Source organism: Bidens hawaiensis, unplaced genomic scaffold (genome assembly GCF_021521415.1).
Source record: "Bidens hawaiensis isolate Kalapana, Puna unplaced genomic scaffold, B.hawaiensis_p1.1 tig00419738_1, whole genome shotgun sequence".
NCBI classification, from domain to species: Eukaryota; Viridiplantae; Streptophyta; class Magnoliopsida; order Asterales; family Asteraceae; genus Bidens; species Bidens hawaiensis.
The window spans coordinates 1-58,087 of record NW_027504938.1 but is presented as its reverse complement, the minus strand read 5'-3'; the positions used below and the strand labels follow the sequence as shown (position 1 = coordinate 58,087).

Here is a 58,087-nt window from a genome sequence, read left to right as displayed (position 1 = left end):
CCTACGTAACATATTAATTTATTTAAAATGAAAAAAAATTACAACAATATCATATCCAAATTAAGAGAATAAAATGCTCGTTTTTATGGTGCAATTTTTTTTATAAAAATATTAACGTATGAAAAGGCTATAGTCGTTTAAAAATCATGGGTGAGAAGTTAGTTTACAAGTTAAATTAAAATATAATATGGTTAAAGATGAGGGACCAAACTTGTAAGTTGAATGGATTGTGTTTAAAAGACATGTTTACCCTTACTAACACAGTACCTCATGCTTTAAGTGTTGTAAATTACTTAAAAATGGGTGTCTTAATTTGCCCGTGTTTGGTGTATTTATATATATATTATATATATATATATAATATATTATCTAGATGTTATTATCCGTTGATCATCATAAACTTATAAACCTTTTTATTTTAAATAAGATGATATATAAAAAATGGTTTTAATTAAAGATTTCCTATAATAGAACTGTATGCTTGACTTCTTTAAATAATTAATTATTGTTTATTTATTTCAACATAAACTAATATATATAATTTCTTAAATGATTTATGCAAAACATTAAGTTAATTAATTAGTAAATTAATTAATTAATTAATTATGTTAATAGAATAAAAATAAAACGTTTAATCATAAATTGTTATTAATAATGTTATTTAATCTTATATTAATAAAGTTATAAATGTTCATCTACAAATAATTCTTCAACTAATAAACATCAAATGATTTAAACAAACTTTAATTCATATTTGTTAAACTCATTTTAAATAAATAATCCTCAAGTTCCCGTTTGCCATAAGTTAATGAAATAGATATTAATATAATGCATAATTCCTAAAACTAATATTATTTAACTTCTATAATTCTGATAGTTAGTCTTTAAATTTTGTATTTCCTTTTTAATTATAGTTTGTGAGGTTCGATCGTTTAGATTTCCTTAAACGCGCTTTCGGTTATTATGTTCAAGTTGTCTTCAATCTCAAATGTGAGTTTCTCACACCCCTTTTTTACTATTTTATTACTTTTGGGGGTAATAAATGTATCCTACAAAACCCATTTACTTATGATTTTGCTTACAAAACTACAATTCGCTACATGGACTTATGTGTTCACATGTTACTTGCTCATGGATTACTTCAATATAGTATGATCATTCACCCCCCCCCCCCTTGCACTCGAGACCTTGTTATTATTAATGGAAAAGGGCTCATTATCCGAGTACGTTGGTGCGCAATCACAATTGGAAAAGAACCTTATTTGCTTTTTACAAGTTTTCATGGAATTGTATGGCTTTTATGTATTATATCAAACAGTGTGAACTCACCAACTATTAAGTTAGTTGCGACATGTGACTCCGACCCTTAATGTTTACCATGTGTTTTAACTGAAAGTCTGCCAAGTCGTGGTAATACACGAATACCCAGCTTTTGGTTCGATTTAATTACACACTTTGATTGTATTATAATAAGAGAATAATCGAGTTTCAATATGATTATTTTAGTTATATATTCATCTATTATTATGGTTTAAAATTGAAAATTCGAAATGTCATGGTGATAAATAGTCAAGTTTCAAATCGATCATTTTATTTATATATTCATTTACTATTATGGTTTAAAATTGGAATTTGAAAAGTCATGGTTATGCATGAATAGTCAATTTTCAATTAGTTTTCTATATTTTGTATCTATTCATTTATTTTAAGGTTTGAATTGGGAATACAAAGAGTCATGGTGGTACATGAACGTACGATTTTCAATTCAATTTCATTACTTATATTAAGTTTGATATATTTTTCATTTGGTTATTCAAATATTTTTGAGATTTTTATGGAAATGAGCATTCCAATTCAATTTCAAATTTTAATTCATGTGATTTTATTTCTTTACTTATTTTTCTTTAGATTTATATGGATTAATTATGATGTTTCTTTTGGTTGTTAATACGAATTTCATATTTACGTCTCATGTCACGCGAATCATCCACGTATCACAACATATCGTCTTGTTACCCTTGATGCGCCCTCAAAAACTCAACTCGTGAAGTGTCAACTCATATTATCGCACTATTGGCCACCAAAACCCGTCTTAATCATGACCGTAGATCCAATAACTATGCTTGAACCGATCCAACACCTAACACAACTCTTGGACACTCAAATGTACCCTAACAAAAAGCTTTGCACTGGGACACGCCCTTTGTATTTAATGTGTAAATCCCACCACTCCATTACCATACAAATGTGATAATTTCAGCCACCACCTCTTACCAAAAACCTATGCCTATTCAACATCACCTATTCCCACAAAATGTTGCCAAACCATTTATCCCAACTATATGCCTTATTCTCGTACTTCAAGCATGCTATCATTGTAGTGACCCGAGTCCCCCCACAATACTTAAAAAGGCCTAACTTGTTTCCACCATGCAATATCTAAAACCGCATCCTCTGACCACTTGGAACTAACTCATAGCCTTACACCCCTACATAGCCCCTTCATACTCGTCAAACATACTTATTTCTATTATATTATTATTATTATTATTATTATTATTATTATTATTATTATTATATTTTTAAAAATTATGAATGTTTCACCACATTCAATACATATTTTTTTAAGAACACTCTACACTTATAATTTCAAATCATCAAATTATTTTAAAATAGTTAATTAACAAGTACTTAATCAAGTTGATGATCTTCAAAAAGACTTTAAGTCAAACGTATGGTTATTATTATCACTATTATTTTTATTATTATTATTATCATTATTATTTCATTACTACTATTATGGTCATTATTATTATTATTATTATTACCACTATAATACTTATTATATATAATATTTTTAAATAAAGTAAAATCATTGTTTCAAACAAGTTCTAAGCCCTTAAGGATATTATATTATCATCATAACAGTTCTATCAAAACGAGTCATTTGTAGTTAACGATCCTCGTTAAAAGTTTTCATAAGACGTCGCCATAAAGGAAACCTTTATTTTACATTAATATTTTCATAAAGAGTGGCAAACTTTAGCACTAGCTAAGAAATTTTTATTATTATTATTATTAAGTTTTTTCAAAAGTTATTATTTAAAAAAAAGCGTCGCATTCTTTTTCGATTTTCATAAACTTACGCGAATTTTGAAGAGAGCATTTTCCTCTTCCCCTTCGTCAACGCCAACAAATTCAGTTGAGAAATCATAGCACCATCCTCACCATAACCTTCATACCTCAAACCTACCGTCGAGAAGACATGTATCGCAAGTTTCGTCTTGTTTTATTTTCATTATTATTATTATTATCATTATTATTTTCATATATATATATATATATAATCCTATTTGAATATAACCAAAGAAATTTTATGCATCAAATCCTTTCGATGATTATTTATGAAGTTTATAACTGAGTTTGGCGATTTGTGATTGTCAAGCCATTTTTGTTGTCATTCATGGTTGCATTGCTGAATTTGTTTACTATTATCTCAATTTCGCGTTTTATGACCGATTTCCCATACACCTAACCGTTTAGTGGAAATTAGGATTTCAAACATGTTAATTTACATGTTGGATTTATATTACTTTTACACGAATTGTTTTGATTATTTGTTTGGTTCTCTTTTCGTCCAATATTTCACCGAATTATTTTCTTGATGTTTTATCAATCTGAGACCAATGTTTTACTTTGATTTCGAAGTTTCAAGTATATACTTGGTTAATCTTCTTGTTATTCAAAATTGATGTTTTATAGGGAGTTTTCATTCGTTAAACGAAATTTCAAATTGATGTTTTACGTTGTTTTGACTCCAAGAACTCAAACTATTTTGATATTTCGATATTAAAATTCCATTTGTTGATATTTTGTTAGCTTAATGCTACCTTTAATTGCCATGTTATTCTCGACCCCATTATTTACAACTAATTCATGTGATGGTCATAACTTTGATATTTTATCCATGTTGTTATTGATAACCTAAGAGTTCCTGATTTTCATGTTATTATTTTAAGAATTAAAAGTCTTATTCATCGATCTTATTATTCTTGAACCTCAATGTTTACATTTATAGCGATATTACTGACTTCGAAAGTTTCATTTATTTACTTTTGTTATTTCGAACCCTAATAGCTCATTTATCAAATATGTGATTTTGAATTATAAAGTTTTTGTACATATAGAGTTCTCTTTTATTGATGTCTTGAAAAATCACACAATATGGCAAACTATGTGGACCATGCGACGAGCTAAGTAATTACGGGTGCACACGTAATTATCAAAGTTCTCGCATGGAACTCATAGTAAGGACAGTTGTGTGCAATAACTCGAAACTTGGAATGATTATGGAAAAACGGGATAAATGCAAAATGATATAGGCATGGTAGATACGCCGCTGATACATCCTATATATAAGTGTTCTTGTCATATTTCCCATTTGTGGCGTCTTTCGGTTTATTAAAGATCGGCATTATTTTTTTAAAATTTAAATATGTATATATAAAAATGTTTAAACTTTTAACAACTACATGTATTAACTGTTTTCTTTTAAATGTTATTTTTAGTTTAATTTCGGGATGAAATGTCTAAAAGTTGTGAATCCTGTAACATTCGTTAATTTTCAAACCCGAAAACCCGACCCCATTTTAAATTTTTGGTTTTGTTCTATTTAAATTTATATATCTTTATAATATTAGTAATTAATCTCAATTTTCGTTTCATGTATTTTATGTGATCATTTCTATGCAAATATACTTTTTACCACCCTTGTAGTATTGTATATTTATTTAAAACATTCATAATAAAGATAATTTATTCATTAACTTTTCCCATGCAAATCACTAGAATAAATCTTGGATTATTATTGCCATCTTTTCCATATGTTGTTTTTTTTTTTACTAATAAAAATAAACGAATGAATGCTTTAATTAAATAAAATTTATTGAAAGAGTTAAACACTTTGAAAACCTTTTAAACCATTTTAATTTTTGTTTTTAATTATATTAAATATGATTAATTTTTATAAATTCCATAAGACATTACAACTCTATATTTTCACTATAAAAGGAGGACAAATTCTCCGTTATTTTCACACCTCAATCCACTATTTTTTTAAGATTGAAAGCACTAACAAGTTTTATGATTTCATGCACTTTATAGTTTTTATTTTAATTTAATGTTGAATGTTCATAATTTGTTCTTCATGGTCATGATACTTTTATAATAAAAATATTATATTTTGGTTATAAGAAATCACTATGATCATGGATATCCAAAATAAACACTTTGATTTTCTAAATACTATCTCAAAACTAGTTATTTTGCAAGAATATATATATATATATATATATATATATATATATATATATATATATATATATATATATATTATCTAGATGTTATTATCCGTTGATCATCATAAACTTATAAACCTTTTTATTTTAAATAAGATGATATATACAAAATGGTTTTAATTAAAGATTTCTTATAATAGAACTAGTATGCTTAATAATTTCTCTAAATAATTAATTATTGATTATTTTATTTCAACATAAACTAATATCTATAATTTCTTTAAATAATTCATGAAAAACATTTAAGTTAATTAATTCATAAATTAATTAATTAATTATGTTAATAGAATAAAATAAAACGTTTAATCATAAATTGTTATTAATAATGTTATTTAATATTATATTAATAAAGTTATAATTGTTCATCTACAAATAATTCTTCAAATAATAAACATCAAATGATTTATATAAACTTTAATTCATATTTGTTAAAATCATTTTAAATATAAAAATCCCCAAGTCCCCATTTGCCATAAGTTAATTAAATAGATATTAATAAAATGCATAATTCCTAAAACTAATATTATTTAACTTCTATAATTCCGATAGTTAGTCTTTAAATTTTGTATTTCCTTTTTAATTATAGTTTGTGAGGTTCGATCGTTTCAATTTCCTTAAACACGCTTTCAGTTATTATTTTAAGTTGTCTTCAATCTCAAATGTGAGTTTCTCACACCACATTTTTACTCTTTTATTACTTTTGGGGGTAATATATGTATCCTACAAAACCCATTTACTTATGATTTCGCTTACAAACTACAATTCGCTATATGGACTTGTGTGTTTAGTTGTTACTTGCTCAAAATTACTTGCTCATGGATTATTTCAAGATAGTATGATCATACATCCCCTTTGCACTCAAGACCTTGTTGTTATGAGTGGAAAAGGGCCTCATTATCCGAGTACGTTGGTGCGCAACCCAATTAGAAACGACCTTATTTGCTTTTTACAAGTTTTCATGGAATTGTATGGTTTTTATGTATTATATCAAACTGTGTGAACTCACCGACTATTAAGTTAGTTGACATTATTTTATACATATGTTACAGGTATGCTAATTAGAAGATGAAAAAGAGAAGACACTAGACTTAGGATTATTAATAAAGTATTTGATATGTTTCATTTCCTTGTAACTTTCCTATTTGCAAAACAACATGTTATTTGAATCATCAATGAAATAATGATAATATTGTCACTTAATATTGTCGCATGTGTTTTGGACAATCTGTACGTCACACTCGGGCGTATTCCGATGTATCCAGGGTTTTACAGTTGCAAGGCCCCGGTCCCAGTGCCCTACACTTTACGTCGGATTTACTCATAAACACAGTTCTATCAATCAAAGTTTATTGAAAACTTTCCCGGAATATAAAACTTCAACCAATCATTACAAAACATAAAAATCTTGTCTTTAAAACATACCATAAGACACCGTATTAAAACATCATATCTTCAATCTTTAAATGCCATCCGTTCAATCCATGCCATATGTCATCCTCATGCTAACTCTTTAAACCTATTTACATGTGTGCATATTAAAAGTCAGCTACGCTGAGTGAGTTCTAGTTAATCAAGCAACATACAATATTTTCACATATCATACATATATACGCATCCGAAGATACATATTCATACTTAACCTGTTACCCTTCTTACATACATACATATTTACTTACATGGATCCGGAGACACATAATAATACCTTGTCCTTAAAATATCCATAAGAGGAACATTACACAACATTCATTACAGGAATATCTACTATAGTCCATAGAACAAACAACGTGTATTATCCATAGAAGGATCACTACGTATTATCCACAGAAGGAACAACGTGTGTTATCCATAAAAGGAACGCTATATATATTATCCATAGAAGGAACAATATTCACTATTCATACAAGGAACTCTATATATTATCCATAGAAGGAACAATGTTTATTATCCATAAACAGAACATACACTAATCATATAATATCCATCTAAGGAACACTAATGGGGTCCACAGTCCTTATCTACGCTGCTACATTCCACGTCTATGTCCAAATATCCTAACTTACTATGTCTGACGTAGAATGTAGCCACGTAAACAAGCATACCGCATCATAACATACAGATGCACTGGGCATCCTTCACATTGTTCACGTACCGACAAGCATTCATCTATATCTTTAGTAACTTTCACATAAATCATATATGTCATACACTTACCACTTAAGGTAAGTGTATTAACTAATCACATTGAGTATGCACACAGCACTGAAAACATAACAAGGAAATGGGGCTAGAAACTCACTTGTATCCGGTCCTGTCGACTGTTACGCCCTTCCTTTGCAATTTGCAACTGACTGTGTAATAAGGCACATTAATCAATTACTACTTCTAGAGTTCGTTTACTTCATTGGCATTCCTTTCTAAGTCCTACTCCTTTTAAGCATTGCCTTTTATTATTAATCAATTACTTATTCTTATCTTAACCATCATATAAGTCTATATCTATCGCTTACGTACGTATACGCCGTTTATCTTTCGTTGATTTGGAAAAATCACCTTCAGTCCGTATAAGTTTATGGGCGCATAAGTCACTCCAGCGTATAAGTGGTTCTCAGCGTATAAGTCACTTCCAGCGTATAAGTCATACATACACGTCACATACATACATATACGTTTATATACATATACGTTACATGCATACATATACGTTTATATACATATACGATGAATACATACTTACACGTTATATACTTATACGGTGCAGTCATACTTACACGTTATATACTTATACGTTTTGCATATACATATATGGCTTACACATAAACATATACGCCCACATACATATACGGTCGCTTCATCTTATACGCTAACCATACTTATACGATGTATATACTTATACGCCCATATAAGTCTGGTTCAGCTCCTTTATTCGCGTTTTTTGTGGTTTTCTTCAATTCCAGCGCCGTCAGCCGCCGTTAACCACCATGGTTGATCGGGGTTTGATCGTTTATGGCCTAGGTAGCTTCGGGGTGTCCAGATCTGAGATAAAATGGTCCTTAAGCTCGTTTTTGGTTGATTAAACACCCGAATGAAGCTAGATCTAGATCCAAACGGCTCATACGGCATCACGGGGTTGCGGTGTCGGGTTCTAATAGGTTGGGTCAGCTGAGGTAAATGATTTCTTACCTTTTATTGGTCTCGGATCGTTGAAAGGATTAGTGTAGAGAGTGTTTGGCTTAAGTGTGTGTTTTTGAAGATGTAGACTACGGCGTAGAGATGGATAGAAATGAAAAGGATTAGGGTTTAAGGGGTATTTATACGCCTTAAGGTCATTGACCTTAGGATCAATCTTTCCTTTTGAGTCCATAACGAATTTCATCTATTAAGCCTACTACCCTTTTATCTTTATTATAATATAATAATTCTTCAAACGCAAATTAATTCTTCCAACTTAAATACTATTTTAAATATTATTTGTAAATTTCAGGATGTTACAATAGTTGATGTCAGCAATTGGTGGTGGTGGAGATGGATTGAGGGAGAGCAACGGGGGCAGATGAGTGTATTATGTGATTTATGGTTTCTGAAATCTCGCATACGTAATGTAAGATAAGGAATTAATGTATCAGATCATTTATCTCAGTTCCACACATGTAGTCACAATCTGATTCACAAATAAACATGCCGGTGGTGTTGTGTCAGCTTATGAAATCCCAAAGGTGTTTCAAGATCTCTTTCATGACATTTGTTGTTTTATGATCATAATGGTTGCTAATAGCTATAGACTATAGAGCCTTTAGCACACCTAGAAGTAGAGTTCATCATGAAGTTTTTAGAAGGCTCTTGAAAAGTAGAGTTTATCAAACTCCATCTTTACGCGAATGTGGAGAAAAATAACATGTTTACAATGAAGAGTCTGTTACATCTAAGATTAGCTCCTGCTCTCATAGACATGACATAAAGCAAATTAACAGAAAATATGATGTTCATTTCTTCGAAGAATAGCTCCTGCTCTAATATACATGATGTAAAGAAAATCAACGGAAAAACTATGGCCTAAAGATACTTTAATCACGTTCGTCCATCGTGCTTCTTTTGTAAACAATGGTTACCAACATATAAACGAGTACGATGGAGGAAGACACAGTGATCACGTTAAATAGAATTTTTAACTTCTCAAAATCGTCAATTGGAATTAATGATGGAGGAAGCACGGTGATCATGATAAAGAGAATTTTTAACATCTACAACTCTTTAATTGGAGTTGAACGATTGAGAAAGACACAATGACTAGATTAAAGAGAATTTTTAAGATCCCAACTCTTCAATTGGAGTTTAATGATTGAGGAAGACACGGTGATCTCGATAGAAATTTTTTAGCATCTCCAACTCTTCAATTAAACATATTCTCCTTTCTTAATGATTGGGTCGTCTAATATCCTAACAGTTTTCGTTGGCTATAACGGCCATTTTGTTTAAATTACTTACATTAAAAAGGAGATGAGTATGCTAACCACTCAAAGTGTTACGTGGTGAACATAAACATCTTAACCACGTTTTTATGTTAACTAGGTTAGAAGAACTCTACGCTCGGATCCAATTCTGTCATTCTGATCATCATCGTCATTAGTTTCCATTAACCATAACAACCATTTATGTTAACTTACTTAGAGCATTCTCATCCGGATCTCTATCCCCATCTTTATAATTACACTACAAAACACTACATTTCTCTTTTCTGTTCAATTAAATAATATTACTTTATACCTTTATCATTACAGTTTTCTCTCTCTTCTACTAACAACCAATTCAACAAATATTAAAAAATAAATATGGACAAACAAAGTTTCCCCAAATTTACAAAAAAAATCACTACATTTTCTCTCTCCACCCTATAATTTACACTCACAATCACTCAAAACCTCACCTGTGATTTACAAACTCTCCTCACAAGAATATAGCAAATGGGTTGGGAATGCTCTTACATATAAAGTTGCCAAATTATAAGAGCATTCTCATACCATTCTTCATCCCTATCTATATGATTACACTAAAAAAAACACTATATTTCTCTCTCATGTTCAATTAAATAATGTTTTTTATACATTTATTATTACATTTTTCTCTCTCCTCTACTCACAACCAATCCAGAAAATATTAAAAAATAAATAGGGGCAAACAATATTCCCCAAATGTTTCCCCAAATTTACAAAAAATCATTACGTTTCTCTCTTCACCCTATAATTTACATTCACAATCACTCACAACCTCACCCTATAATTTGCAAACTCCCCACACATAATTATAGGGGATTGAATGAGAATACTCTAAAGGTTCATGATCAACTGTCTTCATCCATCATACTCATTTGGTTACAAAATAGAGTCTGTGTAATGGTTCCTTTGGCGAATACTTGTCCTCTCATCACACTTTAGTAAGCATTTGAGAGATGACGTTGCTGCCATTGTAGAACAGAGTAACAAGTGGTTTACAACATCATAAGGAGACACAACTTCTATATAGCGAGCTTGATTAAGGTGCCGGGGTCAACATTTCACAAGCATTAAATAACGTGAACTCCTACACTCATAATCCCAACCCAGTATTATTTAGTTTTTACTATGTTCTTCAATGACAATAACACACGTGAAAGCTCAACGCCCTTCTTGTGACTATGACAACTTACTAAATCCAAACCAAAAAACATTCAATTTGGTACCAAAAAGATAATAGAGGACGCGAACTTATAGAAAGTGAATGATCTAATTAGTGTTAAGAGAAATTCTAACCTCTACTCTATTGGTAACCAAACAAGTACAATGAAGTGAGACAAAGTGATCATGCTAAAGAGAATTTTTACCGCTTGAACTCTTCAATTAGACTTTATTTTTTCAAGACGTTTTTGTTTTTTTTCAACACTTCCAGAAAAACTATATAGCTTATTTTTCAAAACACGCATAATATACACACACTTTTGGAAAAATATACGGCAGTTATACACTGCGTTGTGTATGCTCTCAAACCGAAAACAGCCTATAGACCTAAACGCTACGTATCAAACCTCCAAACAATGAGCGAAACACCCAAATTATATGCTCATGGTCTATACGCCGTGTATAGGTCTATATGCGGCGTACTCCTTTCACAAGCTCCCATGTCACCAGGAATGTTGGAACACCAGGACATTTGAATTTCATACGCCGCGAATAGGGTGTGAATATGGGGTGGGTGTAATGGTAATATATGTGTTATTTGGGAATAAGAAACAAACACTCAAAATGGTCCATATGCATTAAGGTTCTCTTTTAACATGCCCTTCAGTTTTAGGGTTGTTACACTAAACCTTGTCAAGTACTAAACTTCTGCACCTAACCCAAAGGCTGTTCCATGTTTTTCAAAAAGACCGGACCCAGCACTATTCCAACGAACCTATACAAAATCCCAACTTGAAAACCGAAACGAAAAAAAACAAAACCCGACCCACATGACATCACCGTCATTAGATTCTTGTCTCAAACATGCAAACCGTTGCTTTTTTGTTGGTATGGATGCCATTAACCCCGTTACCATACCTGAGTGGCGATCCAGCTGACATCACCACATTAGCAATCCCATTCGCCTTTGTGCCACCACTTTTCTTTAACATCACGTCTAACTTCCCGCTTGCTGCTGCTATCAGCCCTGACATCATTGTAACATACAACCAGCCGTTACCTATTTAGGGTCGGATAAGCGGTGGCAAATTTAGTACTACAACAGTACAATAAAATACAAGTATAGTAATTATTATTACTCAAGTTCATTAATTAAGTATTACTCCCTTCGTCCCATTAAAAGTGTCCATATTTTCTTTTTAGTTTGTCCCATTACAAATGTCCACTTTCAAAATTTATTAGCCAATTTCCATGTGTACCCTTAAACATACACAACTAGCATTAATATACAAATATTTATGGACCCAAATTCCAAGGAAATTATTGTCATTTGGTAAGCAAAAAAAAATTAATCATTCAATCTACCTTGAACTTTAGGGGTGTTTGGTTATTTTTACCTCCTTATAACTTATAAGGAGAAGTCATAAGTTACAAATGTGTAACTTATCAACATTTCCTCTCACATAATAAGGAAACCAAAACACTTTTTTTTAACTTCTCACAAGTTATAAGTTATAAGGAAGTAAAAATAAGGAATCCCAAAGACCCACTTTGTGTCTTCAAACCATGACACTTAAAGAGGGACGGAGGGAGTATTGCTCTACAACAAAATGAGCTAGAGTACTAACAATTACGCTTACGCTACAGTTTACAAGTAGCGTAATTATTGTTACTAGATAGTAATACTTTTATTTTGTTGTAGCATAATTACTCTGTTCAGAGTAATTACAAGATTTGTCACTGCGTGGACCTTTTCTTCACTTCGTACCATTTACATGAAAAAAGTGTTGTGTATTTGATCATAACACTATATATTCATAAACAGTTTTAAACCCGCACGGTTGTTGGGGTGGGTGTGGGGGGTTAGTACCTAAGAAAAGTGCAGAAGGTTTTCCTGGTCTAGACTTGAACTCGGGATGAAACCGAACGCCAACTAAATACGGATGTTGACTGAGTTCAATAATCTGCAAGTTTAAAGAGACAAAATCAAACTTAAAAAGTTAAAACCACCAGAAATATAATAAAAATAATATTAGTCTTTCATAAGAAAACCGTATAACCAACCTGCATACGCTGACCGCTTTCATCTTTGCCTGTAAAACTCAGACCGGCTTTTTCAAGCTGTAACACCATGTTGGGATTCACCTCGTATCGATGCCGATGTCTCTCATCAATAAACCTTTGATTACCATACCTTACAAAATCCAAGAAAACCCATATCACAACAAGAACCAATATCCTGAAAAAAAGTAGCAATGTTCTTTGTATAATATAATATGCTTACAGTTGCAAAGCTTTAGAATCTGTGACTTGAAAATACGTTCTTCTTGATCCAAGCCTCATAGTACCACCCATATGAGTTTTTGAACCCTGTTGTGAATTGAAACAGTACAACGAGTGAGATAACGGAAAAAGATTTTTAAAGTTTGAAACTTTGAATAACACAAACCTCGGGCATGAATATGACACATGGATTTTTAGTGTTTGGGTCGAATTCGGTGCTGTTTGCATCTTTAAGACCAAGAATGGATCTTGCATACTCGATTACAGCCGTTTGCATTCCTAAACAAATCCCGAGATAGGGGATGTTATTTTCACGTGCATATTTTGCTGCAATGATTTTGCCTTCGACACCCCGATCCCCAAAACCACCTGGAACCAGAACAGCATCTGCTGACTGTACGACTTTTGGTTAGAAAAATCACTCAAACGGTGTTGACTTCGACTAAAGGTGGCAATTTTGACCCAGATGCTTATAAATCAAGTGGCATGTGCGCTATGTTCTCTTTGAACGGGTCAAAAGTCAACAAAAGTATATTTATGATGCAAAAATCATTTTATTCAAAAAATGATTACTACTGAGATAATATACAACTTTTTAATCATATTTGACTCTCTGATCACGGTCAACCAAACCAAACCCGAATGTTGACTCTTTGACCCACAAAATTTGCCACCTCTATAACTAACATTAATCAGAGGATGAAACAAACCTTTAAAGAATCCCACGCAGCTTTGTTAACATCAGGATTCTGTACCAAAAAGTTCACCATCGTTTGATTAATAAAAAATATTTTGTGTAATGAACAACAGATGGAGTTAGATACTAACTTCTATGGCGGTTGCATCTTCAAGATCACTAGCAGAGACCCAATCGATGACTAATTTTCTTCTGCAAGCAACAGAAGCATGCAACAAAGCCTGAAAAATGAAACAAATAAATACTTTAAATATTGAGATTTAAGAGAACGTACTTTGATTTGTATACAAAAGATTAAATGAATAAAGTATCACCTTTAGTACAGAAAGGTAAGAATCTGAAAGACCCGTGTACTTCCCAACCATGGCCACTCTAACCTGCATGAATATGAATATTGAATATAAAAATTTATATTAAATAAAAAGCATGAACTATATTGTAATACAATGTAATTACCGGCTCATTCAGCATGTCACAAAGTTTAGCCCGCGCTGTCCATTCTCCCAACATAGGGTTAGATGTGACACTAATGATATTTAAAAATCAGAATTAATGTTTTGAGGAATTATAATTAATTTAATAACGGACAGATTAAACTGATCATTAAGATAGCAGGTTAAGAGGACACACCATGGAAGGTCCAGCACCTTCAATACTGCCTCGTGAGCTTTTTGGTCCTAAAGAAAAAAAAGTAACACATAGTAAAACCTTTATATTCAATGACAAATAAACAAGTTTAAATCTCAAAAGCATGCTGGTTTTACATACACGTAAGAGCAGAGGTACATGCCATATATTTGAAACATCGTATAGAGTAACTATGTTCTCCTTCTATATATAAAAAAAGAGTCATTTATCAGTAAATATAAAAAAAACACGTAAATTAAAAAATTTATACGATATTTTATATTTATTATGTTACCGGAACATGACAAAATCTTGAAAGTTTCTCCTTCACGTTCACTTCTAATTCCTGCATTTTTAGTGCTAACGAGTAAGCAATAGTGTCATATTTTTATTGGTAAATGTGGCAACATGGGTGGTTGGGTTGGGTTGATATTTTTTATTATTGAAAATGATTAGAAATATTTTATCATCCAAAAATAGTTTTTAACTTTCAACCCGTTTGCTTGTTTCCTTCTTATTTGTGTTTATTTACCAGTTAAAAAACATAACCCGAATCAACCTGTTTACAAGTAGACGGGTCAAAACTGCCACCCTGACTTATCAGAAAAGCAAAAGAGAATTGATACCGTTGTGCTGCGACACGCTAATATGTTGGGTGTCAATCCCAAGCTTCTTAATCCCCGAACACTATGTTGGGTTGGTTTTGTTTTCTGAACAAAAAATCATTAATATTATAAAAAATATTCATTTTCTCTTAAACACGGACATCTAATGTAAACTCACTTGTTCACCAACAACATGCAAAACCGGCACAAGACTAACATGTATTAAACAAAAGTTTCCAGCCCCTAAAATATGCATCATTCATTTCTTCAATTCAACAACACAACAATAAAAATAATCAAAACAACTGATAATAAACCGAAAACTTACCGACACGGTACGAGAATTGACCAAGAGCCTCAATAAAAGGCATAGATTCAATATCCCCTGCATGAGAAAGCGATTTGTAAGCCCAAAAATCCCAAATAAATCATACAATAAGAACACTTTATGGGCTGTTATGTACCTATAGTACCGCCTAATTCAATTACACAAACATCAGGTGGCCCGTCTTTTCCATCTACTGGTATAGCAGCTACCCGTTCAATCCAATCTTGAATTGCATCAGTGATGTGAGGAACAACCTGAACCAAAGCGATTTGTCAAATGGATCTTGTTTGGGCCAGGCCAGGTCGGGCTGGCCCATTAATGCTTTCTATCTTTTTTACATATTAAGTGGTTTTACCTGAACAGTTTTTCCAAGATAATCCCCTCTCCTCTCCTTGTTAATGACAGACTGCATCCAAAATTTAAAAAAAATAAATAAATAAAAGTTATAAAAAAAAGTGTGTGTGAAGCGTTAAGGTTCAAGTAAAGTTACCTCGTAAATCTTTCCAGTGGTGATATTATTATCGCATGTTAACTTAACATCTAGAAACCGTTCATAGTTTCCAAGATCCAAATCCACCTTTAAACAAAGTATCAAGATAATTATTCTGTAACTAGCTTATAACCAACCATTTTGAAGTAAAACTAACTATTATCCAAATCTTGAGATGTTACTTACTTCTCCCCCATCATCCAACACAAAAACTTCTCCGTGCTCAAAAGGAGACATTGTTCCTGCATCTTTATTTAGATACGGATCTGCATGGAGGAAAAAAGTCAAACAAACTTTGACCTAAAAACCGAAAAGGATGATCAAGAAAACTGAAATCAAACCCTCCTAGTTCACATGTAGCCTTGAGAAATAAGCCAATAAAAATCAAAATTCATGATCTGGTCAATATTGATTCAAAACAAGAAAGAAACAAAAACACTTTTTTGAACAAATCAAGAATCTATATATTATAATACAAACCTATAAAGATCATTTCTTTGACATTAATCAAACTACTAAATAAATAATGATGACTAGGTTAGAACCCGCGTGATACACGGGTTAGTAAAAAATATATAATAAAAAAAACATATGTAGTACACAGGGTAATAATAAAACAAAACCGATAAATAAATGATAATATAAACAATTACAAACATTTTTGTTAATATCATAAAATTACCAATAATATACACGTAATAGACATTAGTGTTTTATAGTAGTTAACAAACGTTACAAAACCTTAAAGTTTTCTATTGGTAAGCTTTCATGGAGACTATATATATATAGGTTATGTTGTACAAAGTTATATAAAAATCTGAATAGAACTCTTTAATTTCAAACCAAAGTAACAAAATTTGAGAAGTCCCATTTCATAAATTGAAATTAATTAAAGAACCAAAATGATATAATTAATTTATCGATACCCATGTTTTTACTAACGAAACTCCTATGAATGTTTTAATTTTGTGTTGCATTCAATAAATCGATACCCATGATGATGAATATCGATTGAAACACATATAAAAAGAAGAAATCAAAAAAACCTTATAATTACAATGACCTTATAATTACAATGCAGAAGAAAATGCAAAAGCAGACGGCAATCATTAATTGAATATGTATAGTCTAATCGCATTTATACTTTGAATTAGGGTATAATCATTATAGAATTAGGGTTGAGGATTACATATAATTGTTAGGTTTAAGCCTGAAAGATGAAATGAAATTGCTTTTGACGTAGTCTGGTTGTTTACAGAACCGTTATATGTGAATTGAATTTTAATTTGAATGAAAAGTAAAAAAATGAAAAAAAATGCCAAAATGCCATGTGACAATTTAAATAGATTTGATAAAAAAAATATTTTAATGAAAAAGAAAAATAATGCCAAAATGTAATGTGACAATTTAAAGAAATTTGATGTAAAATATTTTAATGAAAAGTAAAAAATAAAAAAATGTCAAAATGTCATGTGACAATTTAAAGAAATTTGATGTAAAATATTTTAATGAAAAGGAAAAAATAAAAAAATGTCAAAATGCCATGTGGTAATTTCAAAAGATTTGATAAAATGTATTTTAATGAAAATGAAAAAATAAAAAAAATGTCAAAATGCCATGTGTCAATTTAAAGAGATTTGATGAAAAATAGAAAAAAATGGTTATTGAAAATCTACTCTATTTTATTATACAGGTAGACTAGTTTTTTTTACCGGAAGAGGATGACTAGATACCAAGACAAAATCATGGCATTAATCTAAGTTATCCATTGTGAAAAAAACAATGAAAACTTTTAATCCTATCCGTCCCATGAAGATTGATTCGATTTTTATATTCCTATCTTCTCGAATCTTTAACCTTTGATTTGTAATGTTTGTTCAAACTAATTTGCTGAAAATTTTATAAGAAACACAAACCGATTTTGATTGAGGTGACACGAAGACAGCAAGCCTGAAGAAGAAGACCAATACTGCTAGCAGTCACTCCTTTTCCAAGTCCACTAACGACACCTCCAGTCACAAGAACATACTTCATCGCTTCTTCTTTTCTTTTATTGCAATTTCCCCTGATAAATTAATAAACTTTACACATTAGAATACTTTTTTCGTAGTAATATATATGTTTCTATATAAAAATAAATGGGGTGGCGGCGTAGCTTGTTGCCCGCCAACTTGCTATATGTTATATGTTGATTATGTTGATGTAACATCTGTGTTTCTATATAAAAATAAATTGTTTGATTAAACAATTATTTGATTACTTTTTTCGTTCTTATTATTGTTGAAAATTAGAATACCAAGAACATATAAAGAAAACCAGTAATCTTTTAACCAAAAAACACCCTGTAATTTTAAGCAAAAAAACAGCAGGCTCCCATGTCTTCCCCTATTCTAAGTAGACCAATTTTTCGACAAGCATTCAACAAGGACCACATGCAGCATCATAAGAAACAAGAATTTGTGCTCATTACATCATTTTAACCACCAGAAAAAGATTTGAAAAGCAAGAAACAATAAACCCAAAGAAGGATTAGAACAATACCCTTTTGGTTTATCAATCAAATATGAGTCCAAGAGAGGATTAAAGGAGATTCGTGTAAGAAAGAAAGAAAGAGGTGTGGCGGCTATATATGCCTCTGCTTAAATGAGTGAAAACCCCTATTTATTTTATTTTGGAGTCCGCCGCCAGACCCCCCCGTGACTCTACGTCACGTTTCAAAATCAATATGTAAAGAGTTCCCTGAAAACAGAACCCACGTTGTGTTTTTGTTTGGTTCTTGATTTTAGAGTCTTGAGAAACATGTTTGCTAAAAGTTAAACTTTAACTTGTATGAGGTAATGAAATTGACAAAAGAATGCAATTGGTTATTTTCATTCAAATGAGATGCTTTGTTATCATAAGGGAATGAAATGAATCATTTTGTTGCATTGTGTTGGTACGTAGGTAAAAAAGAAAAAAATAAATTAAAATGGTGGTGGGAGGTAGGTGGCGGTCGTGACATTCATACATACATATATACATACATTTCGTCCAATAACCTTCGTATATATTATTATGGTATGCTCCCTACATTCGCAGATATTATTAGGGTATGTTCCCTACATTCGCAGATATTATTAGGGTCTGTTTCCTTCATTCTCATATATTATTAGGGTTTGTTCCCTACATTCGCATATATTATTAGGGTTTGTTCCCTACCTTCGCTCTACCATACTTTCATACTAACATTCATACAATTTCGTACATACCCTGCTTTATCATTCATTCATACACAAATACACATTCTAACACTTACCTCCCTTGGCGATACGTGCAATATATGAAGATCGTTCACGTATCGACAAGCTTACATTCGTATTTACATTATAATATATATCACATATATTATCCATGCATACACTTACCACTCAAGGTAAGTGTATTAACTAATCACATTGAGTATGCACACAGCCCCGAAAACATAACAAGGAAATGGGGCTGGAAACGCGCATGAACTCGGTTACGTTCACCGTTAATGGTTATTCCTTTCTTTAGCTGTGCGCGACTAACTGCATAACAATTACACGTATCAATTAACTATTACTACCCATATCGTGTTTCTAATTTAATTATAACCCCCAATGAACGGGGGTCCGGGGTTAGCGCCCCTAGCAGCGGGGTTTTAGGGGCGGCAGTCCCTAGCGGGGTCCAAGGGGCAAAGCCCTTGGCTGGGGTCGAGTTGCCAGGTCATCTTGGAAAAATTTTATTTTTATTAACTGTCATAACACATTTTTCATATTCTAATTTATTATTTTATTTGCTAATTCGTAAAGTTTGAGGGCTTCTTTGTAATTAATTCATTTTATTATAAGTCCAGGGACCTTTCTGTTATTCTTTCAAAGTTTAATTTGTTATTCTGCTCTTTAACGAATGGGGCTCATAACGAATGGACTCTCATAACGAATTGGTCTTTATAACGAACTGACCTTTATAACGAACTGGCCTTTATAACGAATGATCATAACGAACTGCTGCTAATTCGTTATTTCTTCTTAAATATTGGGCATAACAAGTTGCTGTTAATTCGTTATTCTTCCTTAACGAATTGCTGTTAATTCGTTATTCTTCCATAACGAATGGGCATAACGAATTGCATAACGAATTGTTGTTAATTCGTTATTCTTCCGTTAACGAATTAGGGTTAGGTCAGATAGTCAGGGAACATTCTCTGACATTCCCTACTGTTCTGGCGCCACCTTTCCGGCGCCGCTATCGCCGGAAAAAAGGGATCTCGTCGGAAAAGCGATATCTCGCTTGTCTCACCACCGCTGTCACCGTTTTTCGTCCCGTTCGATCCAGATATGAGCTAGGGTGATCCCTAGGCTCATATTTTGATCGGTTTATACCCGATTCCATCCGGATCTCGTGACTTTAACAGTTTATGGTGTTGGCCCATCGTTTCGCGACTAGATCTAGCGGGTTTGGATCCATACAATATCATACTATCATTACCTCGGATCGATGCTCGGTTTTCCTTCTTGGTTTCGGTTAGAGAAAGAGAAAGATGAGAGAGAGCTTTAGTGTGTGTTTTGGGTGGTGTATGGAATGGGTGAGAAAGAATTAATTAATGGTTAATTATGGTATTTATATCATGGGGGGCTTAAGCCCATGGTCTTTTCTTCCTTCCTTTTTAATCCTAGTCCATTAACCAAATCTATTTAACCCAACACTAGCCCGACTCATAATAACTCATATTTTATTTTATTAACCGAAACGAGAAAATGAGATGCTACAATAATGTTGGTTGGAAGTGGGTAGTGGTGGTAGTAGTGAGGTGGGGGTGGATGTTGGCGGTAATGGTGGAGGTGGTGGTGGATGGCGGGCGGTGGTGGTTAGGGGCGGGGGGTGGGGGCGATGGTTGATGGGAATGGTGGGCATTCGGCACTAACGGCGATGGTATGTGGTGGTGGGTAACAACGACGAAAGCGGTGGATGACGATGGTGGTGGTTGGTGGCAGTGGTGGTTGATGGTGGTGGTGGTGGGGTGGTGGTGGTGGTTGTGGTGGGAGGGTGGTGGTGGTGATGTAGTGTGAAGGAGGGATGAGAATGAAAAAAAAAACATGGTGTTTGGATGGAATGAAATTGGAGTGTTTTAGAAGGAATGTAGTGAACTAGGTAATGGGTCATTACATTCCTTTGATCAACCAAACACATTTTTTCTATCCCTCAAAATGGGTCATTCCATTCCGTCATCCATTCTTACATACCAAACGATACCTTAGTTTAGTTTTATTTAAATTAACCATAAAGATATTGAGAAGATGGAAGAGGGTATTTTGGTAATTTTAGTGGACCGGGGTTGATGGTGGGAGTGGGTGATTGAGCTACAGAAACAAAGAGAAACAACATAGCCTATCTTAACAACGACTCAAACACATGAGCTAAGAGCATTCCCAATCCTACATAAACAAATAGTAAACATGTTGTCCTAAGATTGCTATCAAAGTAGACAAGCATACTATAGTAGGTCAGAAAAATCATTATATTATGAATGAAAGACTAGAAGAGTGGTGAGTGGCTTTGGAGGGCAATGGCCTAAGGATTAGCCGTTTCAAGATGGAGTTTCTTCACTGTGACTTCAATAGTTTTGTCGAAGAGGAGGATATCCAGATCACCATTGAGATGCATGTGGTCCCCTAAGCAAAAAAAAGTTCAAGTATGTGTAACATTTGTTTTTTTTTTCAAACCCGACCAGTTTAAAATTTTTGATTTTTATGAAAGATTATTTTTTTATTATGATATCTATTATTTATTTGTATTTGTTATCTTACAACCTCGATTTCAATGCTATATTATTATTATTGTTGTTGTTGTTGTTGTTGTTGTTGTTGTTGTTGTTGTTGTTGTTGTTTTTGTCGTTGTTGTTATAATTATTATTATTAATATTACTATTGTTTTAATTATTATTGTTAATATTATTATTATTGAATCATAAATAACTTACTTTAAGTTATTAACATTATTTTGATATGTGTAAATACTTGAATCTATGTTCATTCATTGTTTACATGTGTAATCGTTTATTTGACACGTTGAACTGGATATGTCTAGATTAATATTTTAACATGTAACATAAATAATTATGGTCATCTTAAATTAATTTTTATCCTAAGTATTTTATTTGGTATCTTTTATTAAAAGAAAAACATCTTTCTAGCATATTCCAAACAAAACTTTCTCTCCAAGACTTTTGTAAATCTCAAGATCACTAGGTAGGCATATTATTTTGTTCTTGTTCATGTTTTCTTGTCTTTTTTCTTCATTTCTTCTTATTTTCTACTGTTATAATGGTTCTAACACCATCACATAATTATATTTATGATCCCACATAATCTATACACTATAGTGTATAGGATGGAGGAAACAATAATCATAAGGTTGCAAGCTGATCATTAATGGTCACACCTTAAAAAGTTGTTACATTCTTGAAATTTTTGTTTGTTTTATTTATATTGATTCAAGGGCCATAAGGATTTTGATGGTACATGACCAACCATATTTTATTTATCATACTACAAGTGGTTCATAATTTTCTTTATCAAAATCCATTCCAAAGCACCAAAAAACATTATTGTTTACAATGTTCCTAACTTGACAGCAGAACTACTCGACAAAGGTTGAGCAATATGTTGGTCACAACAAACTGGAACAACGTAATGCCAAACCCCTATCATTAACCTTACTGAGTTACGGTTCTAATGACTATTTATTTGTATTTTTATTTTTTCGTATGGCTTCACAATCATTATTTTAAAATTAGTGCATATATACCCTCTGTGAAGATCAACAATTTTAGCCTATTTCAGGTCCGAATCAAGGCAAACTCTCAAAATAAAAGTTTGTCTAAATAAAAGATCATTATTTTCGTATAGTGGGATTTACACATGTTATACAAAGGGTGTATCCCAGTGCAAAGCTTTTTGGTTGGGGTATGTTTGAGTGTCCAGGAGTTGTGTTGGGTTTGGATCGGTTCAAGCATAGTTATTGAATCTACTTTCATGGTTAATACGGGTTTTAATGGGTTTTGGGTCATGGTTGGGATCACGGTGGCCAATAGTGCGATAATATGAGTTGTCACTTCGCGAGTTGAGTTTTGAGGGCGACGTCGTAGGGTAACAAGGCGATATGTTGCGATACGTGGATGATTCGCGTGACATGGGATGTAAATATGAAATTCGTATTAACAACCAAAGAAACATCAGAATTAATCCATATAAAAAGAAAAGTAAGTAAAGAAATAAAATCACATAAATTAAAATTTGAAATTGGAATTGGAATGCACATTTTCATAAAAATCTCACAAATTTTTGAATAATCAAATAAAAATATATCAAACTTAATATAAGTAATGAAATGGAATTGAAATCATGCGTTCATGTACCACCATGACTCTTTGTATTTCCAATTCAAATCATAAAAATAAATGAATAGATACAAATATAGAAAACGAATTGAAAATCGACTATTCATGCAGCACCATGACTTTTCGAATTTTTAATTTTAAACCATAATAGTAAATGATATATATATATATATATATATATATATATATTAATCGAATTGAAACGCGACTATTCATGTATCACCATGAGTTTTCGAATTTTCAATTTTAAACCATAATAATAAATGAATATATAACGTAAAACATCAATTTGAAACTTCGTTTGACGAATGAAAATTCCCCATAACACATTAATTTTGAATAACAACAAGATTTACCAAGTATATACTTGAAACTTCGAAATCAAAGTAAAACAGGTCTCAGATTGATGAGACATCAAAAAAATAATTCGGTGAAATATTGGACGAAAAGAGCACCAAACAAATAATCAAAATAATTCATGTAAAAGTAATATAAATTCAGCATGTACCTAAACATATTTGAAATCTCGACTTCCACTAAACGGTTATGTTGGGAATTCGGTCATAAAATGCAAGATTGAGATAATAGTAAACAAATTCAGCAATGCTACCATGAATGACAACGAAAATGGCTCGGCAATCACAAATAGCCAAACTTAATTATAAACATCGTAATTAATCCTCGAAAGGATTTGATACAAAAAATTGCTTTGGTTATATCCAAATAGAATAATATATATAGAAATATATATATGAAAAAGAAAAAATAATAATAATAATAAATAAAATAAAACAAGACGAAACTTGCGATACTTGTCTTCTCGACGGTAGATTTGAGGTATAAAGGTTATGGTGAGGGTGGTGCTATGATTTCTCAATTGAATTTGTTGGCGTTGACGAAGGGAAAGAGAAAAATGCTCTCTTTAAAATTTGCTTAAATTTATAAAAATCGAAAAAGAATAATAACTTTTGAAAAAGCTTAGTAATAAAAAAAATCTTAGCTAATGCTAAAGTTTGCGACACTTTATGAATTTGTTTTATGTAAAATAAAGGCTTCCCTTATGACGATGTCCTATGAAAACTTTAAAGAGAATCTCTAACTAAAAATGACTCGCTTTGATAGAATTGTTATGATGATAATATAATAGCCTCAAGGGCTTAGGACTTGTTTGAAACAACGATTTTACTTTATTTAATAATAATAACCATATGTTTGACTTAAAACCTTTTTGAGATCATCAATCTGATTAAGTACTTATTAATTAACTATTTTAAAATTATTTGAGGATTTGAAATCAAAAGTATAAGGTGTTCGTAATATATATATATATATATATATATATATATATTGAATACGCGGAAACATTCACGATTTTTAAAAATAATAATAATAATAGAAATAAGTATGTTTGACGAGTATGAAGGGACTAAGTAGGGGTGTAAGGCTACGAGTGAGCTCCATGTGGTCAGAGGATGCGATTTATGATATTGCATGGCGGAAACAAGTTAGGCCTTTCTGAGTATTGCGGGGGTACTTGGGTCACTGTACTGATAGCATGCTTGAAGTACGAGCATAAGGCATACAATTGAGATAAATGGTTGGGTAACAGGTTGTGGGAATAGGTGATGTTGAATATGTATAGGTTTTTGGTTAGAGGTGGTGGCTGAATTTATCACAGTTGTATGGTGGGATTTACATATGTTATACAAAGGGCGTGTCCCGGTGCAAAGCTTTTTGGTTGGGGTACATTTGAGTGTCCAAGAGTTGTGTCCAAGAGTCAAGGTTAATATGGGTTTTGATGGGTTTTGGGTCAAGGTTGGGATCACGGTGGCCAATAATGCGATAATATGAGTTGTCACTTCGCGAGTTGAGTTTTGAGGGCGATGTCGAAGGTAACAAGACGATATGTTGTGATACGTGGATGATTCGCATAACATGGGACGTAAATATGAAATTCGTATTAACAACCAAAAGAAACATCAGAATTAATCCACATAAATCTAAAAGAAAAGTAAGTAAAGAAAGAAAATCACATGAATTAAAATTTAAAATTGAAATTGGAATGCACATTTCCATAAAAATTTCACAAATTTTTGAATAATCAAATGAAAAATATATCAAACTTAATATAAGTAATGAAATGGAATTGAAATCATGCGTTCATGTACCACCATGACTCTTTATATTCCCAATTCAAATCATAAAAATAAATGAATATATACAAATATAGAAAACGAATTGAAAATCGACTATTCATGCATCACCATGACTTTTTAAATTTTTAATTTTAAACCATAATAATAAATGAATATATAACTAAAATAATCACATTGAAACTCGACAATTCTCGTATTACAACACAAAATCAAAATGCGTAATTAAATTGAACCAAAAGCTGGGTATTTGTGTATCACCACGACTTGGCAGACTTCCAATTAAAACACATTGTAAAACATTGAAGGTCGGAGTCACACGTCGCATGAACCACCATGACTTTATGACATCTTTAGGAGTGTAACCATATTCTTTTATCAAAGAGAACATGATCACGATTGAAAGCTTTAAAGTTGTGATTCATATGGCGTTGAAAGTGGTATGTTTTGACTTAATAGGTGTCACACCCCGACTAGGTAGTTGCGGAAGCGTAATACGGGAATGTAACAGATAACACTGGTATCAACCACATTGTTTATAAAGAAATTCAACAACTAATTTACATCATATTACATTGGTAGGTACTATGTTTACAAACTAGATTAAAAACACATAACCAGTTCTCGGTTCCTTATTCATTAGTACGTATTTGCATCTATTCACAACTATTTAACTTTCCTTCTAACACCAAGCACGTAAGCAAATCATTCCAACTTCGGCTTACCTGAAAAGCATGTTAAAACGGGTCAACTACGTCTAGTTGGTGAGTTTCAAGTTTCACGAGTACGAACAAAATCAGTATACGAGTTCGTAAAGTTCACAATACGTATGTATATAAGTATGTGTATGATGTATTATACTAAGCCACAAGTGAACCCAAGACAGCTCGCACTGCATGGCCACCCTTGCCCATGTACTCCCGTTGGCATTTAACAGCCACTTTGCCCCAAGTATGTACTATGTCTAACACCACATAGCAGAATGTAATAAGTATAAATGACAATGTGCAACTGCGTAAACAAGTATATCCGGCATACCCCACCGGCGCCTTCAGTTGGGTTTGTCAAACCGATAGTACTATCCACACGTCACTGGCACGAAGTTAATCACTTGTGTTTGTGGGGACTTTCAAGTGTTAGTACTTAGATAATTCACATCACCACACGTTTTAAAGTATATAAGTATATGTAAACATGCTTTCCACCCCAAAAGTTCGTAAAACAGTTTAGAAAGTGGGGTCGTGAAACTCACCTTATCGTAGTTTGAGCAGGTAATATACGTCAATAAGTGTTATGCCTCGATTATAACTCGTATCCCATAATCGGTATCGTACTGTTAATACTAGTACAGTGTTTAAACCAAATTGGGCTGTATAACTAGTCTGGTTATACCTGTTAGGCCCAGAACATGACCATAGTCTTAGATTGTGACGTTGTACACTATGAAATGTTCAAAACCAGATTTGGCTCAGTTTCACCGTTTCCCAGGCCTAGCCAAGTTTATCGTTTATGCGTTTCGGGATTAGGTATGATCACATAAACTTAAGTAAACATATTGATTTATAAAATGATTTAATTTATGAAAGAATTTTGAAGTTTCGATATCTGGTTTGATCGCAGGGTTCGTTTCCGTTTTCACACGGATTTGATTATACAAAACGCGTACAATCCATCCGAATTGTTCGGAATTCTCGTAAAAAGTTTGTTTTTTATCAAATTCATCTAAAACTATGATATTTGACCACTTTTGACATTTTGACATACCAGTCAGTTTGTTAAACACGAAACTGCCGGTTTCGTTAAAACAAATATAGTTTAAATCTTTGAATAATCATAACTAATTATGTACTCATACATAAATTATGGAAATTTTTTTAAAAATAAATTAAAATATGGAGAATTTTATAAAAATATTTTCAGAAATTTTATGATTAATTATCTATTTATAAAAATTCATTTAATGTGCTATAATTGAGTAATAAATAGCCCGTTTGTACCAAACGATATCCAAAAAATCCGATAATTTTTCTAAATGATCTCAATATCACTACATAGCCCAAAAAAAAATCTTCAGAATCTAACTCTTTGGCCAAAATGCCTTTTTACGCGTTTTTCGGCTATTAAAACTCGGTTAAAACACAATTGCACAAATAATACTTAGACATCTCCAAATGTTCTCAAACTTTACCAGTGATCTTACTATAGCATTTATGTGTTCCAAACCAAATTTCATAATTTTTCATGAAGTTTACCTATTTTTCCCGAATAAACGCCAATAAACGGTAATAAATTCGCCAAATATTCTTCGTTTGTCGAAAAATTACCAAATTTGAACAGGGACTCATTTAAATAATCCCTAATGTCCCTGAAAATTTTCACAAGCTAAAAACAAGCACGTCACAACCTAATACTAAACAGCCCCTAAACGAGTGTTACGGGTTTACCTTGTCGGTTTTCGATGAGTTTTGCTAGCTTAAACGACTTTCCGGGTCTCGGGTTGCAAACTCAGTGTATCTACATATCATATAACATCAAACCAAGCATAAATCATCCATTGAACAGCCTTGTTAACAAAGGTTTCGGTTTTGGTTTCAAACCGTAAAAACGTCGTATTCATGTTCTAATCCGCTTTTTTGACCAAAAATCAATATGTTTCTGATTTGTAGACATGTTTAACATCAAAACATGATTTTACTTGATTTTTATGATTTTTGGATGGCTAAACATGTTTAAAACTAATCAAGACATGTTTATAAGATTGTAACATGATTAAAACTCAATCAAAAGTTCATAAGAAATAAGGTTTTACCTTGTTTTTTTGCAGGGTTTTGGAGGCTGGAATATTTGGCCAGAAAGTTGTTTTTAGGATTAGTATAAAATGGGTCTTGAAGGTTCTATATATATAATATATATTAAAGGGGGAAAACCCCTTAACTTGCGGCCGGGATTATAAAGGGCCCATTGGGCCTCTTTTTGGCCCAATGGTGCCTTGGTTATCATGCCACACGTAAACGTCGGTCCAAAATTTAATTCGTGTCCGGTTTTTCATAAGAAAATTAATTCGAGTGCGGAAAACAGCGCGAAAACGAGTGTTTTTCAGCTTCTTTTTGTAAAATAAGAAAAACGTACTGACTCGTTGTAAAAATCCAAAATATTTTCACGGATTGCTTAGAACATGTCATATAAGTGTTTTATAAATCTTTTTCGGCTTAACGGATGCTACAATGCTCGTTTTGATGTTAACGATTGTGTTTAAACTTATAGCGTATCAATAAACGAAACCTTTTTCGTTTAAAGAGTTTTAAACGTACTGGGGCCTAAATATCAATATGTTAGCCTCTACAATATATATATATAACTCGTATATTACCCCTCAGTATATATACGGGTCATAATTAGTTTCAGTCGGTTACTCGTTTAAGCACTACGAATTAACCGATTTATCGTTTACTTGTTACGTAGTGAATATAGTATACCTCGTTTTGTCACGAATGTCACAATAGGGTCCACGCCCTTTCCGAACTCTCTAGGTAAGCAACCGGGTCCCGCATTTGATTGGGATTTATGAGCATTGCTTATTCTTAGGTTTCAATGACCTTGGTGTCAAGAGTTCGGAAAACAAGCACGTCCCCCTTACAGTTTACTAAATGCCCACCATATAGAACCATCTTTAAGAAGAAGAAATAACGGATCACCAAAAAAATCGATTGTTGAAAAATGTTTAAAAAATTTTTGTTTTAGGCATAAGCCTTGGACTTGTGTGTGCTTGTGTAATTGAATCATCAGTAAAATAGTAACAAATAAGTGCTTTGAACAATCACATAAGGCCCACATAATTTCTAATCATGCAACCTAAACGATTAAGCAAATAAACTATAATCAACTAGAACACTACGTCTAATGTCATATCTTATAGTCACGACTCTGATACCAATCTGTAACACCCCGGGCTAAAGTGGAACACACTCGAGTGTGACCTACAGATTGCTCAAAACACATATGACACTATTAAGTGACAATATTACCATCAATTGATTCAAGCAACAAGTACACAAGTTTAGAAGTAAAAGAAATACACATTTAGGCAATTTGTCCATTTATGTTGAATATCCTTAGTACTAATGTCTTCATCACGGAAACATCCTCTAAATAAGGTACCCGTAGCATATATATATATATATAATAAAGTCAAGTAAATGAATAGTTGGTGAGTTCACACAAGTTTTTGATATATGTACATAAAAATCATACAATTCCATGAACAAGTGTAAATGAGCAACTAAGGTCCTTTCCAGCTGGGATTGTGCACCAGCGTACTCTGATAAGCGCAAGTAAGGTACTTTCTAGTTGGGATTGTGCACCAACGTACTCGGATAATGAGGCCTTTTTCCACTCATAACAACAAATGTCTTGAGCGCAAAGGGGGGCGTATGATCATACTATCTTGAAGTAATCAATGCACGTAATCTTTGAGCAAGTAAGTAAATAAACACACAAGTCCATATAGCGAATTGTAGTTTGTAAATAATGAATAAACGAAATTGTAATTTGGATAGAATATATATGCTACCCCTAAAAGTAATAAAAGAGTAAAAAAGGGGGTGTGAGAAACTCACCTTTAAGATTAAAGCTAAACTTGAAATGTCAACCGAAAGTGCATTAAAGAAAATGAACAATCGAACCTCACAAACTATAAATAAACAAAATATAATAATTAAAGACTAACTAACGGTATTATAAAAGTTGGAACAATTTAGTTTTAGGGATTAAGCATTTGTTTTATTGTATCTTGTATAACAATTGGTATTTATAATACTTTTAAAGTTGTAACAGTAATTTAACGATTTTATTATTTTAATATTGTTTAGTTAACATGAGAGTTATAATATTTGATGATCATGAATTAATCGGTCAAAACTCTTATTTTAGTGTATTATAAAGTTGAGGAAAAGTTAAATAATAATCTAATGTTAATCAAGTTTTCAAGAAGCTTTAACGAAACATAAGTTGTTTTAGTTTGGAAAAAAGATAAATATGCTTTATAACTAATATTATATAACTTAAATTAGTTTTATTAAATTTATAAAGATATTTAATATATTTATTGATTTATAAAACAATAAAAGAAAAGGTTGTTTTTTAAAAATAAATACTAAAAAAGAGGCCTGACCCGGGTTCGAACCCGGGTCACTCTGCCCACACAAACATGACTTAATCACTGGACCAACTTGTTTTATATTAAAATTATGGAGAGTGGAAATTTAAATATAAACAATCAAGTTCATCTTCTTCATAAAAACCCTAGGATTTCAATTAGGTTAATTTGTTCTATGTTCGTTCAATTTAAGTTAGGGGTTTTAATTAGCGGCTAAAAAATAAACGAAATCATATATTAATTACCTAGAAGTGTTATTGATTGAGGATGAACCATGGTTGGCTGGAGATAAACTTTGACGATTACTAGATATTGAGAGTGTTTTAGTGTCAAATGATGTTGGGGACCAGTTTAGATGAAGGTTAGTGTCCTATTATAGTTTGATTAGAGCGTATGATGATTAATGAACGTAATTGCGTTTTGATTAAAATCTGGTGGTTACCCGGCTAATTCGCGGCTTGATTAGGTGTTATTACGAGTTATTAATCGAATATTATAACTTTTCGTTACAGTCTAGGGTCGTTACAGCTTTTAATGGGGTTAAATCGCGTATTAGAGTGGGGTTTGGAGTTAGCCGGAGCTGAACTCCGGTGGCTGGAATCCGGTGACTGTAATAACGTGGGGGATAGGGGTGGGCTGGGTTGGTTTTTAATTAAATAATATATTTTAAAAACATTTTTCACTTTTGGCCCCTCATGTTTCAAATAACTTTAAAACAAGATTTAAACTATAATTACACTTTAGCCCTTAAGCTTTGAAATACTTTGTAAATGTAATAAAAGTTATAAACTTGGATCATTTTTAAATTATACCCGGATGGTTTGCAAATCGATTAACATAATAAAAACTTTAAATCTTGGAGATTCGTTAATTAAACAAATTGAAAACAAACAAACAATAACCATAAATCCTCAGAATTCAACACGAATAAAAGGAACGATCGATATACTTACACCATCGATAATATTATATTAATGATAAACGATGAACGGAAAAAGACAAAAAAATTGGTTTAATGGATCTAAATACAAAAAAATTTGACGAACGTCACACAAAATACAAGAAACGAGACTTGAGATCATAATATATATTTATAAACAAATCTGAAAATTTAAAATGGGTCGGGTTTTCGGGTTTTTAAATTAACGAAAGTTACATATGTTAATTTAGTTGACTGGAGATTTTTATAATTTTTGAGAAGTTATTGATATATTAAACAATTATGAAATCGGTGACATAAAGCTGTCTAAAACTGATTACATTTTTCTTGATTCTTTTTCAACTTCTAGTTGTGTTACATGTTTCTTTGACCCTTATTTATCCAACACATTCTAAAGATGCCTTAATTACTAAGATTTAGAGGTTACTCGTTAGGACTCACCCAAGCTTGACCAAAGACCCGATCTTTTCATTCAACAATCAATAATCATACTCCCCTTTTTACTATTTTATATTTTGGGGGCTTTATGCGCACACAACTTTATTATTTATATATTTATTTATTATAAACGTATATACTCAAACTGATAGGGTTTGATATATGTGATGATTGTGATAGATAGAGTGAAGATCGGATAATAGAGATAAGATGGACGAACGATTGTATTAACGAAAACATAAAGGTTACAAGTTCCGGACCTAGCCCTATCTCACTGCATAAACAGGAGCCATGGCAATGCCATATTCAGCATAAACATACCCTCCTCTCCCTATTGACTATTGATACCTATTTATAGAAATCTAATTACACTTAACTCCCTCCCAAAATAGACAAATGACAATTAGTACTAAACCTAGAACATGATTCCTATCATTACTCCTCCCTTCAAAAAAGTCTTGCCCTTATGACTGGTAACGGCAATTGACTCGACAACCAAGCGGAGGCTTCCCCGAGAGCGTTTTCAGGTGGTCGACCCTGCCCATGCACCATCCACTAATGATATGATCCAATACTTAACACAATAACAAGACTGGCATTCTTGTACCACCACTGAATACCCGGTAGTTCTCTAGTAAAGAAAATTCCAATAGAGGTAAATGTGCCAAAAGACAGAACCCGGTCAGCACGAGTGAACCAAAGTGTGCCTCCTTTCCAACCAAGGCGTCTATCGCCAATTCTGAATGCAAGCCCAAGGAAATGAGTGACAAACTGAACGTCCCCATAAAATGGGCCCAGATCTGGGGAGTATCGGCCCACAACAATTTTCAGCTCCACATCATGGCCCACCCCTGTACCAAAGCCCAAAGCCCACCAAAGATTATCCAATATGGCCCTTTATCACCTAACAGCCCCAATTTAGCTTGAACGGCTGATTGTTTGTCAGCTCTGGGTAGATTCTTGCCAGTGCCAATTGTATTGGCTTCAGAATTTGGGAATAATGTCGGCATTCGAGCGGGTAGGGATGGAAAAATAGGAAGAGAACATGATGAACGATCCAAAACATAGCCAATTTCCAGATCTAGAGATGGATCTAGTAGTACTGACTAGGATCTGGATGTTAATGTCGAGACCTCATGTTTCGATTTAGTTGAATCCAAAATCGGTGGTGTAGGAGTAAGAGATTTTGAATCAGATCCAGAGAAAACCTCGTCGGAAAATCCAGATCCCGATGAACCATCAACGTTCTGTTTTTCTCTCTCATCAGATCTGGACACGAGTGCCTCCAATTGAGTTATTAGAGATGGAGGTGAAGAAGTAGAACCTAAAAAGTGATTTGGAAGTGGCGACGGAAAACAGGAACACAAAGATTCAATCACAGAATTGACGGAACTGGAATTTTGTCGTTTAATCCAAGCAATCACCTCCTTCCGAAATTCTCTGGATTCAGCTCTATGATCTTCCAATACCGTCAAGGTGTTTTTGATTTCAGCGACAACATCTTGAAGCTGTATGATCTGATTTTCATGAGCGTTTAAACGAGTAATTTTAGGAGTTTCCATGAAAGATAAAAGGAATCGCAGGTCTAGGGCTGGTCGGACGAATGATAGGGTTTGATATATGTGATGATTGTGATAGATAGAGTGAAGATCGGATAATAGAGATAAGATGGAAGAACGATTGTATTAACGAAAATGTAAAGGTTACAAGTTCCTGGCCTAGCCCTATCTCACTGCATAAACAGGAGCCATGGCAATGCCATATTCAACATAAACATACCCTCCTCTCCCTATTGGCTATTGATACCTATTTATAGAAATATAATTACACTTAACCCCCTCCCAAAATAGACAAATGACAATTAGTACTAAAACTTGAACATGATTCCTATCACAAACACAATTCCACTATTTGCGGAGTTGTGATATTGCTTGATTAGTTGCTACTTGTTAGATGACTATATGTTACAGTTTTTATGGTTGGTTGGTATCTTATCATCATGCTCATCTTCATAGTATGATCATACACCGTCCGATTAAACATGTATGGATCTAGTGACATGTTGAAAACACACTTTTATTTATGTTATGCTAGTTGATGTAATGCACATTATCGCAAGGAATTGCCATTTTTATTATCATATATATATATATGATTAAGATTATGTGAGAACCATTTCGAAACTGAGAACTTTGAGAACCATTTTAGACCACAAAAAAACTCTTTTTAAAGAAAAATATAAAAAAATGCGAAAATAAAAAAAGTAAAAAAACCAACAAAATTTATTTTTCATCTCGATTTCATAAAAAATATAAACAAAAAATTAAAAAATACTATTGGTTTAGCAAAAATTATACATATGTATTACACTTAATTTTTTAATTTTATACACGTTATTCTTTATACACATATGTACAATTAAGATATATGATAATGTACATATGTGTACATTATGTAAATCGAGATTAAATACAAATATACATATGTGTATAATTAGTTTTTTATGAAACCGGGATGAAAAATATTTTTTTTTGGTGTTTTTATTTTTTAAAAAAATTTTGTTTTATAATTTTTTTTATTTAAGAGGTTTTTTTGTGGCTCACAATGGTTCTCAAAGTTCTCAATTTCAAAAAGTTCTCTTAGGATTCTCACCCTATATATATCTCAAATTGTGATTACTTGCTCAACATTATGTTGATAAAATGTATTTATTTTTACGCATATAGCTAATTTGGAATGAAGTGAAGTTTTGAAAACTTAGTTCGGACCTTATGTTTTATTAAAAACAAAGAACAATTTGTTAGTTTGAGTTTGTTGTAATGTTTTAAATTATTTTGTTTTGTGAAACTCTTGTGCACTATGATTTGAATGAATAAATTAGAAATTGACACATTATTTATAGTGTATTTTGAGCTATGAAACAAATTATGTCGCTCCCCGGCACGTTCCGCCGTAGGTTAGGGTGTGGCACTATGTCTTTTCTTTAGAGTGACAAGAATATAAATAGTGATGTGTCACATCAGATTCAAGTAGGCTAGTGTAGGTGGATGGCAGCCTTAAGGGTGCTATGTGACAAAAATTTCCCAGCTTAACTAAAGCGCAAAATTTTATAGGGTTGCGATTCTACTGGGTATAATATATGGGACTGAATGTCGGGCCTTGAAGAAGACATAAGCGTGTATAATGGAAGTAGAAGAGATGGGGATGATGAGGTGGATGTGTGGGCACAAAAAGTTTGACTGAATAAGAAATGAGATTTTTAGTAGGGGTATCAATTGTGTCGTGTTGGAGAGTTGACGGGTTTCAGATTGACGTATTGAAATTCTTCAACCCTAACCTAACCCAAATATATATATATATATATATAGGGTTTAGATCAAATACAAATGAAATTAACGTGCTAAACGTGAGAATAAAGTAGATTAATTATATATACAAGTAGAGTAATTATGCAATTACTCTATTTGATTCTCACGTTTAGCATATTAATTTCATTTGTACGTTAACTTTCCCATATATATATATGTATATATATATATAGGAGGTTTCAAATAAAAATAAGTATTTTCCTAAGAATAGTAAGAACTAGTAGAAAATTAACACATGACATTACCTATAATTTAGAAGAAAGGATATATTAGTAATTTTAATTTTACAATTAAATTAATTAAAAAACAAATAAACAATGAAGATCCTAAAATTAAGTAAACTGATTCATATTTCTTAAAATTAATCTTTATCATCGGCAATTTCTATTTAATAAATAGTTTTGGATTCTTAGAGTTAAACATTGAATGTTAAAACTTAAAGTTTTAAAGATTAAACACAATAAAATATCATCGTTTAAAAGCCCAAAATAGTATTGTCGATCCCTACACTTTTGGAGGGTTTCTTAGAAGCACATGAAATAACTATCACACGTATACCTTTGAGCTTTCATAATTCCCTCACTAGCTTGCTTTTGGTGATTTTTTTTACTTATCCAAATACCCTCGCATACCTATTCAACTAGAATCTTATAATAAAACTATGAAAACAACCCAGAATCACTTAATCAAACATTAAAAACTACATGCGATTTCAATTTCTATCCACAGATCCTTATAAAGAAAGACTTTTTTGAACTATGTTTTCATCCCCATCGATGCGTTCAAGGAGGCAATAAAGGTGATTTTGTTAATATCCAGATTCCAAATTAATTGAAAGTTCTGTATAATAGCCATCATGATCGTAGCATGTTGCCAAATAATAAAAGTGGCGGCTAAGTTTATTTATAAACTAAATGGAGTAATGGACGCAATTGCCCTTAATAAACTATGCCTTCGTGTGTTTTTAAGAAACTACATGAATTTTAAGCATTTTTAAACATCAACCGTTGATCTCCATATCTATTGGTTCAAATTTATTCTTATTATTTTTAGGAAACTCTTTGTAGGAACCCTGTGAGGATCGTGTAATAGGCATGTAATGGCGTACAAACTGATGTCTACTCTTCAATGTTACATGCGAAATCTATAACAATGTAAAATGAACAACAAATTTCTTTAAATCTTCATATATTATCATAATAGTCCAATTACAAAGATGATATGACACTCTTACAAAGCATGTACTCCTGAATAATTAACAAATGGTGTATAAGATCACTAACTATTTATAGACATCACATAAGAACTCACACACCATGTAATTCTTATAAGTACTTATACGTCGCATAAGTTATGCGTCGTATAAGTACTTATATGCCGTATAAGGTACTTATGTGCCTAAACATTACAAAACACATTCAGACCGTTATCTAATAAACACAAGACCTAAGCGATACACATTTAAGTACTAACAAACTCCCCCTTGGATATTGCTAGGTTTTGATCTTCAAATCTTCAATCTTGTCCAAAAACTCTTTGACGATACTCCCTTATAACTTCTTCAAAATATCTCTTTTTGGACATCTCTTGATTTGTAGTAATGGATATACCACACGACTTATATTGAAACTTTGACCACGAAGCCCGTATCCTAATTTTTCACGTTCAACATTAAGTTCAGTCTCCTCTATGTCTTGTTCTTCACCCAACTCTCTTCATTTGCTTTCCCACATACTTCCAGAATGGATCTTGTATAATGAGCACACATTAATAACATGTCGGTGTTGTTGTGCTTGATCCACATCTCTGCCATCATAAACCTGAATCTTGTTCAAATGTAACACCTCTAAGCCTTTCTCAGAACAATTCATCAACCACATGGGATCCAAAACATTCACAGTATCCCATGTATCTTCATCCCTTTTCAACACAATCACCGCTTTACCAGTTTTCCTATTGCAGAACCACCATCTGAAATACATGTGAAACTCGTGTTCCATAGGATAAACTGCTATGATCTCCAACGTGTCAGGTTTGTAGTATCTCAAAGTTTTCACAAAATCACCTGTTTCCGAATCAATCCTTGTTATGAAATACTAAGTGTTGATTGTTGAGGCGTCCACTTCTTAAAACCTACTTTGGACCGTCGAACAATAAAATCCCAACTTTCAGGTATAAAACCTTTCTTCGGTGCATACAACAGCTTCATCTTGCACAGCTTCACCACATCAATCCAAGGTAGAGATTTTAACTCCATCAAACTTTTGAAGTATTGTACTCCATACTATCTTCTCACAACAACCTTTCTAATCTTCTCCAAATACCCAATATTAACACAAGCTCCAAGAGAAAGTTCCTTTGGTTTCTTGTAATACTTCCATGGACGAAGGAATTGCTTTTCAAGCTCATATTGTGCTTATAAAACCAATCCTGTGTCTCACTACTCACCTCTTCTTCCTTCACCATTGGATTACCCTCTTGATCAAGTTCTTGACTTAATATTTCTATCTCTTCCTCAAAATCTTCATCAAACTCAGAAATTCTTGATTATCCTGGTTTACATACCGAACAGGCTCCTTCTCAATGGCTTCTTCCAAGATAGAATCATCAGTAGGAATCAACTCTTGTTTATCATCACAAACCATATTAGCATTAGTATCAGCTTCAAAATCAAAGTGAAAATCTTCTTCAGTAACATTGAATAATCTTGCGAGTTCAGCCCTATCGATTTCAATCTCCCGCTCTTCTAGTTCTTAACAAGACTCTTTAGATTGAAATAAAGCAGTAGATCGAGTTGATATTGGATCAACAAATAATACTTCTTCATCAACATCATTGCCTCTAGACCCTCCAGCTTGTTATGATGGTTGTTCAGTATTACCTTGTTGTTCAGGTAGTGTTTCTTGAATATCATGAGTTGCACTTGACACAACAAGTATTCCTGTTCCTCCACCAGCATTTGGATCATCATCCTGATTATCATCATCATCATCATCATCATCATCATCATTACCATTCACAGGCGAATCATCATAGTCAACTTTCTACTCATCCTTTTCTTATTCCAAAACTGTAGGTTCTTCAACAACTTTCTCAACAATTGGATCAACACCATTAGTAGAATGACAAACAATATCAGGCACTACAATGTTAGGCATCTGAATATCATGTTCTTCTTCAACCAATATACCCTTTCCTTTGGTTCATCTTTATCTTGATCAATAATCGTTTTAAAAACATGCTCTTCTTGATATAAACTTCCTTGGTTATGCTTTTCAAACAATCTCTCTTCAATACCTTTAGCTTCTTTCACCAAGTCAATGCCCAACTTATTTTCAATCACCAGGAAGTATTTCATGTATTGATTTAACAAATCAGCTTGAACCTTCCTTTTTTGCTTCACTTTCTTCAAACAAGTTCTGTTTCTCCACATGTTACTTCCTCAACCGATCATTCTCCAGAATAAGGCTATCAATCTGCACATCCTGCTCTTCTACTTTCTTCTTTAATTCAACATAGTCTTTCTTTTGTGGAATATCTTCAAACATGATAAAGTTGATGTCGGGAATTGATGCGATGTGGAAGTAGTAGGAAAAAGGTGTTAATGTTTTTTAAAGGTCTGTTCACACAATGTTGAGATTTAAATTATAAAATGATTATAGGCAAGTGTACCTAACGTAAATGTAGTAAAGTATAGGTAAGAACTAATTATCGATCCATGGACACACTTATAGAGTTTTAATACTTAATCATTGTATTTATTTAACCGGAAGTAAAGATATTTTTTGTTTTGGCTTTTAGTGAAAACGTTTTAAGAGAAATAGAGACAATATATATTTTTTTTTATATTTTAAGGTGGAAAGAAAATCAAAGATAAAAGGGTATCATCTTCATTAAAACTCTTCTTAACTAGGTTTGATAGTTGACTAGTAAACATGTGATCTTGAGCTTGCTTTGGTGATTAAACGAGAGAATAACATAGTTAGTCATGTTATTCCATGATAATTAAAGAAAGAGATAAATCTTGACTCCTTTTACTAAAACATCATTTGATGTAAGTAAATGGTTTTTAATAAAGATAAATTAACTCACTTTAAAGATGAGACAATCCCTTAAATTACTAAGGGAATTGTCATTAATACTTTAGTAAAATAACCTTGTATTAAGCCTAAAATACCATGTCGGTCCCGATTTGTCACTCAATACTCACAACAATGTCATAACCCACACATTAAATGTGCCGACAAGAGGGTTAATGACAGATTGCTAAATTAGGAAAGATTCTTGTTTGTTAATGGCGGAATCAGAAACAAACAAGCTTGTTGCTAAAGAGGTTAATAAAAGTAGCAGACACGAACAATAACTCAAAATATTTCCATTTATATAAACTGATTCATACAAATGTTAATCGATTAGGGTTTCTTTTCGGGAATGTATTTTCAGTAATAACCTAGGACAGCCGTCACACTCAATCAGGAATATTCTATCTTATCTCAAAAGTGTAAAGTGGCAAATCCGTCCGTAGGAGGCGTGCCCTAAAATATTCCTTTTGTAGGTCTGCCACCTCCTGACAGCTGTCATTCCTTCTAGAAACCCTAATGATTGGTACATAATCAAATTACATATTCAAAAACTATATTAAGTGTAAAACAGGTCTTCCGGGTAGACTTTGTAACATTTGTCTTCTCCGAGTAGGCTTTGTGCCATTTTATCCTTTACGAGTAAACCTGGTAACCTTGAAGTGTGCTCGGGAACAGTTCTCCGGGTAGACTTTACTTAGAGTATTTTCCTGAGAAAATACTCACCTAGCAGACTTCAATCTTCTTGACCATAGCAAACTTTGCTTGATATGGTCCTACGAGCAAACTTGTTCTTCTGAGGTCCATTCAAATCTTTGCTATGAGAATAACTTATTAGCAAAACAATGTGTGCTTGGTAACACTGAAGCTTGCTTGGAGTTGAACCTTTCCCGATGGGTCCTTAGATAATTCATTAACTTCCATCAAGCATGCTTGGACCATTGTTTATTAATGAATACCTTGCTAGATCTTCCAAGTACGTGGCTTCAAAAGCTTGGTGTTACAAAGGGTTTGCTAGTAAGCAAATTGTGCTCGGCCATGAAGAACAACCTTGCTAGACATAGTGAATCCTGCTCGGATATACACTAAAGAAGATTTCATGAAGATAACTCTGCCTGATAGGCAAAATATCATGCTCGGCCAAGTAAAATCCTGCTCGGATGTCCAAGTGTGCTCGGATCAATACTTAACGATTTCTGAGGAGGTTGAGAAGATTCCAATCTTCTTTATACTTCTTTTTTAGGTCAAATCTTTGACTCAACAATCTCTCCCTAGATTGGAACACCTTAGCTGTCCCAAAACATCACTAAGGTTACATACACTTAGTCAAAATACATATTAAATCAAAATCAAACTTTTACATATCAAAAGTTAAACTATTACATATTAAAAATTCTGTTCGTAGACATTACAAAGCAAAGCCTATTCTAAGAATCATCTTCTTCTTTCATTGTAGGGTGCTTGTCTTCTTTCAACTCTGACAGTTCCTGTTCTTTGCTGGAAGATAGACAAAATTCTATAATGAGGGTGATTTTCTGAAATTGTCAGTCCAACAATGTCCCTCAAGTCTTCTTCATGCAAATAGGTCAGATCTGTATCAGTTTTGGTGATTCCCAAGATGAGTCCATCTGAATTTCTTAGAATGTAATGGCCTTCATTTTCCTTGTATTCAATCATAGTTATTCGGCCATTCTTTTGGACCTCATAGTTGGGTCTGACCATCCTTCTTCTCATACTGATACATGTATTCAAGTTGGACAAGGGATTGTCTTTTCTGAGATTTGTGAGATAAGCATGTTCTGCATCCCTTATCTTCCTCATACGTGTCACTCTTCTGGTCCTTTCATGCTTGGTAAGCTCCCATTTCTTCCTTTGACTCAGTAGAGGAAATCCTTTTTCAGCTTCATTTTTCAGATACTTTGATAGTTCATTCTGCTGTCTTCCGGCCAACTTTCTACTGTCATGATAGTTATACAAAGTGAGACTGGCCATTTTCTCCAATTGTTCTCTTGTGTACTCAGCAAAATCGTCTTTGAATATGATATCTCTCAACTGTTTGCTCTTCATTATTACTTTCAAAGACTGAGAGACCGAGTCATAGAATTGAGTCATTGGTAGATCCACATCAGATTGTGGTCTTGTTTTTCTTTGTGCTCTAGCTCTGCTTGACTCTCATGGGTTTGCTTGCTGATGGGTGTTGCCTTGTGGCAGAGGGCCTAGTTGGGATAGACTTCATGGGTTTGCTAGGCCTTGATATACCAAATGCTTTCATGTACATAGATTTAATTAGCTCAGCTGGATAGTTGATAAGATCTGCAAAGTTTTCACCTGCATCTTTAACAAGTCTTGTAATCATTTTAACTATCCTTGGATTATTCAATAGCCCTGCAGGCACAAATCTCCCTTCAACAAAGCTTCTGGGATTTTCACCTTCCAAAAGTATTTTCTCTCATTCAGCCTTCTGCATGTAAAATAGTTCTTGCAATTGATGTTTATCTAATGTATTAAAGGCATTCACATCCATTCCTTTCTGATTCACCATTATACCCCTCAGAATTTGAATCATTTCTTCATTCTCCCATGGAATTATAAGTTCATTCACTGGTTCATCTTTGATTTCCACCGGAATTGGTGTATCATAAGCTGTTGACCCTTTTGATTTTTCTTTTTCAATCTGTGCCTTCAATTTCTCTCTCAATGTCATGATTTTTCTTTTCTTTACTGGGGGTTCTTCTTGATCTCCCCTTGACTGTACAGTGGAAGGCTCAGGCTGCACTCTTTTCAATTGATCTTTCTTTTGAAACTTGTTGTAGAGTGACTCAACAGCAGCCTTAGTCAGGCTATCCACCATTTCTGGTGCCATTCCTTTATCCAACAAGTAACCACACTTGCCAGCATACTTCTTTCTCAGAGCATCAAGTTTTTCAGCCAGTTCAACTTCTCTTGCAAATTTTTCTTTCACTTCTCTTGCAACATCTTCTCTGGTTTTGTTGTAAGCATCTCTGAGCTGTTCAAACTTGCAATGAGTCAAATCATTTTCGGAATAGCCATGCTTTCTCAGATAATCTCTATACTTTTGGCCATCTTTTTCTTAATGATGTCCCTTTCTTTGACCAATCTTCTTTGCAGCTCATCATCATTCAAAGAAGCTAAACTTTCAAAACTAATTCCATGACTCATCATCAAAACTAATTCCATGACTCATCAGCTTGATTACTAGAGGATTTTTCCTTTTAGCTTCAATCAAGCTTTGTTGAATGTTTGCCCTTTGCTCTTCAGTCATTGTTACTTGAGGGGACACAACATTAACATTTTCATCAACTTTACCCTGATCATTGTCATCATCATTATCATCAGATTCATCCTCCTCCTCCTCCTCCTCCTCCTCCTCCTCCTCCTCTGTTGCTTCATTTACAACATCAATTTTGGGTTCATCAGGAGTTGGAATATCAGGGACTGGATTGTTTGGTACTCCTTGAACAACTTCATCAGGCCTTAAGGTTTGTAGAGGAACTGGCCTTAGAGGACTTTCTTGATCATCTGGGGTCTCAACAAAGTATTGGTTCTTATCATCCCATTTCCCCTTTTTGGCAGTTCTTTCTTTCTCAGATCGTTCATGTGCTCTCTTTCTTCTCATGTATATCTTTGCAAATCTGTTAACTCTTTCATAGAATTGTTCATGAAGCTTTGAAAGTTTTTCCTTCATCTGATCAATGGTTTCACCATTTTCCCTCTCAGGTTCCTTTTGGGGTTGGCTTGTTGACTGTGCAAACATATTCACCAACATATCCAAAGAGTTATCTACTTCCTCAGCTCTTTTCAAATTAATCAGTGATTCAATCACTATTTGATCATCAGCCTCTTCTTCATTGAGGACTTTAACAATGTTTGCTTGCTCAATAAGGGTTTCCTGCTCTGCTAGTTCCTCTTTAAATAAGGTATGGGCAATGTATTCCCTTTCCTTTGTTTCTCTTACTACTTGATTGAGTCTCCTAGCAGCAGCAACACTTTCATCCTCTTCCACCTCTTCCTTCTCATTCTCCTTCTCTGCCTCTTCACGAATGGCTTTTCCCTTATCCAATCTTTTTTTCTTGTCACTTTTAGTTTCAGAGGAAAATTCAACAATGTCTCTATCCAAGTTATCCATCTCCTCATCATGCTCTACCCTCGTGGAGCCTGTTTGTTCATCTTCAGGTTCTGTGAGTATTAGCTCCTCAGTAGCAGCATCATCATCATGTATCACATCAGTTGGTGCTTTAGTTGCAGTTAAGATATCAGCCAAGACATCAGTCTGCATATCAGTGGCCACATCAGTGGTAGCCACATTTTCATCAATGTTTATCCTTTCACCTCTCAGCTCATCATCATCTCTATCTCTGTTCACAACATTCATCATTCCATTATTAACATCATAGTTCTGCTCATCTTCTTCAAATTCATCAGCCTCATACTCATCCTCCAAAATCAATCTTGGACCACTGTCCTCTTCCTCACTTTTATCATATGCATTAAGAATACATGTCAAATCATCATCATCAGTTGTTTTCATACCTGCATCCACCATTGCCTCATTACTAGCGCCAGCAACATCAGTTGGCTCATGAATATTCTCCCCCTGTTTTGGGGCAGCTGAGGTCTTCTCAACCTCCAGCTCTAGGGTTTGAATTCTTGATAGTGCAATAGCCAACTGAGCCTTCAACTCCTTATTTTCCTTTCTCAATTCAGAATTTTCTCCCTTCAGATCAATGTTTTGGCAAATAAGGTTGAAGTTTCTTTATAATAGGAAGGCATTTGAGGGAGGGGTGTTGGATGGTGAAGTGTGGAATGGTTCTGGTATTGGATTTGAGGTTTGGGTCTAGGGTGGGGATTGGGTTGTGGTTTGAGATGGGGTTTGGGTTGTGGTTTGAGGTAGGGTTTGGTGTAATGGTTCAGTTTGGCTTAGGGTTAAGATGGGTGTGTGAGTGGGTGGGGATTGTGTGGATTGGTCATTTGGTGGTGGAGAGGAAGGTGGTATTTGTGGTGGGGTTTGGTAAGTTTGGTCAATGGGTGATGGTGGGTAGGGTGGTGTTTGTGGTGGAGTGCCAAATGGTGTGGATGGTGGTGTCGGTATAATCTGATACTCCCCCCTGAGGTTGTACAATGCCTTCAAAATTCGCATCTCCTCCTTCTATATTACCAACATCATCATCATTTTCATCCCCATCATCATCTGAATCATCTTCCCCATCATCTCCTTCAGAATCATCACTCTCCTCATCCTCTTCATCCTCAAACAATAACTCATGTAAATGAGGAATTTCAATATTATCAACAAACAACCATGGCAAATCTTCATACACTTCATCAGGGTTAAATCTGCTTGAACTAGCCATATTCTCAATTATTATGAATGTATCAGGGTTCTGCAGTACATGGGTGATTCCAATAGTTGGTTATCCCTCTAACTCTTGATTAAATATGAGCTGTAAGAACATGGGATAAGCCAAAAACTTCTGCTTGTTTGTCTTCTTCATATTCTGAACCATTCCTTCAAAAATCATTCTGGAGAAATTGAATGGTTGATCAAATAGCACCGCAACAATGGCATTGGCTAAATCCCTACTCATGATGGTCCATGATCCCTTTCTTGGAGCAAATCCATGTATGATATGGTGGATCAAAAACTTTTAAATATTGGGGAACATCCCCTTCTGGAATTACCCATCATGTATATTCCCTTGATAACCTATGGTTTTAACAAACACTTTGAGTAGTTGTTCAGTTGTAAGATGATTTGGGTTGGGGTTATCATCATTCAATTGCAAGCACCTTCGAATCAAAGCTTCATTCACCCTTATTTCCTGATTTGCAACCGTGGCATCAATTCTTCTTCCATTCACATCATCAGATAATCTCGCCGATCTCCAGAAATCAAGTGAGTGATTTCTGTAAATAACAGGATTAGCTGTTAAAGCAAAACGGATGTTCGAGCGTTGCGACCATCTTATAATCGAAGCCACTTCTTCATTATCGAGTGTAACTTGCAATAGAGTGCACATATTGTGCTTATGCTCAAAGGGATAGGTCGGTTGATCTTCATCCGCCATATCTGAAAAACATAATCAAACACATTCAAAGTAGAAATTAGTCCTAAAGTTTACAACTTTAAGTAATTTCAGGTTATAAATTTGAAGAAGAATGAAAGAAATGTCATTAAGAACCTGTTCTTCGACAAGTTTATAGTGTAATCAGTGGAAGGAGAGAGGGAAAATAATGTTGAAAAACTTCTCTCACTCCCTCTTATATACCTTTTGAAAATTGGGTTTTAAATGCTTTTTGTCATTTAGTGAGTTAATAGCTGTCATACGATAAGCTTATCCATTTAAAATTTTACACACTTACAAACATCCAACTCCATAAAGTTTAGCAAACCTTGCTCGGAAAAGTCAGTTTTTTTAAAAGTATGCTCGGTGTATTCCACTTTCACAAAGCTTGCTTGATTAGGTGTTAGAAATGAGTTAACTACAATGAAGGAAGCTTACTCGAAATACAAGATTGCTCGTGAAATAAATCACAAGACTAATAACCAAGTATAAAATAACAAGTAGGCAACCTTGCTAGGAATTAATTAAGAATCCCAAATAAATATCTTTAACACATTCCTAAATATTAACCTTGCTCGCACTGCATAACACAGCTTATCACAAACCTTACCCGAAAAATGTAAACAGTAGGAAATAATCATACAAGTAGACTATGACACATAATGTGCTCGAGAAACTGTTCAAATGAGCTAAGTGTGCTAGTTAAGTTCTAGACACAAAGTGTGCTCGAAACATTTTTCAATTAGCAAAGTGTTCTAGAGGTGAGTTCTAGACACAAAGTGTTCTCGAAAAGCAAAAGTAAGAAATTACCAAGTATGTTTGATAGAACACTTGAAAAATTTTCAAAGTGTGCTCTAAACTTAAAGTGTGCTCGAAAAACAAAGTTTGCCCGAAAACACTTGCAATTTCAAATGAAACATATTCACAATAATCATTAAGTGTGCTAGAATTTGAAGTTTACTCGAAGACAAATTCAAGCATTCGCTTAAAAACATAAAGCTTACTAGAATCAGTTATACCTTCAAACAAAACACTAAGTATGCTCGAAAGTCTAAACTATATAGAAGCTTGCTAGTAACTAGTAACATATCAAATAGCTTGCTAGTAAACTGTTGTATTTCTTAAACCAATACAAACTAAGTAAAAGCATGCTAGAATTATCATATACAACATTTAAGATGCAAAGCTTGCTAGAAACAAGAGATCTTTCAAACAGTTAAGTGTGCTCGAAAAACTTGTACTTGTTAAAACTTGCTGGAAAACTTAATCATACACAATCAGATATCAAGCTTGTTCGGAAGAGTTACATTTTAGATAAAATAGTAAACTCTACCAGAAAAGTATACACTTTTCAAAGTATGCTCGAAAATTATGAACTTAGACCAAAATGTCTAAGTATGCTCGGAAAGGTTATAAAACATCAAACATTGCCCGAAAATACATATTCAACCTTTTGAAGGTAAAATGCAACACTTTTTGACTTAAACCAATTATCAACCATATTCTTCATTAAACGATTATAGTTTAAGAGCAAATGGTGCATTTAGAGATCAAATTTCAGTCATGTTTCCTTTCAAAACAGTTTCTTTCTTTTACTGAAAAGATCTCAAGTATGGGATCATATTGACTAAGTAACTTTCTCAATACTTCATTCTCAGCATTATTATGACAGTATAGACAGATTAACAGCAGGTCTAGACTTAGCATGAATTTCATTTCCTTGGTGATATGATTAATGTTCAATTATGATGCATAATATTTAATGGATAACACATATTGTTTTCTGATGCTCCATATCTATTCTCAAAGCTTATTTGGCTTTCTCCAGATCACCCCGATTTGACTTTGACCCCATGGATTTGGTTTAAAAACTTTTAATGACAGAACTTATTTATTAGATTTTTCTTTTCAAATTTGCAAACATATTTGAGGTTGAACGTTGGACTTACAGTTTAAATTAACAAGCCTTTCATTCGGGATGCTAAAGGACTTATATTATTGCCTCCACCCCTGTAGTTCTGTTATTAACCCTCATGTTTGTATTTTGCTCAAAAGCTTGTGAACATTTATCAACTTTTGGTTGATTTATTATTTAAAATAATTTTGTTCACATTTGTTCTTTGTCATTCTTAATAAGATACTTCATTTGGGGACCAAACACCAACGGGCTCGTGTATGACTAGATAATCACTTTTCTGCCTATCATTTGAAAAGATTTATCTTGGAACATGCATAGACAACAATGTAACTCCACATAAATCTTAGCAGTTTCTTTAAGTTTATATCACCTTGGATTTTACACATCATGGGAAAGCAACCATACATGTTAATGACTGTACTAAGTGCCCTTTCAGCCTATTAAATCCATATGATTGGCTAAGTAGTCAATGTACTATCATTTCCCAATTAACAGATTCAATCACCCCAAATACTCTCAGCCTCCAGGTTAATGGCTATCCTGACAGTCTACAAGTAGTCAGCAGGACCAAACACACACATAAGTATATGTCCATTTGGCTTAGAGTCTATGACATAATTTTAAGTGAAAGAATAAATTACAATTGCCCCAAATGCTTTCAGCCTTTGGACTAATAGCTATCCTTTCAAATCAACAAGTAGATGATAGGACCAAACATATACAAGTATATGCTCCTCAGATTTGTGCAAATGTCATAATTTTCAGCAAAAGTAATTCTTTTGAGACTTTCCATTGAAAATCCTTTTAAGCTTCTTTAAAGCTTGAACTGAATAGTCTTATCATATCTCAACACCATTAACAACATGCTCATGTTTTGATCAAAATTTTGTGATTATGCAACATTTCATTTGAAAATTCATTTGAACATTTAACTTTTTCATAAAAACACATTTTGACACAAACAGTTGCAACATATTCAAATCTTAATCATCAATGATATTATCATAACAAGCAGACATAACTAAGATGCATAGTCTATCCTATTCAAAAACATCATCAGATCAGATAACACACATATTCAAACATTTAAGAAAAGATGTCAGATAAGCATGCACAGTCACATAAATCATATCAAAACACTTATCATGACATCATACACATATCAACTGATAAACAAGCAAAAGTATCAAGGATACCTAATTTTGCATATATAGTCAAATAAGCACATATCAGTTAACATCAAAAGTATCATATTCAAACATATTCACACAGGCAACATTCAACAAAACTTTGAAAAAATAGTCAGTTTGCTCAATCAAGCACACATCAAAAGTCAGACTTCATTAGAGTTGATCATTCCCAGGGCTTTTAGAAGAAATTTAAACCTGGTTCTATCAAGTGGTTTTGTGAATAGGTCAGCCAAATTCTCACTTATATCAACTCTTTTTACCTCAATTAAACATTTTTCACTACAATCTCTTCTAAAGTGATGTCTAATTTCAATGTGCTTGGTCTTGGAATGTTGCACAGGATTCTTAACAATAAAAGATGCAGCAGTATTATCAATGTAAATAGGGGTGTTTAGAAAGTTCAAACCATAATCCAGCATCTGATTTTGGATCCAGAGGACTTGTGCACAGCAGGCAGATGCAACAATATATTCAGCTTCTGCAGTTGAGATTGACACTGTTGTCTGCTTCTTGCATTGCCATGACACCAATCTATCACCCAAAAATTGACATCGACCTGAAGTTGACTTCCTGCTTATATTGCAGCCATCATAATCACTGTCTGTGTAGGCAATCAGATCAAAAGACTGGTTCTTTGGATACCAAATTCCTAAATCAAGTCTTCCCTTCATATATCTAAAGATCCTCTTGACTGCATTCATGTGAGAAACCTTAGGACTTGATTGGAATCTAGCACAGACACACACAGCAAACATGATATCAAGCCTTGAAGCAGTTAGACACATCAGTGATCCAATTTTTGCTCTGTATTCATGCTCATCCACTGGCTCCCCCTTTTCATCAGCTACCATCTTTTCTTTTGAATCCATAGGAGTTAAAGTTGTCTTCAAATCATTGCACTTGAATTTGTCAAGTATGTCTTGTACATACTTAGACTGGTAAATGAATATCCCATCAGCCTTTTGCTGGACTTGTAAACCAAGGAAGAAGTTCATTTCTCCCATTGAACTCATGCTATACTTGGACTTCATTACCTCTTCAAACTCCATACACATCTGTTCATTGGTTGACCAAAAATAATATCATCAACATAAACTTGTAACACTAATAAATATTTTCATTTCTTTTTGTAAAAGAGGGTCTTGTCAATAGCTCCCCTTTGGAAACCATTTTCAAGTAGGTGATTTGACAGTTCATCATACCAAGCTTTAGGAGCCTGATGTAGTCCATACAAGGCTTTGTTTAGTTTATACACCTTGTTAGGATATATATGATCCTCAAAACCTGGTGGTTGAGAAACATACACCTCCTCTTCTATCTTTCCATTTAGGAATGCAGATTTGACATCAAGTTGGAATACCCTGATATTCTTTGAGGCAGCATAAGCTAAGAAAATTCTTATTGCTTCAAGTCTTGCAACTGGTGCAAAGACTTCCTCATAGTCAATCCCTTCTTCTTGTAGGCATCCCAAAGCTACAAGTCTGGCTTTGTTCTTAATCACAATACCCCTTTCATCCCTTTTGTTTCTAAACACCCATTTTGTTCCAATTGCATATCTGTTTCTTGGCCTATCTACTAGTTCCTAAACTTGTAAATCTCTTAATTGAGCCAACTCCTCTTGCATTGTGTGACACTCGTCAATTTCAGGCTAACTTCGTTAATTCAAACTCCGTCAATTCAAACTTAAGATCACTTGATCTATAACGCACATCGCATTACATTTAAACTAGGGTTTTATATGACGCTTGACAATCACTACACATGTAGTCTTTCGGGATTGCACCGAAACGCAAACGAGTTGACGCAAACCATTGGTGAGTAAACGACAAACATCCAAACAATAAGTATTTGAGAATTATGTGTTAGGTTTATGTGTTATTTGATATTCATATCTAAAACATTAACTCAAGATGCAAAAGTCTATGTTATGCTAGAAATTGATTAATTAGAAGCTTAAGGGGGTTAAGTGAAACATAATTATATATATAAACAACATATTAATAACATAAACCCTAATCCCCTCTCTCCCTCCCCTCTCACCTGGCGGCAGCCCCCCTCCCCTCTCCTCTCTCGTCGACCGAGCCACAAGACACACACACACACACGTATACAAGTCGGTTTCAAGCTTGATCGAAGAGTTAAGAAGCTAATTAGGTAATATAAACACCATATCTAATCCATTCTATCATTTAATTGTATGATTAAACCTGTAATCATAAACCCTATGTGTTAAACATGTTGTTTGTTGATGATTTAGGGTTACATGCATGATTGTTAGTTCATAGGTTAATTGTTTATTGAGTTTTGATGAAAACTGATGCTGGACAGATTATTGAATTCGTGTTTGGACGGCTGTACTCGATGTTAATGTTATTTTTTGATACTATTGTTGATTCTACAGTATACTAGGTCGAGTCTAGTTTCTGAAAAATCTGAGTTTGTAATTTTTGGACGTATAAGAGTCTGTTTTTATTATTTTATAAAACTGTTGTGCAAGGCTGATTTGGGAGACCTGCTGTTAGGCTGTTTTGCGACTAAGATATCTCATAAACTACAAAACCAAATGGGTTGGTTCCACTTCTGGAAGAAAATAAATTGAGTTAGGAAACTAACCAATTGGTCTTGCATTAATTGAATTTTTCATTTAACGGGAATAACAAATAACATTCTGTTGTGCATGATTCTGACTGCTGTGAGTTTACTGTAATGTTTTGACTATTGTGAGAAATCTTTGTGGAATAAAAATACAATAAAAATAGTTCTGGAAACCTAACTCATGTGTGCTTTTGTGACAATATTTGGTGAATTAATTGATATGTTATGATCTGTTGAATAGAGTAATCTTTCAAGTAGAAATCTATCCTGATAGAACTAGCTGCTGAACTATATGAAAATACATGAAACGTGCTTGTTGCTAGATAATTGCCATGTTTTTGACTAAATTGCCCTTGTGGGGAATGATTGCTAGTAATGTACAGTATTAATCTTTGACACGTAAGTAGTTGTTCACACATGTAACGTATCACCAATGTGTTTGTTGAGTCACACACAATTCACAAACGAAACACGAAACTTATCTTATGCATAGGTATTATGTGCCGAGTCTAGAGACTCAATAATAGTTCCAACACTTAGAAAATCTCATTCTTGTTTTAGAACGCTTGTGAGGATTTTCTGTGACGCGCATCTCTTGGTTGACTTGTTTTTGAATTCTTCACAAACAGTGAGTTTCACGTTCCCCTTTTACTCTTTTAAACGCTTTTTACTTGGGGGAGATAACATACTCCAAAACGCTTTAGATTTTGTTATTTAGTTATATATCACTTGTAAAGGCTAAGTGGCAAACGAAACAACAAAAGTCCTTCATAACATCGAACCGTTTAGTATTGGATAATAGCGAGTCACTGTTGAGTAGTACTACTGGGTTTGACAAACCCCACCCAACGCTAAACTCGACTGGAGGTCAAGCGGGTGTAATCTTGGCTAACACATTTTCCATGGTCTGGATAGACATGGTGGCAAGGCAATTGATAAACAGTCAGCTTCGGTGTCGAACACTTAGTAATACTTGTTTTATAGGCTAGCTACCTATAGATATATAATTGATTTAACATTATCTGGTAACGCAAACGCAAAACGCAAACGCAAAACGCAAACGCAAACGCTTTATTTATATAAACTTGTGAACTCACCAACCCCGTGTTGACACTATTAGTATGTTATTCTCAGGTAGCCGAGGCGGGCGCGCGGTATAGGATCATGCATTACCTTGAACTCTATCGTTTTTGCAAACTTGTTTTTAAACTTTTATCAATTGGGTTTTAAGTCGTCCTGCGTGACGCAACACTTGGTTTATGATTTTACGCTTCCGCACTTATTTACACTCAAATGTTTCGTGGTTTGAAAACTTTACTTATGGTTTGATTATAACTAATGATTCCGATCCTGTTAGTTCACACCCTCTGACGGTAAAACTCCGTTAGTGGATTTTGAGGGTGTGACACATTGCTTGTACCCAACTGTTGTCCTTTAGTGCTTGAACAATATTCTTTGGTTCTATTTGGGATAGAAAGCAGGAGTACAAACAAATGTTTGCAGTTTTAGAGTGACTTCTTGTAACCCTTTCATATATATATTGCCAATGATATGTTCAGAAGGATGATTTTTTTCAACATAAGGGGCATGAATTATCACATCAGTAGACACATTTGTGTCAAGATTTGATTCATTGAGTTCTGGTTCTTCAATGACCAAATCAGTTGTTTCACTATCAATTCTAGGTGCTTCTTCATTGTTCTGTCTTATTGTTGATGCACCAGTGTTTTCTAGATTCATTCTTTCAAACAAATCTTGAAACCCTTCTCTTGATTCAGACTCTTCTTCTTCATTTTGGTTGCTTGGATCTTCTCATTTTGAACTTGATCATCTTGCACTTCTTGATTGACTTGATTATTGTCTGCTTGATCTTGTTCTTGATTTTGATTGTGCACTTGTGTAGGAATCGGTCTGCCCAAGACACATATTAGAGTTGATGTGGCTAGCATGTTATGATCCAAGTCGGGTCATACCCAATAACAAGCTAGATAAACACCATAATATTTATCGTAGATATGATCTAACAAATAAGTATTAGCACTTATGATATTTAGAAAATGGGTTTCTAAATATTTGCATATAAGGAATCAATAATTTATAAGGATTATTTATTTAGAAAGATTATCTTATGATATTAGTTAATTTGGCTAAATAATATTAGATATATATATATATATATATGATAATGGTTGTGGTATGTTGGATGAAACTTATGTCATGTTAAAAGTGTTAAATGTCACAAAGTTTCAATAGAGCAGTGACTAATACATGGAGTATTAGTCCTGCAGCTGGTATATAGAATATTAGTCTTGAGACTAGTAAATGGGGTATTAGTTTGCTGCCAGGAAGAAAGAGAAAATATATATTCTGGTAGGACCAGCATATTGGGGGGAAAATTCCCAACCTTTTGTTTAAATATAATTTTCTCTTATTAATACTTCTTGGGACACAACACAACATGACCAACCATATTACATGCAATATTGTAACACTCTATCCTCTCTCTCTTCTCTCCAAAATCGGTTCAACGAAGAAGAACACAAGAGGGGTTTTATCTTTCAAGTGCAAGAGTCATTAAATCCTAGCAAGCAAGGTGTTTGTTGAAGGCTTGGAGGGTATACAAGCTTGAGGCTCTTCTCCATCGAAGGCTAGCCATTCAAACCGTCATCTCCTTCATATTCTTGCCTCTTAAAAGGTTGTATTACATAAACCCCCTATGGTTGATAGTTTTGGTATGCATGTAATTCTTATAAGGATCCGGGGCTTTAGTTTTACATATAAAACGGGTTTTATATCAATCATTATAACAAGATTTAAAACTTTTAATCCGCTGCGTTTTTCATATAAATGGGTTTATATGGCTTTGATAATCTTGTTAAAACCCAACAATGGCATCAAGAGCTGCTTATACGGATACATGCATCAATAGATCTAAAAATTTTCGGGTTTTATGGTGGGGTTCACCATATGGCCGAAATATTTTGGGGCTTTTGGTTACCCCTTGGTTCTTCAAGGTTATACTTTACATGCATGTGATAATCTTGAAGAATTAAGTCATTTGGATGATTGGATGTTTTGTTTGGACAAAACCCGAAACTTTCGGTTTTTCTTATCCTTGGCCGAAAGTTTGAGGTTCACAAGGGGGGCCATTTTAGACATGTAATACTTAGATATTTTGATGTGCATTTGGATGTTCATAACCTATCCATGACCTTGTGTTTGGATGTGTGTTTGTGTTGTGATTTATTCAATATTCAATTTGGTTGTAATATTATTTTATTTGGGTTTGTAATCTATTTATTCATTCATATTGGTTTGTAATAATAAGTAGATTAGTTGTATTTCTTTTACTAGAGAAAAATGTAATAGGATATATTTTTTGTAAAAGGAGATGCAACAAGGTTACGGTTTTGTTTTGGGCCTTAATGGACCTTATGGTCCAAGATGGGATTTTAGCCCAAAGGCCAAAGCCCAAACATGGAGGCCCAAGGAAGCAAGGAGCTGAAGTTGGAGCCTAATTGGAAGCCCAAATAAAGTGGTAAGGTCACAACACAAGGTGGACACTTGAAGCATATGGATGCGGGATCAAGTGGGAGTTCACCGACACATGCCTTGTGTCATTTCTCGTCCTTTAGGAGAGACCTTTTGGAACACTTGTTTCGGTCAACAAGTGTGGGCAAGATTAGGTGGCTAAGGTTATGAACTTGTGGTTGTTTATTTATGCTTGCATGGTTGATTTATATATTTTGTTTTATCTTATTTGGATAAGGATAATTAACAAACTTAATATCAACAACTTGCATAAAATTGGTTCCTTAGAAATCATTAGGTAATAAAATTGGTTTTATTAAAGGATAATGATTTCACAATAAAATGGGTTTTATTAAAAGGAACTTTGAAAATGGGTTTTCAAATAAAGTACCATACATTTTAATGCATGCAAATACAAGGTACATAGTTTTCCAATCTAGAATATTAGAAAACTTAAATCCCTTTTAAAAACAAGTTAAACACCATCCTTTTATACAACACTTAAGTCACTTGTAGACTTGATGTGGGGTAAGAGTCACTTAACCACATTTAAGAAAACTTGTGATCTTAAGGTGGTTTTACAATACTTTTGGGATGAGGGTCACCTAACCACTTGTATATGTAAACTCACACGTGTGTGTAAGTAGGACGACTTGATTTGGAAACCATGTGAATAGGGTCACTGACACATGGCGTTCAAAGGTGTTGATGGGATTAAACATGCCAATAAAACATATGATGTTTAACCGATCCCATAAAACTAGAAGTTGAAAAGGGTTGCAATTGTCAAACGTTGACTACCTTGTTAATTTGAATAGTGGGATAAAGGTCACCTAACTACTATTTGAATGAAACGTTGGATTCTAGATTTTTTTCATTAATTGTCTTAAAGACATAAAGGGTATTAAAGATTAAAATTTATTGATATCGAAAATACTAAAAGTGAACTTTGTTAAATTGTGTAGATGTCCGCAATCAACAATCCACATAACGCAATTATCCCACCCGTGAATAACCTATCACTAAGTTCTATACTTGATATGGATTGGTATCGAAATTTCAGAATTGTTCTCAAACAAGAAAAGAAATCCTACATATTGGACGATCCTATTCCCGATGAACCAAACATTGACGATTTAGATGCCTATAACGATTGGTTAAAATACACCGAGGATTCGGTGCAAGTTTCTTGTCTCATGTTGGGAACTATGATTCCTGAGATTCAAAAGGGTTTTGAAAATCATGGGGCATATGACATGATCACCCAACTTAAGTAAATGTTCCTTACTTAAGTCAGGGTGGAACGCTTTGAAAAGGTTAAAGTGTTTCATGCATGTCATATGGAAGAAACACAATCGGTGAAGAGGCATCACCCGGAACCTAAAGCAAAGCTTGCCAAAGGTAAGGGACACGTCAAGGGCAAGTTCAAGGGAAAGGCAAAGGCGGAACCCAAACTCAAGAAGCTAAAGGTTAGCGCTGAGGATCCGTGCTTTGGTTGTGGTGAGATGTAACGATTCCGGCAAATCCAGGTATACCCTAGCCGGAATATACTATTTACGTGTTATTTAATATTGATTATATGAGTTATAGCACATTGATACGAATATATATGGTTCACAGTATGAATCATACTCAATTATATAGTGAATCGTATTGGAATTACAATTAATCAATGATCGGTTATTGAAACCCGAACGAATCGGGAATTTCATTATAGACGAAGTATATAATGTTTAGTGATGTTTACGAGGTATGAATGCTTCGGGATAGGTGAATTATAGCACAGAAAAAGGATTTCGATTTAATGGTACGTCGGTACGCTAAACGAAACCTTTAACACCAAATCAAGCAAGAGACGATCAATCAAGCCGAAAAAGATGCGTAATTATTAATAATATGATGTTTTAATGTCATGGGTTAAGTTTTTAAAGTTTTTAAATCAGTTTTATATAAATTTTATGTTAACCCGAAAAACGACCATTTTAATTTCGTTTCAAGCCGAATTACGAGTTTAAACGAGAAACGAACTGAACCAGACTATCCACAACATTATCCGGATTGTGTAATCCAAATGTGTGGCTAATATTGAACTTGTGGGGCCCCCCCCAACACCTCCATTAGGCCGGCCCTCTACACACCCTTATACATTTCATTTCATTTTTTTTTACATCAATACTCTCTCAAACTCTCTCAAATCTTCAAACCTCCATCCAATTTTTTGATCTCCAACTAAGGATTTGAAGGTATAAAACATGTTTTAATACTTGATTCTTGTTTATAACTCTATAATATTGAGAAAAGGAGGTTTCCATGTGAAAGACGGGTGAAAACCCGAGATAAAACCGATTCTCGTGTGATCAAGGGATGTATACAAGTTATACAAAGGATCTTGATCCAAGTAATTAGTTAAAAGTGTTTAGAATGAATTTTTACGGTTGAAATCTTGTCAAATGAGTTTTCCATGTGAAAGACGGGTGAAAACCCGAGATGAAACCGACTCTTGCATGATCAAGAGATGTATACATGTTATACAAGGGATCTTGGTCCAAGAAGTGAGTAAAAAGAGTCGAGAACGGATTTTTACGGTCAAAATCGTTGTTTTGATGTTTTAACCGACACTAGGAAAGAAATGGCTTGATTGTGGGTATAACTTGCTTGGTGTGGTGTTGATGTGCTTGTAAGTGTTGTATCTAGCGGCTAGCAAAGGCTAGAAACCGAGATCCTTGCGATCTAAAGCTAGAAAACACAAAATAGTTCGGTTTTCGTGTGGTTTATGAAATTTGGGACAGATTTTCGTGTGCTTAGAGTCGGGTCACGAAATTTCACAGAGATGATCTACACATGAAAATAATGAGATCTGTGAATTTTTGGTAATTTTTGGATAAAAGATGAATATTTGGTGAATTTAATGCTCGGTTTTGGCCAAAAATAGTGAAAAATAGCAAAACATGATGAAAAATTCCGGAAAATTTAAGATAAGCTTTTTATAACATATAAAAGTCACCCACAAAATTTGAGCTCAGTTGGGAAAAGTCTAAGTAGGCTTTTCGGTGAGAACGAGTTCTAGGGCTTTCTAGCTCGGTTTTGGGTGAAAATGGCTTGAAAATGAGTTTTAAAATCTGGAAAAATTCCAGGAAGTTATGAGGATGACAGAGATCATCCCAGAAAAATTTGGGATTTTTCTAAAGTGTTTTGGTATT

At 33.6% G+C, this 58,087-nt stretch overlaps 1 pseudogene across 1 annotated transcript; it reads right to left on the bottom strand.

The window, feature by feature from the left end:
• Window positions 1-11,620: 11,620 nt before the first annotated feature.
• On the bottom strand, window positions 11,621-18,076 carry LOC143609507 (uncharacterized; annotated as a pseudogene). Its single transcript, XR_013149431.1, has 20 exons — window positions 17,952-18,076; window positions 16,222-16,301; window positions 16,036-16,122; window positions 15,901-15,951; window positions 15,682-15,799; window positions 15,546-15,602; window positions 15,396-15,460; window positions 15,239-15,322; window positions 14,908-14,958; window positions 14,754-14,816; window positions 14,616-14,662; window positions 14,442-14,511; window positions 14,300-14,362; window positions 14,117-14,206; window positions 13,999-14,037; window positions 13,455-13,682; window positions 13,290-13,375; window positions 13,070-13,199; window positions 12,876-12,969; window positions 11,621-12,032 (listed from the first exon to the last, which is right to left on the bottom strand). The product of XR_013149431.1 is annotated as an uncharacterized LOC143609507 (transcript).
• Window positions 18,077-58,087: the final 40,011 nt, after the last annotated feature.